The sequence below is a fragment of the Adiantum capillus-veneris genome, chromosome 12 (genome assembly GCF_014529385.1).
Source record: "Adiantum capillus-veneris isolate H3 chromosome 12, ASM1452938v2, whole genome shotgun sequence".
NCBI classification, from domain to species: Eukaryota; Viridiplantae; Streptophyta; class Polypodiopsida; order Polypodiales; family Pteridaceae; genus Adiantum; species Adiantum capillus-veneris.
The window spans coordinates 90,560,429-90,621,376 of record NC_140942.1 but is presented as its reverse complement, the minus strand read 5'-3'; the positions used below and the strand labels follow the sequence as shown (position 1 = coordinate 90,621,376).

The 60,948-nt window shown below is 39.8% G+C and overlaps 1 protein-coding gene across 1 annotated transcript; it reads right to left on the bottom strand.

Moving 5' to 3' along the window:
- Positions 1-19,302: 19,302 nt before the first annotated feature.
- Positions 19,303-20,856, bottom strand: LOC147446114 (uncharacterized). The gene has a single exon (XM_086525423.1). The coding sequence runs from the start codon at positions 20,368-20,370 to the stop codon at positions 19,567-19,569; it is 804 nt and encodes a 267-aa protein (XP_086381549.1). The 5' UTR covers positions 20,371-20,856; the 3' UTR covers positions 19,303-19,566.
- Positions 20,857-60,948: the final 40,092 nt, after the last annotated feature.

Here is a 60,948-nt window from a genome sequence, read left to right as displayed (position 1 = left end):
CTCATTAGGAATCTATTCTAATGTAATGCTCACTATGTTCACGCTATTTTCCACTACACACAAGTTACTAGGCCATTAAATGTTACATATAGTGCATCCTTGAATTCTAGATGTGTCACTTTGACCTGCTTCACAATAGCAAAGTGACCTTCACCAAGTTGGAGAGCTTGTAGGTGAAAATTTGAAATTTCACCAAGCAAGTGAAGGATGGGTGGGGTTAGCTTTCATCCATAGCACTTGCCTCTGTGATAGAGGGACATGTCAAAGATGTGATTGCTCTTGGAGTTTGGGCTAAAGATTCAACAAGTGCTTCATGAGAAACTGGACTTTCCTCTTTAGTCCTTGGATGTTTGGAGGAGTCTTCTTGTCTATTTTGCCATTAAGCTCTAAATGCAGTTGTGAAATTAGTTGCATTCGATCTAGAATCCGTAGTACAATCTTGATCTCAGGATGTTGGAGGCTCTCAAACATCCTGACAATCTCTCCTAAGAGTAGCTTGTGATTGCTATATGCATGACTCCATTTGTCAGCATGATTGGGTCAAATTGCATCAAAGAAAATGAAGCTTTGAGCTTGGTGAAATACTGTCTCACAAGCGACTGCAATGAAGTCCTTAAACTTTGATGCAAGAAAATTAAATGCTCATCATAGATGATCCTCTATAACATGATATAGATAGAGTACAAGAGCATCAAAAACGACTTTACGATAATCACACAACAACTTTATCTCTACCATGGCTGGAATTTTGAAAAGCACATTAGAGAAGTAAATCTAAATGTTAATGCATGAAAATGTCATAGACATAAATGACATCAAACATAAACATAAGAAGACCTAAATTGATATTAGTAATTAAAAATGAAATCTTAAAAGACATAACTCTCCCTACAATGCAATGCGAAGGTCTGCACAGTCAAGGACAAAGTGTATATTTAAACCACGATCTTCCCTACAGTGTGACACAATGGTTTGCACAATCAGAGATAAGACAAACATATACACTTATTTGGACTAGGAAGTAAAGAATGTGACCTTGTCCAAAACGATTTATTACAAACTTAATGAGAAATAGAAGATGTGTGCACAAATGGCACATAACTTATATTTCTCAACGATGTCGTAATGAATGGTTTTGGAAAAGATTAGTTACTTCATTGTATGCAAATAAGTGTGCCACTCTTTAAGCCCTCTTTGTGGTGTGACATGGTGGTATGTACGACCAAATATAGAGCGTATGTATTTAAGCCCTCCTTGTAGTGCAACACGATGGTTGGCACAACCAGAGACAAGACATTTTGTTATCTGAACACTATAATAAAGTCACTTGTTCAAAATGAATGACTACGAATTCAATGAGAAATAGAAAATGTGCACAATTGGCACATTTGTCATATTTGAATACACACAAACATGCTTAAAGGGCACAAATTTCTATGAAAGTATTTAAGATGTGTGTATGTAAATTTGGTAAATGTGATGATAGTGCAACACTTTTATTTCTCGTTGAATTTGTAATGATTTGTCGTATTGAACAAGTGACCAATTAATTCATTGCAAATAATTGTATCAATTTTTACGCCATCTCTATAGTGTGACACACTAGTCTACACAGCTAGAGATAGAGTGATTTTTGAACCCTAAACCCTCTTTACATTGTGACATGATGGTCTACAGAGCTAGAGATGTGGAATCTAACCCTCTTTGTACTCTCCTTGTAGTGTGACATGATGGTCTGCACAGTCAAGAAGAAAGTGGGTAGTTTTCTAACTCTCCTATAGTGTGACGTGAAGGTTCACACAAAGAGGAAAAGTTATGTACGCTAAACTATCTCTACAGTGTGGCACTTTGGTCTACATAGTAAAGGATAGGGTATTAACTTGCAGACTAACCCCAAAGTGTGAGACTATGCTCTACAACAATAGGGTCAACAAAAAATAAAAAGTTACTTATAAATAATAATAGTCAAAGTCAAATGATCACCTCAAGTAGCTCTCCAAGGACTCTCTAGGTGTTCTGACTAGTCAACAATAAAAGGAACGACAGTTCGAACGAGCTGTCAGCGTCGAGTTTTTTTCCTATATAAAAGACCAACTTGATCAAAATAAAATTTGATTGCAATATATATCTATCAAACTATATCTATGAATTTTATAATTATAAATAAATGCAACTTAGTTTAAGACTTGTATATATACATATATATATTAAGGAGGAAGTCAAGGTGACTAGACAAGCTCCATAGAAAAGTGGGTATTTGGCTGCTTTAGCTATATATTTTTTCCCATATGGTTGCACACAGATGACATACCTCCATACGTATAAGTGAATCCCCCAGGGTCCTGCCTGCATTACATGTCTTATTACAATTAACATTCTTGATCATGTCCTTGATAGAGTGTTGTATGACAATGTGGAAGCATAAAAAATTCCTCATGTGTGGAGTGAGGTCCATTGTATTTGCATGTGCCATTAGTGGATGGAGAAATAGTCGTTTATAATCTCGAATGAAATTCGTATGAGTGGTAGCAGCTACTGATGTTACATGCATTGCTTGACATCATGTAAACCTATTGATTTGGTCACTCAAGTTGCTTATGGAAAAATAGTAAAATGGGAATGCTTTGTTTGCAATTTATGAAAAGAGAGAGAAGGAAATAAAACCCAAAAACATGCCCTTGCTTGTAGCTTTTGTAGAATGGAAATGATGTTTCTTGCCTTGCTTTCATCCTTAATCTTGTCTTGAATTTTGAAGTTTGAGCATTGTTGTTTATGATTTCAAGATTCAAGAAATCAGTTTAGATGTGGTTTTGGAATTACCACCTTGCGTTCTTGACGTGCTTGGCTTTAATCACAAAGAGTCCTACCATATGGCTAGCGAATATTTTTGAGCAAGGAGAAAATCAAGCGAGCAATATGTGTGTGTGTGTGTGTGTGTGTGTGTGTGTGAGTGAGTGAGAGAGAGAGAGAGAGAGAGAGAGAGAGAGAGAGAGAGAGAGAGAGAGAGAGAGAGAGAGAGAGAGAGAGAGAGACCCGGGGCGGTCACTTTTTAGAATGTGTATGATATCATGTGAGTTAACCGGAGAGGATTATTAAAAGACCAAAATGTATAAAAATGTATACATACAGAGGGGGGTGGGGGTTTTTTAAATAGGCTCACAATGTAAGTATAGTATGTATATTGGGGTATTATTAATTACCTCTTGAACGCACGTGATATAGGGGTCCTTTGATAAGTGACTGCCCCGGAGAGAGACGGAGAGAGAGAGAGAGAGAGAGAGAGAGAGAGAGAGAGAGAGAGAGAGAGAGAGAGAGAGAGAGAGAGAGAGAGAGAGAGAGAGAGAGAGCGCATGTGTGCTCATGTTATATCCCAGAGCATGAGCATCAGTGTAAATAGTGACTTATCACTATATTCTATTCAAAAACCATTAGAGTTTAATGTGACATATCACCTAAAAATTTCATGCATTGGAGACTAAAAGAATTGGAATTTCAGGAAATTTTTGGGTGAACTTTTTGAATTTCAGGAATGCCTACATGCAACTGCTTGTGAGAAAAGCATGCCGTACCACATCAGCTTAAGTTATTAAAATTAGGTCTAATTTGTAGCTTTTGGTATGTCAATCGAATATATATCACTTAGTTACTTATTATTTGGTGTAAGTGCTCACAATGATGCTTGCAATGGTTTGTCTCTAGTGTTGGGATTAAAGCCCAAGTGGCCTCTTATACAGATATGGCCGGCCGCCTAACTCGCTTAATCACTAACTCTTTGTATATACTCACTCATACTTGTGTGAATAATAAGATTTGGGAGATAACCCTTCAACGAATTCTCTGAGTACTGTGTAAGCGCTATGTCTGTGTATCTGTGTGTGTGTGTGTGTGTGTGTGTGTGTGTGTGTGTGTGTGTGAGTCGCTCTAAGCTCCGCTCCGCGACTTCGATTGGTATCAGAGTAAGGTTCAATGCGTTTTTGCGTAATCGCGCACGCATATTTTTCAGGCAGATTCTGGATCCGGAGCTTGGAAATTCACACTCGGCGTTCCAGGAGTATTTCCACCAAGCGACCTAGGGTTTTACCCGCCTTTCGAAGTTGTTTATGCCCTCAGAATTTCGTTCTAAGCACTACATCAAAAGATAGGTTTCAGCCGCCGCAAAGAAATCCGTCTTGTGTAGATTGGCAAGCAGGAGGTGGTTGGCATCAATATCGGCATCGATATACATCACTCATTAGTCTTCAAAGAATCATCTATAGACCATGTACACATATATATCATCTATAGACCATGTACACATATATATCATCAGATATATATAATGCAGTCTGGATTGCTACTTCTTGTGCTTGCCAGGTTCCAAGGGAGGTGTGGCCATACGACGGCTTGACACCACTAGCATGTATTGCAGATTGATGTACTGTGATTGTGGGTCCGCTAGTTGTGAGTCACGCTAGCAGACAGACCGCCTTAGCGGTCATAGGACATTGATTGGTCTATTGTAGGATGTATGCTAGTTCTGGGCAGTTTGCTGAGCCCTCTGAGAGGGTCGTGTGTGAGGTTTTTTGAAGCCAAGCACTGGGGGCTGGGTTACCTAGTGTGAGGTGGATTAGGTTGCTGGAGTTCCCCTCTACACACATCCTCTTCAATGCCTTTTATCCCATAATATGTATGACTATGAGTAGACACTGGATTGCATCTTATGTGTCAGGTCGTTGAGGCATTGTTCAAGGTTCAATCTTGAGACAAATACAGGTTCTGTGATCGCCCAGACAGGAGACAATGTATGCTTACAGGATAGCATATTACACAGAATCTTAGATTTGTCACTGGTCAGCTGTTTATGGTTGTTTTTGAGCCATCTTTTGGTTTCCAGAGCTCACTTTACAGGGGAGACTCTGTAAAAAATTTTCAAAATACTGACAGTTCTTGAGGAGAGATGTTCAACTTGTTGTTTACACCTTGTTTACTATGTACAGAGGCCAGTTTATTGTGTACATAGGCCAGTTTACAGGGGAAACTTTGCCAAATTTTTCCCAGGAGTAAACAGTTTGGCAGACATGGCATCCTCTCAAAGTGAGACTCTTTACAACATAAAGAAGCTGGATGGCACAAACTTTCCATTCTAGAAGAAGCAGATTTGGCAAGTTTTGGTGTAGAAAAAACTAGTGAAGCCACTGAATCTCATAGGGGAGAGACCAGAAGGTATGGTTGAAGATGAGTGGGAAGAGCTTGATGAGTTAGCTTGTTTCACAATCATGTTGACACTGGTAAAAAATGTTTACTTCAACGTAGCAGAAGAGACTACAGCGTATGGCGTATGGCAAAATCTATGTGGTATGTACGAGAAACAAAGTGCCACTTCTCAGATTTACTGGCTCAAGAAATTGGTGGATTTGAAAATGAAGGAAGGGACAACCGTGTCAAATCATCTCAATGAATTTCACACAATTTTCAGCCAGTTAACAGCACAGGAGATAGTCTTTCCAGATTTCGTGAAGGCTATGTTTCTCTTAATCACTTTGCCAGACAGTTGGGATACTTTTCGCACAGCATTAAGTAATTCTATCGCACCAGGAGGTCTTACAAGTGCCAATGTAGAAGGCAGCTTGCTCACAGAGGAAGTGAACAGGAAGAACATTGACAAAGGTAAAGGCAATAGTGCTTTGGTCGTTTGAGGGAGACAACAGTCTAAAGAGAAGAAGGGTAAAATGGCACAAAAGCGAAGTAAGTCTCGCGACTCAAAGTCAAAGGATGACATAGAATGCTACCATTGTAGCAAGAAGGGTCACATGAAGAGAGACTTTACGAAGTGGAAACAAGAAAAAGGCAAAACAAAGAGTTCTGAGCAAGATGAAAAGAAGAGTTCAGTGAAGATTGAAGAGGTGAATGTCACATGATCAGGTTCAGACAGTGATTTTGGTATAGCAGCTGGTGACATCTTCCTCACAAGAAATTTTGATTCTGTTTTCTTGATTGCAGAGGGTGGACATGCTATGAGTGATAGGATTATCGACTCAGCGGCATCTTTACATGTTTCTCCGCACAAAGAGTGGTTTACATCATATGTGGCTACTAAAGATTATGTCAGACTTGGCAATGAGCAGGTTTGTGACATACTTGGAGTGGGAGATGTGCAGTTGAAGTTTTAGAATGGCTCTTCTTTATGGCTCAAGAATGTAAGACATGTTCCAGCAATCCGAAAGAGCTTGATCAGTACAGAGAAGTTGGATGATGCAGGTTATGTGACAATTTTTGGGAACAACGCTTGGAAGATCTCCAAAGGTTCGATGATCGTAGCACATGGCAGCAAGTAAAGAACTCTGTACACTTTACATGTTTCAGAGGTTAAAAACCATGTAATTAATGTGATTGAGCAGCGAAGTGTGTCATTGTGGCATCGTAGGCTGAGACATATGTCAAAAAGAGGAATGGAAATAATTTCTCATTATGGTTAGTTGCCTGGCTTTTCATTTCAAGATTTCGAGTTTTGTGAGCATTGTGTTTATGGTAAGAAAACACAGAAACCGCATAGATCAAAGGGAAATCGTAAGGATGAACGGTTAGCTCTTGTACACAGTGATTTATGCGGACCAATGCTTAGTTTGTCTCTAGAAGGAGCAACGTACTTTTGTACCTTTATAGATGACTATTCTTGCAGAGTATGGGTTTACTTCTTGAAGCACAAGGATGAGATGCTCGAGGTCTTTAAGACATTCTTGCAACTTGTGGAGAATCAGACTGGTCAGAAGTTGAGATGCTTAAGGACAGACAATGGTGGAGAGTACATTTCCAAGGCTTTCCAAGACTTTTGTGAAGCAAAAGGGATAAAGTGGGAACTTACTGCACCATACAATCCTTCACAAAATGGAGTTGCAGAATGTATGAATAGGACCATACAAGAGAAGGTCAGAAGCATGTTGTCAAATGCTGAGTTGCCTGATGGATTTTGGGCGGAAGCAGTGGCTTCTTTGCATGCCTCATTTGCTGCAACATACTCAGCTTCTGTAGTAGACTCCGTAATACAATCTTGTAATCGAGATTGCCATGATATGGCACCTCAAGCCAATGTAAAGACATAGCCTGATGTAGAGCTCCTCTTATCCAAGTCTCCTGCATAATCTGAGTCAGTGTATCCTCTGACACTCAGATCTTGACTACCATAGCACATGCACATACTCTTTGTATGTTTTAAGTATCTCATGATACCTTTCACTACCTCCCAATGTTTCTTGCCGAGATTTGACATATATCTACTAACCACTCCCACTGCAAATGCAATATCCGGACGTGTAGCAATCATTGCATACATCAAACTCCCACATGCAGAAGCATACGGCACCGTATCCATTTCAATCTTTTCCACCTAAGACTGTGGGCAATCTTGGTTGCTTAGTTTCACATATGATGGCAATGGTGTCATCAATGCCTTTCCCCTATCCATATGGAAACGTTGCAACACCTTGTCAATATACTCTTCCTGAGATAAGTAAAGCATCTTCTTTGACCTATCTCGCTGGATACGCATATCGAGTATATGACTTGCCTCACCCATGTCTTTCATGTCAAAAACCTTTGCCATTTTTGACTTAAGAGCTGAAATTTTTGCCATTTGTCTACGAGCAAGTAACATGTCATCCACATACAAGACGAGGATTATCAAGCTACCATCCTTAGCTTGTCGAGTATATAGGCAATGATCTGTCTCACTTCTCCTGTATCCTTGAGAAAGCATAAATTGGTGAAACTTCTTGTACCATTCTCTTGGTGTTGTTTCAAGCCATAGAGACTCTTTCTCAAACAACATACCAATTTCTCTTTGCCTTTTTCAACATACCCTTTTGGTTGCTGCATATAAACCTCCTCGTGCAAATCTTCATGAAGAAATGCCGTTTTCACATCCATCTGATGTAAATGCAGATCATGTTTGGCAACCAAAGCAAGTACACTTCTCAATGTTGTCATCTTGACAACTGGTGAAAAGACTTCATCAAAATCTATTCTGTGTTCTTGCTCAAAACGCTTAGCAACCAACCCTGCTTTGTATTTTGGCTGTCCATCATGAGGAGTAAGCTTATACGTGTAAATCCACTTACAAGGTAGAGCTTTCTTGCCCTCTGGCAATTGATCTAAATCCCACGTTTGATTCTTATGCAGAGCCGTCATCTCTGATTGCATGGCCAACTACCAATTTTTTTGAGTCAACCACTTGTAATGCCTCCTTCTAACAAGATGGTTCTCCGCAATCCGTGAGCATGACATAATTTAGAGGTGGCACATAACGATCATGTGGTTTGGAGACATGCTCAGAACATCTCACCACAACTGATTCTGCCTCTCTAGCCACTATAGGCTGTTCTTGAGCCTGACCATGCTGTCTTGATGTGCTAGCACTAGGTCCATCTTCCCTGAAGACAACTCTTCTGATGTCCTCTATCTTCTTTGGCTTACCATGAAACTTGGCTTCATTGAAATGTACATCATTGCTATGAATAACTGTTCTGGACTCAGGATCCCAAAGCCGGTAACCCATCTCGCCCGATTCTCCGTAGCCAAGAAATATACACTTCTTGCTCTTTGGTTCTAACTTATTCCTCAAATCCTTAGAAATATGGCTATAAGCTTCACAACCAAAGACTCTAAGATGCTTATACAAAGGTGCCTTGCCTGTCCATAGCATCTCGGCCACTTCACTCTTATCCAAAACCCTGCTAGGAGACTTGTTGATCAAATGGACTGATGTACTTGGTAGATTGGTAGCAGACTTGGGAATCAAAGTAGATATGCCAGAGTTATATTGTGACAGTCAAAGTGCTATACAATTGGCAAAGAATCCAGTGTTCCATTCGAAGACTAAGCATATTGATGTGAAATATCACTTCATTAGGGAAGTACTTGAAGACAAGCAGATACAACTGATGAATATCCACACCAAGGAAAATCCTGCCGATCTACTCACAAAGGGACTTCCAGGAGAGGTCTTTGTGCATTGTCGTGACTTATTGGGCATTGGATAGATGGCAGCCATGTAAATCTTTGTACATTTATGTTCATAGATTTATAGTTACTTAAGGTGCCACATTGGACTTAAGTGAGAGGTTGTTGGATTAAAGCCCAAGTGGCCTCTTATATTGATATGGCCAGCCACCCGCCTAACTCGCTTATCACTAACTCTTTGTATATACTCACTCATACTTGTGTGAATAATAAGATTTGGGAGATAACCCTTCAACGAATTCTCTGCGTACTGTGTAAGCTCTCTGTCTATGTATCTCTATGTGTGTGTGTGTGTGTGTGTGTGTGAGAGAGAGAGTCGATCTAAGCTTCGCTCCGCGACTTCATCTAGCCATCCATATTGGCATTGTGGGGTACAAACGAAGTTTTAGTAAGCAAGTACATTAGAATATCAACAAGACCTGTGTCATCATTCAAATGATGGCAATGAAAGGGTGGGTAGTGTCACATACATCTACTGGGAAGTATGATTTTGAGTTGGTGTACAACTCGTGGCAAGAAGCTACCTTTGCAAGAGAATTTTTTTGTTTGGAGCAACCTCCTCGGCTATAATATTGAGAAGATGGAGACGTTCCTTTCATTAACAACAAGAATGACACTTAGATGCCTTAAACTTTGTATCCCGTGGTGTTAGAAAAAAACTAGGGTCCACTGTATTTTAACCAGCTGAAATTGTAAGATCCTAGTTAGATTTTGAGCTTGCCTTAAAGAAAGTCGGGAAATTTACACAAATTTTAGTGTAATTACTAGCAAAAGCCTTAAATTTTTACCTAAAAATCGGGAGAATTTCAAGTTTGCCCATATTTTCATCGGTAAGCAAAAATGTACTTTTCTACTGCATCATGAACACTTTATAGCCTTGTGAGACCTTGATTTTGTTTGGTTCATCACCCATGTTTGTTGGTGAGGGTGTTCAACTTGCCTTGTATGAGTGCCCACATGTGACAAGGCAATTATTTGGTGCATAATGGAATTGTTTGTAGCCATCCGCACCGGTGGGGATGGCTATAGGCAGTAGATTTCTAATGAAAATCTTTGGTTTCTACAAGTAGGTTTCCCCACCTATGTGTGTTAGCGAGGGTGTTCAAGTTGCCTTATATATATGAGTGCCCACGTGTGAAGGGAATTATTTGGTGCATAATGAATTGCATGTAGCCATCCGCGCCGACGTGGATGGCTGCAGGTAGGTTTCCAATGGAAATCTTTTACCCGACACTCTTGCACACATTGGAAATATCAATTGCATGTAGCCATCCACGTCGGCATGGATGGCTACAGATAGCTTCGTATCACCCTCTCCAATTTCTTGCAGGATACCATCCTATAATGCAGTGATAAAAGTGGTGTCTAACAACTTCCAACAAGCACAACCGCTGTCCTCCATGGCAATTGCAGAGGTCCCCTACATTGTTAAGCTGCATGTAATGATTTCTACGTATTCTCTGTCGATTGAATCAGAGTCAAGGCCTAAGTATTTGCCAATTCCAAGAGACAAGAGAATGAGATCACTTGCAGACGGAGTAGGAGGAGGAGGGAATCCATAGCAGCGACAAAATTAGCAAAGCCAACCAGAGCTTCATCATCCCCACCACAATAAAGCTGACAAGAAGGAAGAAGGGTGGAGATGGTCTGCAAAAGCTGCGGCAGGCTGATATAGTGAATACTGCAGTACCTTTCAACCTGCAGGCATGTTGTCAGCAGGATGTCAGCTGGGAACATGCAACAACCATTGCTAATTTTTGCAGGTCATGTGCATGAGTAGGCATCCGGTAGGATGCGTTCATGCTGCCATCAAATGCAGGAATGACCGTGTCATGTGAATCTCTCTCTCTCTCTCTCTATCTATCTATCTATCATGTGGTAGACAGGTTATATCCCAGTTTTGTAAGGTCTCTGTCACCCTTGGAGAGGGGATTCCCATGTAAAGAAATACCTATCAAACCATATACAAAAAGTTACTATTTTTGGTAGTTTTTCCACCTCTGATAAGCTAATGATAAAAATATTGTTGTAAGATTTTCAAAAATGAAAATTTTACTTTTTTTTCATTTTTATCCAAAAATAGAAAGTTTTGAGGTGCTTACACCCACCTAGACGCGACCGTCTCGTCAAAATCTACCCCGTCCTAAATTTCCATAAAAATAGCTGCGTGCTCCAAAAACTGCTAAATATAGCAGGTGTGTGCATCCGACACCTTAATCTATAGTCCTCAAGCTCTTCTTTTAATAGAAAGTTTCAAAATTAAAATTTTGATAAGCCAAGCTCACTCTAGACAATTAATTTTTCATCCTAGTGTTGATAAATTAATTCCTAAGTCTAAGATATGCATATGTATGCATGTGCATGTATATGTATGTGCATGTATGCCCATAAATGACCCATATCCATTGACCCATCTCTTATAGAATAATTGACTATGAGCATGGGAGCACTACATGAGGTGTATCACCCAAAAGGGTAAAGAGGGACACCTCTAATAGCTAAGTAGGAGCTTGTGACACCTCTACTCTTTAGTTTAGCAAGAGGGGGCAAGCTAGAGAGGTATGGGGCTGAATTGGGAAACAAGGAACCTCCAAACCCTGTATAAAGGGCATTCACACTCAATTTTAGACACACACACTACCCCAAGATCTCTACAACGAAGTGCTGCTGCCAGAGCTAGTCCTTGGAGGAGCGTATCTATGCCACCTAGCACACACAAGGAGGCTTGATCAAAGGGTAATTAATTTCAAGTTATGATAATCCTATTGATCCATAGCCTCTTCTCTCTAGAGGTCTTATGTCGAGCCTATCCTACTACTACTCTATGCTAGCTGGTTACAATAATTTATATTCCATAGTGTCTCTCAATGTGTGTGTGAATGTCAATAGCCTCTCATCTATTGATCACACCTCCCTTGTTGGATTAAGGAGAATTATGAAACCTTAATCTCTCAAGGAGATTCAATTCTCTTGATTTATGCATAATAATGCATAGTAAAGTTAAATTGCTCTCTTGATTGATGCATAGAAATACATCTCGGTGATGAGCTGTTTCTTTTTCACTCATGCATATTAGTGCATAGTAATGAAGGAATTGTTCTTCTCTCCTTTATGCACTTAATTGAAGCATAATCAAGGTGAAATTAACCCCTTGGTTTGCATAGAATTTAGTGCATATCTTTGAAAAATTGATCTACTTTTGTACATTAATTTGATACATAATAAGGGCAAAATCAATCTCTTTTGCACTAAAATTGATGCAGGATTGTAATCTTCTTTGTACATTAAAGTGATGCATGATTAGGGTCTCCTATTGCACTAATCAAATTGCACATAATATATGCATAGTAAAATTGATTTTGATTCTCTTTTCGTCCTAGTCTATGCATGCTTATATTTTTTCTTTGTACATTAAATTGACATCCCTAATTGATACAAGAATATGACCTCATATTGCATATGGTAGATGCTTGTTATGATAACCTTATGATGAGTTTACAAGAGGATTATGCATGCTTTGGTTATGGTAATCCTATAAAGTATTTATAAGGAGATTATAGTCTTTTCTTTCACTTATAATTAAGTGTTTAGATTATGAAGAATTAACCTCTTCTTATGTATCATTAGATACATAAATAGGGAAAGAATTCTCCTTCTCTAATTCACTTAAGCCTAATTATCATGATGATTGGTCTTATCTAACCATAATCCTCTCTTGAAATACATAGTTATGTGAAGTTATTTTTCCTCTTTTCAATGAAAGCTTTATGCAAGTGTGTGTGTGGTAATCCATAACCCAAGTCAAGTCTCTACTTGAGTGAGGTTATGTCATGAATCACCATTTTAAGTTCTTGCACTTCCCTAGATGTAGAAGTTGTCTCAAAAATAGCTCATCGTTATGTGTAAGATTAGGTTTACTCCTTCTCATAATACTTGTGATTGTTACGCATTATTGGTGTGGAAAATGGTTCATCACACATATCCTTTTGTTCTTTGGATTTTTCTAACCCAAGTAGTGAGACATGGCCCCCAAGAGAACTCGCTTTGGTGGTGCTAATGACCACGAGGCGAATACTAGCAACTAGCTCCCAATGGTAACCCATGAGGGAGGAGGATCCGACCATCTCACGAAGTGAGGGAGCAAGGATTGATGAGGTAGGCTCAAAGTCATTTTGTTCATTTAATTAAGCATTGCATTACGTTAGCTAGTGAATGATTGAAGCTTTCCAAAATATGTGGGAAAAACCAATCGAAACTACGGCATGAGGATCTTAATTGTCTTGCTAAAATTGAACCTAAATAAAGTAGGAAAGTAATGTTTGACAGTTAATTGATTGATCTAGGAAAGATTGTTTGCCTAGCGAATATATTGCAAGATAACTTCATTCTATTCCAGTATTGAAGCTAGTGAAGAACCCCCTCTTGATCACTGGGAGATAGCTCGCGAGGTTATTGCAGGAGCTAGAGTATTTTGTTATGCAGAGCTGACCAATTAGGGGCTCAAATGTCCACGACTTGCAGGTTACATGGTGGATACATGATTTTACCCGGAGGGTTACTCAAGAATGGGTGGGTCATGGATTGGTTGTATGGGCGGCCAGTTGACAACGGATGGAGTGAACATCCGCTGGAGGAAGTTTCTACAACTCCAGAATATTGGAATAGTCAATCATTTATGTTGTCAAGTATTTTTACTAGGATAGGATTATCCTTGTGCCGATTTGATAATGGCTGAAGGGATATCTTAACGAACTTGTGATGGAAATCATAAAAAGGAACTTTGCGTATGAACAATCATGTTGTAGTAATTAGAAACAAGCAAAAAACAAAGTGTGAGTGTGGGGGTGGAAATTGGATACTGGCTCAGGTTGCCAGTCAAGGAAGGGTGGTCTCGATTAGTTGAGAAACTCTCTGTTGCTCATTGATAGAAGAAGTGAAACTAGAGACTCATTGTGCCAAGAGTCGAGAAGTCCCAATTGTACGTGCCTCTGAAAATTATGGGGAAAAAGGCATGTGGGGTTTCTCTCTTTTAGAAGGTGAGAATTAGGAACGTCAGAATATTGTGTTAGTTCATGCTTTCTATGGGAGACAGGGCTAGGACCCCTTTTCAATGGCTCAGACTCAAGTTACTTGGTGACTAGAGTCTATCCATTATAAACCTTGTCTATCTGACTATGCTTTTCTCAATTGATTAGGGCCTAAAGACCTGTCAGGTACCATCCTTTTGCCAAATGGATATGATGTGCACTTTTGTCGCATGTGTCAATGCAAGGGACTTGCCGATATACTGTGTGCGAGCCACAAATGGTTCCAAGCACACAACTAAACTAATCTAGCAAGTTCAAGAGAGCAAGGATGTGTCACTCACCACCCTACGCTCACTCACCACCCTACGCTCGCCTTCGTGGAGGATTCCTCGCCGCGAAGAAGGAGCCGCCACTATGCCATGCTCAACCGCTTTGCCGCCGCCGTGCCGTCGTTGCAATGCTCGATCGCTCTCTCTCTCTCTCTCTCATGCATACACACACAAGGAGATGAAGAAGAAGAAGATAGAGATGGAGCAAGGGCACTCTTCAATTGCACAAATGAGAGAATGAATGATTTTTAGGTTTAGGTGAATTTTATATAAGCTCGCCCCATTCACACTTGGGCGCCCATACTTAGCCAACTAACCCTTGGAAGTTCATGTTAGAGTGCACCTCTCATCGGAGATCACTCTACCCTTTTCCTATCTGTCGTAGGTGATAGGGTGTCCGTGAGCCGTGAGGGTTAACATGCCCCCCTTCCTAATGTAGATTCCATCCTCGGAAGCTATTGAGTTGAAGCTCGTTCATCGAGGTGGAAGAGCATTTGAGATGAATGTCCCTAGCTTTGTTCACACTGCAAAATAAACAACATTGGCATAGTAATTACATTCTCATATACAAATTAAAAGTATATGCAATTGTAGTTAGACAAATTGATTGGTAATAGAATTTTAAACCATTTGTCAGCAATAAACATTAAATTATAATATAATCAAATGCATAAAAAATTGTAAAGATAATAAACTAAACAAGTTCGGGGTCGCTAATTTTTACGACGATCGAAAGACACTAAAGATCGACTATTAATACCATGGGTAAGCTTCTCAATTTTCTCTGGTCAATTAAGTTGTTTAATCGCGAGAGCCAAGTATAGCTAATATTTTTCTTCCAGCTTAAGATTTTACATTGTGGCACTTTGATTTTTTTGTTTGTTCGTTTTTAATTTTGTAACTTTGGGAGGTCATGTAACACTGTTACCCTCCCCAAGCTCATCACACTAGTAAGCTCCTCTTATAATACTTAAGGTAAAGGTCAATAGGGACTAAGCCCACTAGAAAGCCTTAGTAGGCAGCATTGCACACAATGCTGCCTAAATTGGAATAAGAGCTAAGTAACCACAGATTATTGGGAAGGCATTCCCCATGGTATTAAGAGAAGATCTCTAACACCTAGCTTGGTCAAACTAGCTTAGTCAGACTGCTTGCTTTTTAAACCTAGACAAGTGATTATGGCAAAAAATTACATTGAATTTAATGTTTGGTACTAAGCAAATGTGCTGAATATTATGCTACCAATCACAATTAAAGTAGACAAATATAGATGCAAAAAAGATAAGGGACAATGCTAATGGATAAAAAAGACCTGTTTGTGTTGATGATCGCGCTTGGTTTGAAGAGTGAGCGAGTTAAAGATTCCATGAAGGTCCAAATCCTAACCACAGCAACACGTTCCTGTACACACGAAGAAACATAGAGAATACCTCTAGGAGGCACATCAGTGGGAAGAAAGAACTTTGCTAATCACTAAACTGTAAAACATAAACACTCCTATCGTACTAATCTTACGTACCCTCCATCACTCGAGTGATGAGGCTGGATCAAAGGTGTTTGATGGCATAGGTTTTTGTTTCAGTGTACCGGATGTGAATGTGTAGGTATGGTCAACGTTTTGAATTTTATTGTGCATACTCGTTTGCTAATTGCTCTTGCTCTTTACTATTTTTGTCTTGTTTTTGTGAGTATAAGGCTTTATATATACATTCCCTAAGATTGGTGATTGAGAGGTCGGGGAAAGAAGGGTAAGAGGGAAATAATTCAATAGGCTGATGTGAATAAAGACTTCCCCCCTTCCTTGGGTAGGTCATATTGTTTGAAATGTGCTCGTCACCCTTTGAAACCAATTGTTCCAGTTGGTAATAGGTGAGGATTTTTGCCAGTAGTTTTCTATTACCTTAGGTGCCTCATTGAGTTGCAAGGGTGGTAAGGTACTCTCCCAGGATTGAACTTGAAGTGGTTCATCAGGTGATTCTTGAACACTGGGAGGTGTGGATTCCTTTGTAGCTTTATGGAGGTTCACTATTGTAGTTGGAGGATGTGGAGAAGCTTTTACCTCCATGGATGCATTACATGAGGAGCTAGAAGCTTCGTGGGACTCCCTACTTCTTGAGCTAGGTGGAACAAATCATTTTTTCTTTGGTACCCAAACTAGCTCTAGAGCGGATGTATAGAATTATGTGATTTTTTTCTTTCCACGATCGTTGATTCATTTTGGAGCTACGAGATTGGGCTCACATGGGTCAAATGACAAGTAAGAACACAATCCACGTTGGAAAGTGAGAAATGGAAAAACCACCAGCACACTTGGTCAATGTCTCTCTATAGCCCAATGATTTGTCAGCACTCCTATCCCCTATTTAACACTCATCTCGATACACAATCTGCAACCTACTATTGTCCAAGCCCGTACCCAACCATCCCTAATACCCCAATCCAAGCATCAGATGTACAATCATGGTTTCAATCCTCAACCCTTCATATCAATTTTAAGCATATATAAATAAGCTCAACACTATCAGAGACTTTGAGATTAGGGGTATGCACCACACTCAAATACGGGACATCCTCTCACTTAACAAGAAGCATACATATGCCCGTCATAAAAGTAGACACACGAGTAAGAGAGGAGATTAACACTGAATATAATGGACAAATATGAAGGAAAATTTCTTGAGTGAAATGTGCACAATGATGTTGCTTCAAGCTCGGCCAACCTCCAAGTCCCTCCTGTAATCTGCGGTCCCGAATCACTCTTCCTGGGTCGCCTTCTCTGCAATGCTTTCTCACAGCAGTTCCTCCCTTGGGTGGCCTACCTCTTGTGGCGCCCTCTTTCATCACTTGTTCATGGCCCTTCAATTTCCCTATAGCTCGAATGGCAGCCTGCGGCCTTGTTCTCATGCACCTGAAGGCTACTGTAGATTCCACCTTGGCCTTGCTCTCAAACGCCTTGCATGCGACTCTCCAAGGCAAGTGCACCCTTTTTCCAGCGCTACCATTCTTGCAGCTTTTGAGTCTGCTTATCACCTTGTTAGCTCACCCCTCCACGACGCTCTCAAGAGCTCCTCCCCAAGCTTGCTCACGTCCTTGGTTTGATGGGATGTAGACCTTGCGGCCTCTGCACCCTCTACCTCCCTTCTACTTGCTCTCGGCACCACCAAGCAGCTGCATGGCCAACCAGGCCGCCAACCTCCTATAGACCTCTCCGCTCTTGGCCTCTGCAATGCTTTGCCGCCGTCTCTGGTCTGGCCTGTCCAAAAAATGGCGCCCCCATTCCTCCTTGCTCCCATGCAATCTGGTGCCACCTTCTTGGTGATCCCCAACTTGGAAACTACTTTCCATATCTTACTGGCCTTGTCATCCTGCCATGCAGCTCACCTAGTTTTCTTTTATTATAAAAAAACTCAACTTTAGCCTCCTTTCACACGTCCTTGCAACCTACAATCATCGAAGCCAAAAAAACTCCGCATTGGCACCCCGCAATTCCTTTCTCTAAAGGCCTTCGACTCCGAGGCTCCACACACTCGGAAGAGCACCACCATTTATGAGTGTCGACAACCTTGCATCGCAACTTCTTGACATAGCCTCCAATGAGAGATTTACTAGCCTTCCAAGCATCCAAATAGCTTCAAGCTCATTAGAATGGAGTAGCTCTCTGCATACACATCATAACTCCAACACCATTGGGCAATGATTGACTAATTGCTTCCATATGGTATACTCTTCCACCGAGAGCTTCAAATGCAAGTCGATAAAGCTTGAATGGTAGAGAGCATCAAGAGCTGGATCGGCTAACTATCACATTTGGCATACACTTCACAACAAGATCTTTTGTTCTCTGCATCAAGCACCCGCTCAAGCATTTCCCATCATGCTACTGACTTCCACATCGTTGCTACTGGCACTTCCATGTGTCGACAAGGACTGGGTGCACCATCATTGCCCAACGAGGGATCATTGCCCAACCCCTCGTTGAGCATGCATGCTCACCATAGCATTATTTTGGTAAAATAAGTATGTATAGAGAGAATGATATAAAATAGCTACATAGGTTGCATAAGAAAAATAATGATAATGGCTATATAAATAGGATAGGATAGAGAGAAAAGCGTCTTCTGCATCATTTGCCAGGATCAAACGGAAAGCTTACAGCTTCCCCAATCATAGTGTAGGCTCCACCTGGATAAAAAAAAAAATATTGGCCATGGCCATCCACCTGTAAAGCATGTATATCCAAGCTTTCCTTTGCACTTGTAGGCCAATAGACATGCCACCCTTCTAGCCCTCGATAGCATGGAGCTTTGTCACCCTGTATCCACAAGCCTTCGTGCCAACCATAAGAATACTTTCTCCCACTTGAAGCATTTGTACCATAAGCAGCTATCATGTCACATGCTATACAGAACCCTCCATGGTATAGTCCACGTAAAAAAAACCTTGTCCCTTTGACACAAAGAGACCTGTAAAGCAACCTCCAATAACACATGTATCCATAGCACCACATAAAGTAGCAAAACCTTGCGATTTGCCTTCACCTGTTGCATAGCCAAGCAAACCTGATCCCTTTGCAAACTTGTATCCCAACCCTCTAAACATGGCTCCAAAACCATCTTTTCAGACTTAAGAGCATGACTTGCTAGAGCTTCAACCTGTTCAAATACCTCATCACTTGCAAGGTTGGCGGCACCTTCCTCGCTGCATGGAGCCTCACTCCTATAGGCTGCACGTGTATCAATTTCCATAGAGTCATCTAACGGTGTTAACTCTCCACGGCTACACACAAACTTTGAAACTTCAAAGTACACCTCGACATGCCCATCAAGGCAAGGTTGCCCCACCCCCTGCATAGACAAATCAGCTTGACCTACCACAGTTTGTGTCCCTAGCTTTTGCAAGTCATCCTCAACAACCTGCTCTTCAATCAAACTGGATGCACAATCAAACCACATTTCTTCTAGCAAGCACTCACCACCACTAGACACAAGATAGGGCTGCTCGACTGGTAGATTCACACAAGGTGAAACACTATACTTCTCGTCGACCTTTAGCTAGCTGGCAGGCAACTCGCATACATCTTGCTCCACTTCATCTACGTGAAAAACATCATAACTTTCATACTTAGAAGAGATGGATTCTGTCTCCCACATGCTATCTGTATCCAAACTGCTGTTGGAGCTATGAGAGCTTTCAGACTCTTCTAAACTTGTTGATTCTTACACCACTGCTGTCATCCTCGTTGCTGGCTCTAGAACTGACACCTCTTCTTTAGGATCTTCTATCACCTCGTCTTCTTGAGGAAGCAAACTGGGTGGCACTCTGAATATGCCTTGCTGTATCTTTTGAGACCTGGTTGGCACTTCTTCTACCTCCGCTAGCCTGGCATCATCTTCACGCGCTTTAATCACATTCATATCAATAAAAAAAGGAGCTTTTACCTTTTGATGCTCATCAATCTGTTTGGGCCTAGGTACACTGGCTACCATGATTGTAGGCTGTAGCAATCCTGCCTCCATCTTCTTCTTCATCTTTCGACTCTTTGCTCTGGCAACTTGGACAGCTTCATCAAAGGTCTTTGGATCTTCATACTCCACTCTCTCACGAACATAAGGATGCAAGCATGATAGAAACTTTTCCATCTTAAAGTATCCCGCATTGGTTGCTTGGGTAGTAGCCACAAAATCCCCCCAATAAGCTTCAAATTTATCAACAAAAGCATCGAAATTTTCACTTACTTCCTGCTGCAAACCTTTGATCTTTGCATCTGCTTCCGAAGCTGACACCACCTTTTGACACCTTTGTAGAAAGTGCTCTTGAAATCCGATCCAGTTCTGCTTATGCACATCTTCTAAGCCATCGAACCAAACTTTTGCTTTACCTCGCAGCACCAAAGGTAAAGTCCGGAGCTTCGCTTCATCACCTGGCATCTGCAATACTGTCAGCATAAATAACTCAAAATCGGCAATCCAATCGTCGCCATCTTCATCTCCTTTGAACACTGGACCAAACTCCTGCTTCATCTTGATTCACGAACACTTTGTTAGGAAGCAATCAGTGGGTCCTTAGTGGGGGACACCACAAGATGGAAAAGGGGAAATGGGAAAACCACCAGCACACTCGGTCAATGCCTCTCTATAGCTTCTTCATCTTGATTCACGAACACTTTGTTAGGAAGCAATCAGTGGCTCCTTAGTGGGGGACACCACAAGATGGAAAAGGGGAAATGGGAAAACCACCAGCACACTCGGTCAATGCCTCTCTATAGCCCAGTGATCTGTCAGCACCCCTATCCCCTATTTAACACACATCTCGATTCACAATCTGCAACCTACTATTGTCCAAGCCCGTACCCAACCATCCCTAATACCCAATCCAAGCATCATATGAACAATCATGGTTTCAATCCTCAACCCTTCATAGCAACTTTAAGCATATATAAATAAGCTCAACACTATCAGAGACTTCGAGATTACGGGTATGCACCACACTCAAATACGGGACATCCTCTCACTTAACAAGAAACATACATATGCCCGCCATAAAAGTAGACACACCAGTAAGAGAGGAGATTAACACTGAATATAATGGACAAATATGAAGGAAAATTTCTTGAGCGAAATGTGCACAATGATGTTGCTTCAAGCTTGGCCAACCTCCAAGTCCCTCCTGTAATCTGCGGTCCCGAATCACTCTCCCTGGGTCGCCTTCTTGCATCACTTGTTCATGGCTCTTCAATTTCCCCTATAGCTCGAATGGCAGCCTGCGGCCTTGTTCTCATGCAGTTGAAGGCTACTGTAGATTCCGCCTTGGCCTTGCTCTCAAGCACCTTGCATGCGACTCTCCAAGGCAAGTGCACCCTTTTTCTAGCGCTACGATTCTTGCAGCTTTTGAGGCTGCTTACCACCTTGTTAGCTCATCCCTCCACGACGCTCTCAAGAGCTCCTCCCCAAGCTTGCTCACGCCATGGCGGTCCCGCCTTCATCTGCCTGTGCTCTCCTTTGGCCCTAAGCAACCAGCCCCTCCTCAGTCCCGCAAAGGCCGCCCCTCATGCAGCTGTGGCGTCGTCCTCCTCATCGGCCCTCTGGCGGCTCCCTTCTGCAATTTGAGGCTGCCACCCTCCAAGCCCTTGGTTTGATGGGCTGCAGGCCTTGCGGCCTCTGTACCCTCTACCTCCCTTCTACTTGCTCTCGGCATCACCAAGCAGTTGCATGGCCAACCAGGCCGCCAACCTCCTGTAGACCTCGTCGCTCCTGGCCTCTGCAGTGCTTTCCCGCCGTCTCTGGTCCCTGGCCTGCCCGAAAAATGGTGCGCCCATTCCTCCTTGCTCCCATGCAATCTGGTGCCACCTTCTTGGTGATCCCTCACTTGGCAACTACTTTTCATATCTTACTGGCCTCGTCATCCTGCCATGGAGCTCACCTAGTTTTTTATTATTATAAAAAAACTCAACTTTAGCCTCCTTTCACACGTCCTTGCAACCTACAATCATCGAAGCCAAAAAACTCCGCATTGGCACCCCGCAATTCCTTTCTCTAAAGGCCTTCGACTCCGAGGTTCCACACACTGGGAAGAGCACCACCGTTTATGATTGTCGACAACCTTGCATCGCAACTTCTTGACATGTCCTCCAATGAGAGATTTGCTAGCCTTCCAAGCATCCAAAGAGCTTCAAGCTCATTAGAATGGAGTAGCTCTCTGCATACACATCATAACTCCAACACCATTGGGCAATGATTGACTAATTGCTTCCATATGGCATACTCTTCCACCGAGAGCTTCAAGTGCAAGTTGATAAAGCTTGAATGGTAGAGAGCATCAAGAGCTGGATCGGCTAACTATCACATTTGGCATACACTTCACAACAAGATCTTTTGTTCTCTGCATCAAGCACCTGCTCAAGCATTTCCCCATCATGCTACTGAATTTCACACCGCTGTCTACTGGCACTTCCATGTGTCGACAGAAACTGGGTGCACCAATGTGTTGGCACCCAGATTTGATCATTTCCTTGATATTAGTTTTGGGCTTCCAATAGTCTTTTAGGAATCCACCGCCATGTTTCCTTACATTTTTTGGAGCGAGTGGGACATTTCTTACGGCTTCTATTTTTTAGCATCAACCATGGTTGCTAAAGAAGATCTAGGGACCCACTTGTATGTTTTCTTTGTTATATCAGGATGAGTCTTGACAGAAGCTATATGCATTGCTTCTAGCATATTTAAGGGTTCGAGCGGTGGCATTTCATCCCCCTCAGGTGTTACCCACGTCGTCCCCCTGTTTCTCCAAGCGTCTATGGTTGCCGCTAGGTGGACCCAATCCACATTGTCTGACTCAGTCATCCCAGGTAGTACATCCATATAAGGAGAATCTTCCCCAACATCAGTGTCCGCTTTACACCTGTAACAATACTGCAATGGGACCGAGTGAACTGTCGTGTCAGATCTATGATCAATTATAAACATGTTTCCTAGAGGATGTGCTCAACCAGTTACCAGATCCACTTGAATGATAGAATCTTGAAACTGCAAGTAGACATGGTTTTTAAACAAGTCATGCACCATTTTTGCTTCCCTCATGAAAGGACGTCCTAAGATTATCTCAGATGCCATAGTGTGCTTGGAGAAATCCATAACAATGAAGGTAACTCTTATTTTATGTCCAAAGACCTTGATCTTTAGATCTTCTAGCATCCCAATAGGTTTAACAATAGACCTGTTGGCCATCTTTACTACTATGGTTGTGGTCCCAAGGTGAGGTCTCCCCATAATTTCCCAGCAATTTTTAGTCACAATGCTAACCCCAACGCCGCCATCAAGGATTCCCTTCACAGTTAATCCCTTAGTAGTGATTGGTATGGTTGCATTGAATTCATCGCCCTCAAAGTATTATCCCAACTTGTTAACAGGTATTTCTACCACAAGGTTCTCATCTAGGTTGGGTTGTGGATCTAAGCGTTCCTCCTCTATTGGCATCTCCATAGATCCATCCATCTGTGAAAATTGTGGTAGCCCAAACTTTAGTTCTCCATTGAGGAAGGCTCGAAGAGCTGAGACTAGCTCAGGGTCTTTATATAATTTGGACATGATGGTGGTTCTAACTTCTGAAGACATGAAATCCATCAATTTGGCAATGTTTAACGGCACCTTTTGGGCTTCAGTCCCTTGATGTGGGGAAGATGGGATCTCCATTTCTTTGATAGGATCAGGTAGTCCCTCTGTAAACATTCTTTCCATCAAGAAGTGAGTATGCCCACTTTTTATGACTTTAAGTCACTTTCTTCTTGGATGACACTAGGTATGGCCAAGGGTCTATGGACTTGGTGAGGTTGTTGTTGCATAGGGAACATGGTGTCTGTAATCTGGATTTGCCTAGGTGATGGTTCTAGATCCCTTTGGGCATCTTCTACCAAAATCCTTAATTGCTTGACTCGCTTGAACTCCTTGTAGGGCTTGGATAAGTTCCTATCTTCTTCTTGGATCCTGGCCATTGTGGCTCATGAAGATCTTCCCTATTGGTTTCTATCTTAGTGGTCGTTTGGTCTCCATGGTTTCATCTGAATTAGAATCCTCTTCAGCATCGACGTTCATATATACGGGGTCCTCACCAGTCCCTATGTTGGTCTTTGAACTGGGGTCTGACTTCGTTGCTTTTTGCGATCTCTTCCTTTATGTTTTCTAATTTTTCTGAGATTGGGCAATTGATGCTGTGTCTCTTTCCTCAAGAATATAATTTTGTTTTTGGAGCATCGATCATGTGAGTATGTTTACTGGTACCACATGTGTACTTTGTGATGGCTCCTCGATAACCTCAATCAAGTTTAATGGAGTGATCTTTGGTGCATTTGGATTATTTGGACATTGGGCAATCAAATGATCTATGCCACATTGATTACACATGAGTATCAGCATTGTAGATGTGCTCGCTTGATTGGTTTTCATTAGTGTGGCATTCTTTTGTAGCCTATTAGGACACTTGGCCACACGATGTGGACCTCCATACTCATAGCATTGAAGAGGTGGTCTCTTAGCAGTGTAATTGATATTTTGGTCTCTTGCAGCAAGAGCAGCTACTTGATAGACATGTTTGACTTGTCCCCAATAGTCCTCCATGTAGTATTGTGGACTTTCTTCAAGCGCATCCATCCCATAGGCAATATTAGGGTCTATATTTTCCCCATAGCCTTCCAAACAAGAAATAGATGAATCACAACCCACTTGATTCATAGAAGTGATTCTTGGATGTGGTGGTTGCGGTCCTAGCACTGGAGGTGGTAAGGGTGTTGTTTGAACAACATTCTAGGCCCTAGGGACCATGTCTTGTGACATTTGTTCAACGGGTCGGGCCGGCATCAATGCGGGCACTCGAGGTGTGTATGTCCATGATAAACTTGGTCTATTGGCCATCCCGCTCTTAAATACTATGAAATCCTTAGCTTGATGACCATACCTCCCACAGGCATTGCAGTTCCCATTGAATTTTACTTTAAAAGTAGGGTATTCATTGGTACTATGCGGTCCATAGCATACTGAGCACCACTGTTGCTCCCTTCTTGGATATATATGATTGTTTTTTGGAGCACGATTGCCTCTAAGACTTTCTTGAATGGCCTTGGTGAGATCTGCTAAAGTCATCTCAAATATCTTTGGCTCCTTAGCTTTAGGGTCATTGGTTGATGCCTCGATGCTTGCGAGCTAATAGATTTAGGCTCAACAGACACTCTTTCTCCTTAAATCATTAAATTATCCTCCAATTGGATCGCATTGGTGGTGACTGTTTCCCAAGTGGTGATACCTCTAATGACTAGGCCATTGTAGATATCCTCATGCTGTAATCCCCTAATGAATCTATCAAGCAATTGATTATTATTGAAGTGGTCATTTGGATTACAACGAGAATTCAAATGCTTGAAGCGACTAATAAAGTCTCTCACCGACTCTCCTTCCTCTCATTGGGTTTTCTGGGGTTCTATACCAATCCCCTGCCTTCCCACTTAAGGTTAGGCTTAAAGCATTACTCTTATGTGCAGGTCATTGTGTTCTCCTAGAGAATCGCATATTTGTTTAAACATTTCGATATGCTTTCACATCCCCGTCTCCACTAAATTTTTGTGTGAGCTTGGCTATTTGTTCTGCCTTACTTTTAGGTTCTCTATCAGGCATGTTACGCATATTCTCAGCAATAGATTGACCGATAGCTTGAGCAAATGTTGCCAAGTCACCTAAGTGAGCAGGAACCGTGGGTGGAGGTGCTCCAGAGACTACATGTGGAGTAGTTTTTGGCATTGGACTTGGCACATAGGAAGACCTTGGGTTCCACGTTTGGTACGGTGTTGTGCCATGTGGCGGTCCAAAGTTCATATGTGTGGCCCTAGGCATAACAGACATCGTATGTGACATGCTAATTCTAGCCGATATGGTCCCATGGAAATAAGATCTTGGGTGTTGTGGTTGTGGAGCATAGGTTGTTGAAACAATGGGACGGGTAGGGACTACACGAGTACGATGACCTATAGGTGTATATGATAGGTGCACACTTGTAGGTACTGTTGCAGGCATTGAACTACCATGTAGCAGTGCTTTACTAACAAATGAGGTCCATGGCGTGTTTCTTGGCATGCCCATCATTGAAGTAGACATGGCAGCCATGGCGTCATCAAGGGAAAGATGAGCTAGACTTTGAAAAGTAAAGCTATCATTGGTGGGCTCAGATTGCACTGAGACCCCTGGCGAAACAACATATGGGGGATCCATTGGACTTACCGAGGGAGTCTCCATTTGCGATAAGGTTGGTTGTTTAGCCTTCCCTGTATCCAAGAATCTCATGAGACCCGTTGAATGCATGTGGATCCCCTTGTTCTGTCTCTCTAGCTCAATGACTCTATGGATGACCTCACAAATCTTTGTTGTTGATCCTCCACACTAGTAGCACCCGTTGTGGATTGTAGGACATCTAACCAACCCACATGATAGGTGTGACCTGTATATAGGTCGGTTAGAGTTTCCGTTTGTAGTTCGTACTCCCAGTTCTCATTTAAGATCACTCCATCTACGCTTAAGGTGCTAGGGGTGTCCTTTGAACTAGATGCAATGTGGCTCTCTATGGGTTGACCCTTAGTGGTCGCTAATTCAGGAGCACTTGATTGCTCTCCTAGCAATGATATTGACATAGGAGCTTTTTCTTTTAACTCTCTTTGTTGCTCCGCCTTGCGTAAACTCTCAATTTCCTTTTCCCTAGCCGCGATGATATATCCCTCAACCTCTTGCACTTCGGCAAGGCTTCTACCATCAGGTAATATAACCTCGGAGGAAAATAACTCTGAAGAGTCAGGGGGTGCAGTCAATGGAGTATTCACGTGCATACTCTCTAAGAGCATAAGGTCTACGTTGGTCATGAATGAAAAATTTACTTCCCCATCCCCCTCATTTACATTGTTAGCTCCATGTTCGGAGTGAGTGGCTCTACTAAAGGTTTCCTTCAAGTGGCTAAGCACGTTCGGCCCGGACCGTGGACCCATGGCATGCATGTCTTGGCTTGAGCTATCGGAATTAGGCATTGGAAAACCCTCCATGACGTTGTAGTTAGAGGAAGAGTCACTAGCCACTATGTTTGGGTCTTGGTTTGTACTACCTTGGGTCCCCGTCGAGGGCCCGGAACCTAAGGTAGGTGGATATTGAGAACTCGCGTAAGTCAAAATGCTCTCCAGTTGCTCGGTCTCTAGCACACGACCAAAGAGCAGATGCATGTGCCTTTGGCACCCTACAAGTGTCGGTAAATAACCTCGAAGGTTAACTGCTTACTTTTTTAGGCGTCCGTTTTCACTCTTTTTTAAATGTTTTTTATTGATAGTTTTTGGATTAGAGTTTGTGATAGCTCAAAACGAGCATAATGCTTAGGGGGTTGTGGTGTGCTTTATAGCACAACGTTCAGTTACCTGAAGCTCCGTTGGTCCTCAAAAAGGTCAATTTTTACTTACACGTGAGGCTAAAATACATAATTTTAAAGGGGGACTGAGGCTCGAGCCTCAGCGTGGGCTTGGGCTTGGGTCTTGGTGATATTCCCGATCCCAGTCCTACCTTTAGAATTTTAATTTTTTAAATTTTTTTTTGGGATACGGTCGTCGCGGCCGCGATGTGCGCGCGAGCACACACACACCTACCTACCTACTTACAACTAATACAGCTACTGTTACACACTAACACACTACTACAACAACTCATTAGCTAACAGAACTACTTACTGTACTTTACACATAACTAACATTATGGATCTACTACCTTAATCCTAACACCTTATCACAGAGAAAACACCTTATGAACAGAAAAAACACAGTACCTTTCAATACCTTATTAACGAAACAATACACAACAGTAAAACAAACTCCTTCTCAACACACACGCCTTCCTTCTCTACCTTTACTACATTTCAAAATGCACCACAAAGTAGCATAGAGTGCTACTCAAGCTTAATGCAAGGCATTCCCCGGCAACGACGCCAAAAAAATGTGCGCTTCTGTCGCACGTGTCAATGCAAGGGACATGCCGATACATAGTGTGCGAGCCACAAATGGCTCCAAGCACACAACTAGACTAATCTAGTAAGCTCAAGAGAGCAAGGGTGTGTCACTCACCGCTCTACGCTCGCCTTCGTGGAGGATTCCTCGTCGCGAAGAAGAAGGAGCCGCCACTGCGCCGCGCTCAACTGCTTCGCTGCTGCCGTGCCGTCGTCGCAATGCTTGATCGCACTCTCTCTCTCTCTCTATCTCTCTCTCTCACACACACACACACACACACACACACAAGGAGATGAAGAAGAAGATGGAGATGGAGCAAGAGCACTCTTCAATTGCACAAATGAGAGAATGAATGATTTTTAGGTTTAGGTGACTTTTATGAGCTCGTCCCATTCACACTTGTGCTCCCATACTTAGCCAACTAACCCTTGAATGTTCCTGTTAGAGTGCACCTCTCATCGTCGATCACTCTACCCTTTTTCTATTAGACTGACAAGCCCGGTTCCTGACTCTACTAAATAAATAATACGGCGTCTATCGTAGATGATAGGGTGTCCGTGAGCCGTGAGGGTTAACATATGGTAATGGGGTGGGGACCTCACAAGTTTCCTCATGAGCCAATAGAGCATGGTCGGCTCATGTTAAATATCGGCTTGCCAATCATCGACAACTACATGCATTCAATGATTCTAGTACAAATTCATTTTGGGGGCGAGCGAGGGTCCACACAATGGGAATCGGGATTTATAGCATCATTGATGGCATATTCATTGTAGCCTTGTTTTCCCCCACAATTTCTGTGTCCTCTTAGCTCTATACAATTTGTTGGGTCCACTCTATTTCCTTACAACACATGATTTTCTTGCACCTAATCTTGATTTTGGGGACCCGTCGTCCAGCTCATTTAAAGCATTGGCTCAAACACTGGCGCAAAGGTAGTGACACATGGAAAACGACCAAGAAGGTGGACAAGGCCCATGAGTGTAGAGGGCTTCTAGTTTCCTTTGGAAACTTGAGAGAGAGAGAGAGAGAGAGAGAGAGAGAGAGAGAGAGAGGCTCTTATTGTCGGTGAGTGTCTCCCCGAGTAAAGACCATGGTTTCTCTCAAGTTGCAGAAGTGCTTGGTAGCCAACATTCTCAAATACGTGAAACATAAGTTTAGCTCAATGCCAATGAAGTCAACAAGATTTACATGGACAATTGATCACTTTCAGTACGACAGAACATCACCAAGCTTGTCAGAGATGGTTTTGTAATATGGCAGCTAACCAATATTCACTCTAGGCCAAGGATAAAGTGTGCTCCCATTCAAGGCCTTGTGGCTTATATTGATGCATGTTATACATTGACTTCTTTAGTGTCCATGCGTCAAAGTCTATAAAATCACGCTAGAAGACATTTTTAGATCAATTTGAAGCTAAAAAATCCCAAAGAAAGGCTATTTGGTACAAGAAGGGTGCACAAAGGGCAAAGCTATTGGTGCATGGACTTAGTGCTGAAGGTGCTCTAGTTATAGCTGTGTTTGGCAAGACCATAAAGATATCCAAGAACTACGAGATATTTTTTAGGAAGAGAATTTTGTAGGGCTTCTACATTCATACTCTCATGTTTCTGTTGTCAATGCAAATGGAAATTGAATCTTTCAGTACATGAGAGCATGAGAGAGAGAGAGAGAGAGAGAGAGAGAGAGAGAGAGAGAGAGAGAGAGAGAGAGAGAGAGAGAGAGAGAGAGAGAGAGAGAGAGAGAGAGAGAGAGAGAGGATAGCTTTTTCCAGCGGTGGAAGGGAGCCTACACCGCTTTAATCTGGCAATGACTTGATGTTGCTCTTGTATCAACCCTTCATTAGTCTTTAAAATTTTCATCTAGTGTTAAGGTCTAGCTTTAGAGTAGCTTCAATTTGGGGGGGAAAAAATCCTTCGTTTAATTGAAGCATCCCCTCTTGATCATGAGGGTATGCTATTAGTAGACTGCCATAAGAGCATGGTCACATGATGCATAGTTCTCAGTTACTTTTCAAATAAATATGCACCAAATATGATTATGGGATTTGTAGTTGTTAGCATAGTAGAACTATGTTAGGGGCTTCAACAACTTACCAAAATCAACATACTTGCACTAGTAACCCCTTCCTAACTTCAATAAGGATGGATCCAAACAACTTTAAACATATATGGACCAATCAAAGATGAGAAGGTAGCAGAACTAGATGGTATAACCTATATTATGCACACAAATGGCCTCCATGTGGCAGCTAATGTACAAAAATGTGATGCTAGTTAGAGCACTTAACCACAACATCAAGCACTGCTACCCATTGTCACCTTAGTTATCATTTATAAATAGCTAAGTCTCACTTTATGACCATCACCTAAACAAACACCAACATAAATGGCTACCATTAACATAAAGTAAAATGAGGGTTGTGTGCACAAGTTTTGTAGGGGTGATGTGGAAGGATGCTCCTTTATGATGCATCATGATGTGCCATCTATGGACTTTGGAAGTGCCCCTTGAGAGTCCCTTCTTTACAAAAGTTTCACTTTTAGTGCTAGCAAGCTCGCTTCCTTAGCTTCGTTGTAACATATGCTAGTACCTCCCATCCCTTTCCAACTTTTTGAAGACAATAGCTTTCCATGGATAAGTATGTCTCTATCTTTGGTCCTTTTCCTAGCCATAAGGCCATGCTGATGCTGAAATGTAGAATGTTTGAGATTAAGGTTATTCTTTGAAAGAGAGTTTTGAGCCTATTGGAGACCATGTATCTTTGCATCCATTAACACTAGGTTGGTAACCTAACAGGACATAAAAGTGTCCTTTCAGGGTTTTGAAAAAAACCTCCAAAACCATAGTAGATCCACTCATTTTGTAAAATCCTTTCATGAGGTTATAGTTCAAGGCCTACTAAACATGGAAAAATTAAGAAACTTGTAAAATTTCTCATCTTTTGGTCACACCAAGCCTCCAAAGTTGATGGACCAGTGAATTTTCAACAAAACAATCATTTCTTACGTTTTGTTGCATAAAAATAAGATTAGGGATTTTTGTAGGACTTGAGATAAATTCCCTAGTTAACTTCAATGGGTTGGTGATCAGAACATATGATTACTTCTCACTCACTATTTTTTGTTTTGCCAAAATAAATAGGTACAAAAAAGTTGAATTTTTACCATAATGCAAACCTATCATCAAAGTTTCTATAGCCACGCTCAATACAAATAATATATGCATGTTTTCTTAGTTCCCTATTGTCCTTTATGTTCATAAGGAGCCATGGAGCATGTCAAAAGAATAATACATCTCTTACCAAGGGGAATCTTGGGGACAAAGATGAAGTGTTAAATACAGCAAACATGAAAAAACTGGGTTGAACATTATGAGTTGTATAATCCCATGGAAACTATTCAATATCTAGCCAAATTTGATCCTTATGACTAGATATGGTTACTACCTACAAAATGCATGTAGTTGTCACAAGAAACTAACAATATTGAAAAAGCTATACTTGATATACTAGAATGTTTCGTTTTCTTCCATTATTGAAACAATCAACCATCGTTGTGTACAATGCAAAATATGGTATTAGGTGCCCCAAAACTCAAGGAATGTTAGCTTTATGTTACAATATGCGACATAGAAAATCAAAAATGAATTTGGATATCATGAAATCCACCAAAAAAATCATAGAAGAGCTAAAATTGGCTAAAAAACAGGATTTGACAATTTTTGTAATTTGGTCATAACTTAGAACTTTATTATTTATTTCTCCCTAGAAGCATCAGGACATGTTGAGGACTACTAAAGATAGTTCTCTAGCATTATAGACCTCACAAACATGAATTCTAGAGTGGGATAGTTGCAAAAAGTTAAAAAAAGCCAAAAATAGGACCCGTTTTTTCACACAGTTTAGGTTGTGAAATGTTGTGCAAGGACAATGTTAAAGATGGAATTGATATTCCAAAAAAATGTCGAGTTTTTTTCAGCTCATGAGACAACTTTCTAGATAGATAGCACCTCAAAATCCATTTTGAAACTCTTGACATAATTCAAGGAAAATGGTCACTCCACAGGACATAAAAGTGTCCCAGGACATAAAAGTGTACCATTACCAACCTAGTTTTAACATATTGGGAGCATAACTGAAGTTTGGAGGTCATAAACATAGATGATGGAGAAGATGCATATATGAAGTTGAAGGCCATAAAAATGCACTTTTGAATATGCTTTCTTGCTTGATCATGAGCTGCATCAATTTTACAATGAAAGGTGCTTTGCTAGATGTCGCTCGATTTTGTATTAGCTTGAAAACACTTGCTCAGAGTTTCCTCTCACGAACTTGCTTTTGTGTCTTGAACTTTGAAACTTAAAGCTTGCTAGTTTTGAATCAAATCATGGCGGTCCCTTGTGCTCCCTCTACTTGAGATGAGCCTTGAATTTGCTTTGTATGCCCAATTGAAGCAAAAGAAATTGCTTGAATCTAACTTGTAGCCATGGAGTTCCAAACTGGAGCTCTTGTGACAATCTATTTGTCAACTTAAGGCAATTTAAATTTTCTTTACTTTTTTCGAGACTTAAATGAGCTTTAAATGTTTGTAAGCCCTTAGTCTATGTCATATGGCTCGATGTCAGAATGCTTTGAAACCATTGATCAGCTAAATGAAGAGCATGCCAATGTAGAAGCTCTAGGGTGTGTATGTGTGGTGAGTGTAGAGTGATAGATTGTGTGTGGATGGAGTACTCACTACTTATGAGTGAGACCACTTATTCTTTTATGTAGAAAGAATACGGCCAACGGTCAATGACGTCAGTGGGCGGTTGAACACCAATTGTCCCGCCTCAAGGCAAGGCACATGCCACCTTTACCTCAACATACTTCTACTTAAGGAAAATGTGTCGATAAGTGGATCCTACAAGCTAAAGTACTATTATGTACAAGAAATAGTTGAGAGACTCTCTTAGCCTATGCCCATATCAGCTCTAGTGATACGTGAGCGTGTGAATCCATGCTAGATCCTGCATGCAAATCTTGCAGACATCTCTGTGTGTCTATTCTTATTCTCCCTTGCACTCAACATGCACAATGCTTGTAGATATCGTTTTGTGTCTTCTCTTATGCTCCCTCACTTTTATACTAGTTGAAGGTGTGGGTGTGTGTGTGTGGTGTGTGTAGAGTGGTAAACTGTGTGTGGATGGAGGGAGTACTCACAACTTATGAGTGAGACCCCTTATTATTTTATGTAGAAATGATAAGGTTAGTGGTCAAAGAAGTCAATGGATGGCTGACAGAGATTGGACGTCCGGCCTCCAGGCAAGGCACATGCCACCTTTACCCCAACACTTAATATGAAAACCAATGAGTCTACTCACATTCAAAATAGTCATATGCCATAAGAAAGACCACTATGAAACATACATAAAATGTATCACCTTTAACACTAGTTCGCACCAAAATAGGACATGTGTCCTTTTTTCAAGGTTTTGAATAAAATGTCATGTCTATCTAGAAAAGAATCTTAGAAATTTCTTTTGAGGGCCTTATATACAATAATCATATAGTTTTAAATAATTGTGTCCTTCTACTTTTGAGCTTATCATGATAGATAATGGGCCAACAAAAATTGTTTGTGCAAAACTGCATACAATGAATATAAAGAATAGGTACAACAAGCTTATCTAAAAAAAGTTGTAAGTAACTTATCGATAGAAACCCCACATGTTTTCTATTTTTTAGTCAATAAAAAATTATTTTGATGTTGTATAAAATTATATTAAGTTATGTACATCCAATACACAAGTTTCATGCATGGGATTATATACAAATTTAAAAAGTTTATTTGTATAATTAAAAGAGTCTTCATGTTATATAAATGTATGTGCTAATCAAGGAATACATTACCCAAAACATGTAGTGATTTATGTAGGCTATAAATAGGATATATTGTAGCTATTGATTGAGGATCCCTGAAGCGATGGAATGAAGCCTGAGTGTGAGCAGTCGGGCCATACACCGAGCGACATTTTTTGAGCGAACCAAAATCCGAGCGAATATTTATATGGCATGGGTCTAGTTGTTGAGCCCTCTTCTCCATGAGAGAGAGAGAGAGAGAGAGAGAGAGAGAGAGAGAGAGAGTTCACAGTACTCTTGAATGAAAAGAGCAATTTGTCTTATGTCTATGTCACACTAGGGAAGGGAAGCAAAGGCCATGCGGAGGTAGTAGCCAATCATTTGCAGATGAAAAGGAAAAATTTAGCTCCATCCCTTGTCAAAGGGACGGCCTTGCACCCTTGGCCAAGTTTTCAAAGTAGTGGCCAAAAACACAAAGTACACGTGGGAGTTCATTTTAGAGGCGTTGAACCTTTGGAGATAGCATCTAAACCGGAGGTTTAACCACTTGGGCTACTCCCTTGAGAAAAATGTGCAGCTTTTGTTTTCAAATCCAATGTGACAATAGAGTTAATAACCATTTTCAAAAGGAGGGTGCGACAGGTGCCCTTGTGTGACAAGGGACTTGGAAGCCATTCCATAATACGAAAGTAAGTGGACCTTAAAAAAAAAAAATCTTTGATGTGTATAAAAATTGAAAAGAAATAAGTGAGATTTTCTCTTAGTGTTAGAAAAAAACCAGGGTCCAATGTATTTTAACCGTTGAAATTACAAAATCTCGGCTATATTTTGAGCTTGCCTTTAAAAAAGTCACAGTTTCAAACGGCTTTAAGAGAGAAAAAGCAAAAAAATTACACAAGCTTTAGTGTCATTACTGGCAAAAGATTCAATTTTTCACCTAAGAATCGAGAGCAATCCAAGTTTGCCCTTATTTTCACCGGTTAGAGAAAATGTATTTTTCTAGCCCTACTCTCTCTCTCTCTCTCTCTCTCTCTCATAAACTTCCTCAAAGGGTGTGCCGGACGTGCAACCCTTTCAGGGAGAATTTTTTTGAAGCACATTGAAGAGCTTTAAAAAAAAGGTGTATTCACTTTTGCATTTAGTACAAATAGAGAGAGATAGTTACCGTACCTCAAGCACTTTCTTTTTGACAAGTAAATTTCCCAGTCCCTACCCGCCACTTGTGTGTATCAATCCGACCTACGACCCCACCTACATGGGCAACGTTTTTCGTCTTTCCATTTTCTCCCCATTGTACATGGCTCGACATCACCCCAAGATTCATTAACTTCACCATTCACTTTTTATCAAACAAAACGGAATACCCGCCTATTCGGTCTCCACTCATTAGCTAGAGTCTCCTCAGATTCCACCGAAGATGGAGTTGGAGATTTAAGCCTTCTAAATAATATGCACTTTGTTTCATCAGATGATGATGATCAAGCATATCACCAATCGCGGATCCACAAAGCATTTCTCCCTGAGACAGTCCACCACAATTAGATGCTTGTCGGCTCCACAAACCCGTGCATATTAAAAAAAGCATGGCTTGTTTGACCTCCCCTACACGCGCCACATCTCAACACCTGCCTTCCTTGCATTGCGCAATAATTGGCAGCTTGTGGCCTTCCATTTAAGTTAAACAAAACTTCCCTTTTAAAATAAAGGAGCACCTCTTCATATTAGCCATAAAAAAACATGGGTATTCTGCTATTCACTTTGTGTTCACTTAGCACTACAAGAACACATTTTATTTTTTATTTTAAAGCCTTACTAAAGGACTATAACAAATGAGTCCTTTAAGAAGACTTTTTCTTTTTTTAAATTGTGTTTTTGTAGTGAACACAAAGTGAGAGGGGGGGGGGGGGGTTTGCAAAGCTAGCGATGATGGTGGACGTATTCGATTTGTCGATAACTTATCCAATTTATTTATATACTAGAAGATTTTGTTTATGTTGCGGTCTCTTACGTGCTCGTGTACAACTCGGTGTATGTATTGGGGACTCTTGCTTGTTTGTCGGCTACTCGATGGATTTGGTCTTGTTGTCGTTGGTTTGGTCCCAAGTTTTGGACACTATGGCGGATGTGGCATGGCTATTAGTAGTAGTGGCATCCTAAGCCTGGCCTCTCGGTGATGGGGATTGCGAGCCCCGCCATGTCGGCATTATGTGGTGTCGGTCTGCTCTTGTTTTGTCGAGGATGGACTCCCCACTTCAATCGGGTTTGTTGTTGATGGCGGTTCACGAACTTGATGTATGATTTTGGTAATTTTTGTGCTTGATGTATGGCTACCTGCTATGGTATCCTAGCTCGGCTTGTGAGCAAGGTAAGTCTTGTATTTTTTTTGGTTATTTTTAATACAATACTACTCACATTTGTGAGTTTTGCCAAAAAAATATCTCTCTCTTTTTGTAATCCTTTAGGGAGTTTTTTTCTATTAAAAAACCCTCTTTTAGGGGTTTGAGGTAGCATCTCTTATTGAGCATCAAACATTGATTGGACAAGAAGGCCTCCAATTAATGATAAAGTGTCTCTCATTAACTCGCTCGATTTTATCATCGCTCGAAAAAGTTCGCTCGGAGTTTGGGATTCCTCATCTCAGTGCACTGTAGGGCCCTGTGGAAGTACTTAATCAAGCTTTGACCAAGGCTAGAAAGGTGGGGTAGATAGCCTAGACATGCCTTTATAAAAATACTTTTGCTTATTTTCTTGGAGAATATATGCACATTTTACTAGATCTAGTTGGAGTTACTCTCCCTCCAAAAGCACCTTTTCAATTTTCAAATATTAAAAGTTTCCCTCTCTTGTCCCCTCTTCGTCTTCTCTCTCTTCTTGTTTCTCCCCTCCAAAAGTTTCTCAAACTCTCTTTCTCTCCCCTCAGCTGCTGCTAAAAAGTGCAGATCTGCAATTTTTATCCCCACTCTCTCTCTAAAATGCCCTGACATCTCTCTCTCTCTCTCTCTCTCCTCCTCTTCTCATGCTAGGGCATCTTTTTGTAAAGTAGCCTACCACACATCGTTCAACCTCTGTAACATTAAACCCCTTCTAGATTTGGAACCTCTTCCTCCATAGTTACAACATCTTCTTCTAAACCTGTAACCTCTTCCTCCATAGCTACAACATCTCCTTGTAAACCTGCAACCTCTTTCTCCATAGCTACACCATCTCCTTCTAAATCTGCAACCTCTTTCTCCATAGCTCCAACATTTCCTTCCAGATATGCAACCTCTTTCTCCATAGCTTCAACATCTTCTCTTCTAGATCTGCAACTTCTTTCTCCATAGCCCCAACATCTCATTCTAGATCTGCAACTTCTATCTCCATAGCTCCAACTTCTAGGTTCACAATCCACTTTCACTCTCTTCCCAAGCTTGCATCTCTCTTTCGAGTTCCATAACCTCTTTCTTGACATGCAACATCAACTTTCCTACTCTAGCTCCCTATCTCTTTTCAAAATCCTTTTCACATTTGCTACAACATCTCCTTCTTTACTGTGTGTGTGTGAACTATGCACTATGCAAGTAATTTCTAGCAAGAGTGTACTTGCTCATAGCTACTCGGCAAAGGATAACAATGCAGTAAAGATCTACTATACATGGTACCAATTGAGCAGAATGCAAGGGGTGTATGTAAAGCTTATGAAGGGCACAAGTTTTCAATGTTGGCAAAAGATCCTAAGGTATGTGTCAGTTCCTACAAAGCAAGTGTGGTTAGTGTATTTTTTTCATGAATGACTTATTGTAGCTCTTTTTTCTTTGAAATTAGAAGGATTCTTTATTTAATCATCTCTTGTTTTAGCAGATTCTCCTATATTCAACAACATTGAAAACTGGTACTAATGCCTCCAAAAGATTTATTTGAAAGCTGCTAGTCAATGGATGGAAAACTTGACTCCAATGCATTTCAACAATGTAGGCCACAATATAGGTTGGTCTAAATTCCATAATGTTCAAATGCTTGCTCTTGGTAGATGTAAAGTTTTGAATGTTTATATTGCAATTGAATTCAGCTATGGATTTAAGAAGCTCACATTGTATTTAGCTTCTGATATTGTAGATCTATGTGTTCATGTTTTATCTGCAGAAGGTGTATCACAAAAGTTAATAACATGGAATTTCATGCCTGCAATATTTGAATAGTCAAGCCCTAGGGAGATATAATCAGTCAGTTTGTGGCTCAATTGCAGACCAAGAACCAACCAAGCCAACATGGACATTCAAGTGTGGAACCAAATCTCAACAACCAAGAATCGGTTGAAAGTGTCTACTAAACTTACAGCTTCAAAGAAGGTGCTGCAAATGGAAGGCAAGGTGAAGGGGCCAAAAGGCGAAGCAATAGAGTGGTAGTGAGAGAGAGAGAGAGCCTAGCTTTGTTCTCATGTACGTAACACTTAAGTACAAAAATCATATGCTAAGCAAGTGGACTCATATAATTGATTAATACAATACAACCTTTACCATCTTATTGTGTCATCTCTTTACTTGCAATGAACTTTGTCATTGTTTTGAAGTTACTCTATGTTGTCATTCAGGTTAATTGTGTGCACTTGTCTTGAAATACTATTGTTTCCCTCATTTTTCAGGCCCCACAAAAATTTGTGTCGAGAACCAAGTTAGCCAAGAATGTTTGTAGTTGACATGTTCTTGTACATAATTGGTTATCAATAGTGGTTGGTGAAAGGATGGTCACAAGGAACCATAAAACAAAGGAAAGCTCATTATTCATATTTTTAAATAAAGGACATCTAAATCTGAAATGTGAACATGAAACATATAGTTTCTAATAGTACAATTAGCCTTTATAGAAATAAGGAAGAGAATGGGATATAGGAGGGCCTCTTATTTGGAAGTTTAAGTAAGTACTTAAAACTTAATGAATCTTTGACCAAATGCTAGAATGGTGGGGTAAGTGGTGGACTTTAGGACATATGCACAAAAGTTCCTTGGATCAAGTTAGTGGCTTAGACTACTCAGGTCATGGTAGATTTTGATAATCTGACCATAACTTCCATATACAATATGAAATATTCATGGGAGTATAGCTTTAATACGTTAAAAACATGATAAGACTTTTATTTAATTTCAAAGGACCGAAAAAAAGGATTAAAACTAAAAGTTGTACAATAAGTTGCAATTTATTACTGAGCCTAAATGAGTATTGAATTCCATCAATCTTTATTGAGATATCGTAGAAGCTTCACAACTAAACAACATACCTAAAATGGAATTTTCAAAAAAGTTTGAGCCAACTTAAGAAATATCTAACCTACACTAATGATAGTGAAAACTCTTGCAATTTAACAAATTATTTTGTTAAAGATGGACATGGAAATGGTTAAGTATGGAGCTTGATTTACCCTTGTAATTCTTATTTCAAAAAAACACATCTTCAAGAGCCCGTAATGAGCAGAATCCATTGTACATGAGAAAAATTACTTGTCCAAAAACTAAAATCACTCATCAAAAAACCAAAAATCAATCCCCGATTTGCTCGATATCGGGATTCGCCAAATTATTCTCTTTTGCCGGAATGTATTGGCCGGATTCTGGTAAAAAAAATGAAGTTTTCTATGCAAGGCCATGTTCTGGGGGTAAATTATGGCCAAATCAAGCATCTTTTGCACCAAAGAACGACGTCGGGGGGTGTTTCAAGACCCGAGGGGTCTGTACTAAGCTTTGTGTGCCATGGCACGTAAAATCCCTATTTGACGACCAAATCAAGCATCTTTTGCACCAAAGAACTGCATCAAAGGGTGTTTTGAGACCGTCCATCAAAGTATGGGTTTTTTTTTGCACCATGATCAAGTTACATGCCTCATTTATGGAGCAAAAAATTGGAGTTTCTCATGCGAGGCCATGTTTCGAGGGCAGATTATGGCCAAATCAGGCATCTTTTGCACCAAAAAACCGCGTCGGGGGGTGTTTCGAGACCCAAGGGGTCTATACCAAGCTCTGTGCACCACAACGCACAAAATCCCTATTTGACCTGTAGTTTATGGCCAAATCAAGCATATCTTGCACCAAAGAACCGCACGGGGGTGTATGTCAAACAAGCCTTTTTCACGCTGTGGCACACGGAGCTTGGTGCGGACCCCTTCGGTCCCGAAACAACCCCTGGCGTGGTTCTTTGGTGCAAAAGATGCTTGATTTGGCCATAAATTGCAGGTCAAACATGGATTTTGCCTGCCGTGGTGCATGGAGCTGGATACAGACCCCTCGGGTCATGAAACACCCCCCAGCACGGTTTTTTGGTGCAAAAGATGCCTGATTTGGTCATAATCTGGCCCCGAAACATGGCCTCGCATGGAAAACTCCAATTTTTTGCTCGAAAAATGAGGCATGTAACTTAATCATGGTGCAAAAAATAACCCATACTTTGATGGACCCAACAAATCCGAAACACAACAAATTCTTTTGCATTGACCCCATTTTCTCATATAAGTAGACTTCTTACAAAGAGGACACGCAAGACCAGACCCTTAGTGACCATGCCAAAGAATTCTTAAAAGAGGAAGAAGAATACAACTTAAACCATAGAGGAATGGACAATCCTACATAGTGAAGAAAAATGTACAAGAACTATGTCCTTGCATGGAAACAACAATCACCTCCTCCCCCACCACCAATGAATAAGAAGAATAGGAAATGGAGAGCCATCATAGTCGCTTTGCACGATATACAAAAATATAAAAAGAGCATGAATCCCATAATTTCCAAAGCTCCATACTAAAGGCTGAAGCGTGAAATAATTAATAATTTTGCTTATACTACCAAAGTCCAATAGTCTTTGAAAATATCATTGAAAAAAAGAAATTGATGCCCTTTATCACCATTGCATGCAAATGGAGTATATGCAAGTCTAGAACCTCCTCTATCACCTCATATCCATCTAGTTCTTAATTTATGTTGTCCGTCAGATTAGAGTCATGTAGGAGCACAAGCTTCATTGAGGCCTCTTCATGCTCACTTATATCTTTAACCTCCCTATCTCTCCTCGTGCTTGTTCCTTTGTTCTTATCCCTCTCCGTTTCCTTAAGCACTAGCAAAGCTAGGCCCATGTTCCAATTAAGAAATTGGATACTTATACACCCCATGCCTAAGTCAATGAGGCCATTGTGATCATCTACCTTGTAATCCCTCTTAGCAAGCCCTTTGAGAAATTTTAATAGGCAATATAAAAAATTCTTGAGAGATTTCTACACATGCTTTAGACAATCAATCAACAATCATATGGTGTAAGTCCTTTAAAACGAATTCATATTCACATATGTGTGCCTCCAGGTAGTACTACTTAGAATTCACTTAACTACTAAAAATTGAGTTTTAAATTATTTTTTTGTGTGGAGAAGATAAATAGAGAACTAAACATGCACTTGTACAATAATACAACTCTTGGATTCCATTTTCTAAGACTAATTACTTTTAATGTTGAAATGCTTAGAACTCAAAAAATTCATGAAATACCAAGATAATCACACCTATAAAATTGAATGAAAGATTAAAAGAACTTAAATTAAACTTTACAATCAATAGTTATGCAGAGAATTGGGATGTAAAACAAAATTTTCATTAAGATAAGGCCCTGTGTTTGAGCTTGTACAATGATACATCACGGGAATGAGATGTCCCTACAAGTAAAACCCTTCTCTTTTCTAGACCTTACAATTTTGCTATCCACACAAAAAGAATACTATTCATGGATTGAGGTACTTGCAAAGATTGCTAATGTGCCAATCATTATTGACACAGCTATTGTGAACAATATTAGTGTGGGGGAATATTTGAATGTACACGATCTCTTGAAAAACAATATTGGAGTCGAGAACCTCCCATACTCCCATTGTTTGCTTCCATCTTTTGTATGGAAATTTCATTGACAAGCATTGCTTTGCAATATGGTATTTGCATACCAATTTTCACCAGTAATACAATATTTTATGTGGCATAAGAGTGACCATAGAGGAATATCTCTTGTGAGGGAAGCTCTCAAGATAAACACTCTGCATATAAAACTTTGCCAAGGTCCACATAAATAGCTTCAAAGCCACCTGTAAAAGATTCCATTGACTCCCACCCTGCAAAGTTATATGGAAAAATATATGAAAGGAAAAAAAAATTGAATGTTGTTTGATGTTGTAACGGTTATGATTTGTTTGCCGATTAGCGATTAGCTTTTGATGACTTACATCATTTGAGTGTAGCTTGTGTTAGATACTAGTTATCTATTGTTTTCCAAGATATTGACACCCTCTTGTAGCCTCTATGCACTAGTCGAGTTAGCTTCGTCCCATGGATTGACAGTTATGTTCCTGGTTCTCGCTATGTCTGCAATAAGATATGAGTGAGGTTAGAAACCCATCCCACATTCCTCAACCCGTGGAATTCTCTGAAAGAATTATGAATGTGTCAATGTGAAGGTAGGTCTAAAAGAAATGAAACATCATTGATCATAGCAAGTTTTTTGAAAGGGCCGTAAAAACGAGGAGCAAGTTTAACAAAAACATTAGTATCAATACTTTAGATCCAATGTTTTTCAATCCAAAGCATAACATAATCACCGTCTTTGAATTGGTGTGCCTTGCGGTGCTTGTTAGCATGCTTAGTGTAAAGTTCTTGTGAGTGTTTAATGGGTGGCAGAATGTACACTTTCATAAATATCATGAAAATTAGCAGTAAAATCATCAGTGGCAGGCACAATATTGGAAAGACATGAAGCAGGAAGAGGTAGAGAATGACCATACACAATTTTAAATGGAGATTTACCTGTGGTAGTGTGAGTGGTGTTGTTATATGCAAACTATAGAATATGCAAGTAATCATCCCATTTCTTGGGCTGAGAAGAAACATAAGTTTTTAACAAGTCAATGATGGTACGATTAGTGACTTTGGTTTGACCATTAGACTCAGGATGGAATGCGGAAGTAAAATCAAGTGTTGTTTCAAGATTTTCAAAAACAAAAGTCCAAAAAGCACTACAAAATTTGGAATCTCGATCAGATATTATAACTTTAAGCAAACCATGATGTGGAAAGACAACTTTAAGAAATAGAAGTGCAGCTTGATGTGTTGTGGCGGCGTTTACTTATATCCTCCGAAAACATTTTACTTGATAAGTAAGTAACTAGATAGTTACTCCACTTAGGAACAAGTGAAATTTGAAATAATGTCACATGAGGTATGGGTGCTTGTTTCTAGCATTGAAGACAGTTTTTCACAAATGAGTGAGCACTTCTCATGGTTGGCCAAAATACTCCAAGTCTCAAGATCCGTTGCATAGTCTTGTCTCCCATAAGTGAAGTCCTCCTATGTGGTAATGTGTGCTTGACTTAGGTATTGGGTTTTCTCCTCAAGCTTAATACACAAAAGAAATATTCCATCTCAATTTCTTTTGTATAGCCTTCCAACTAGTAATTGATACATAGCCGATTTCCCAATTAATCCTAGTGTAATAGGAAGTGGTATTTGAGAATCCACTTGAGCTATGTTCATCAATGAAACCATATCTTCTGACCAACGGGGTATCATTTCTATGGAGAACATATATGCATCTGGTAGATCATCATCTACCCCTTTTGGTGGTTCTCCTGAAATAATCCTTGATAAATGATCTACTCTTTGGTGTGTGGTGCCCTTTTTTACAACTACAATGAAATCAAATTCTAAAAAAATGATGAGCCATCTCACTATTCCATCTCACTATTCTTCCTGTGTTGCATGGCTTGTTAACCAAGTATAATAAAACTTGGTGGTCTACAAAGAACACAAATTTGTTGGCTAATAGGTAATGTCTATACTTCTTTATGGCATAGATAATCCCGAATCCTTCTCTTTTGGTGGTTGTATAGTTTTTCTCTGCCACATTCAACTGTCTACTAGCATAAGAAATCAGAAAATCGATTTTTTTGTCTCTTGGTTGAGCTAATATACATCCAATGGAAAAATTGGAAGCATCAACATGTATATGGAATATCTTATTCCAATCTGGTGCTTTCAATATTGGGGCTGAAGTGAGAGCTTGTTTAAGCCCATGAAGGATTCTTCACACTCATCAGTCCATACAAAGAGTGTCATCAGGCCATACATGGGTTTTACGATTATAGCATATATGTAAATGAATTGTCTGTAATATCCACAATGTCCTATCAAAGCATGAACCCCTTTGACTGTTGTAGGTCTAGGCAATTCAATAATAATAACATGAATTTTATCCATATCGGTCGCTATGCCGTTTTTAGACACTATATGTCCAATAATTTTTCCTTGTCTGCCCATAAATGTGCACTTTTTAGGATTTAAGCAAACCCTATAAAGTCTACATTTTTTGAATACCTTTTTGAGATGTTCAAAATGGTCAGCTCGGATTGATGAATGTACATATAAATCATCCATATATACTTCCAAGAAATTTTGAAGATATTCTTTGAAAGCATGGCTCATATATCTTTGGAAGGTGGCAGGAGCATTAGTTAGCCCAAAAGGCATAACCCTATAGGCAAAAATACCCCGTTTAGTTGCAAAGACAGTTTTATGCTGATCTTTGGAATCAACTAAAAGTTGATTGTACCCTGAAAAGTCGTCTAAGAAGATGTAAGATTCTTTTCATGCAACTCGTTCTAAAACATGCTCGATGATTGGAAGAGGGTAGTTATCTCTAATGCTGGCTGCATTCACTTTTTTGAGATTGACACACACTCTTAATTTTCCATTTTTCTTGGGTACCGTCACAATTGAGACACCCACTCTGTGTGTTCAATTTTATAAATGAATTCATCTTCCTTGAGATTTTCTATCTCTTCTTTGATCTTTCTATCAAATGTTTCATTATAAGTATATGGGCATTGTCTACTTGGCTTCACATCATCTCTCATAGGTATGGTATGTTGAGAGATTTTTGGATCAACATCCTTGAGATCTTTATAAGACCAAGCAAAGATATCTTGGTATTCTTTCAGTAAGCTTAGCAAAAGCTCTTCTTCTTCTTAAGTCAAGTCATTCGCAATGTAGGCAGGTCTAGGCTCTTCTCCTGGTTTGGCTAGATCTATCTTCTTTGCATTTTCAGGTCCTTCATAGGACTCACCCTATTTTCTTAGTTCCCTTACAGGTTGTTCGACTATGTTATTTTGATCTTGGAGAGTATTTTCTTATAATGGGATGGAACACTGATTATATATTTACTCTCTTCCTTGGTTGTTTCCATTTCACTGGTATACATATCCTTTAGAGCTTTCTTTAACTCTTGATATTTCTTCTTTCGTTCAACTCATGTCATGGATGAATCATCATCCTATTTTTAGGTTGAGCTTCCTTTCTCATTCTTCTTAATGTTTTTGACGTCCCATGTTTGTTTTCTGAAGGATATCTACCCGTGATTTTATCCTTGACACAATCATGTGCATCTATCTGCATTAGAAATTGTGTTCTGCTAGAAACTGATGGCATAGGTTTAGATTTAAAGTTTCTTGTGTCTCTTTTTCTTCTATATCATTTTTGTCTCCTTGTTTTTTGGTTTGGAAAATCAAAAAACTTTTCCTCTCCTTCTTTTAGGAGTAGTTGGGCTCTCATATGTTCTTTTTCTGACCCAGAATCATTAGATGCAGCTGAATGTTCTTCAAACTCGTTAGTAGCATCATAATAGAGGTTTGAAAAGACTTGTTGAGCTTTTAGTAAGTCCTTGGGTTCCTAAACTTCATCTTCAATGTGAAGGGTTGAGATCATTTGTATGGGAATTATGCCATAACCATATTCATTGCAAAATTGAGTAGGCATAGACGTATTCACACACACATCCATTGTTGCCAAAACTTAAGTCCACTCAAATGGATCAAATAAAAGCTCCGGAAAGGGTTTAGGTATATATGCTTCATCTGTGCAATCCCTTTCTAAGATACATTCTTCTCGTTTTAAATTCCCATTTTCTGAGGCTCCACACATCCAAATAGGTGTGTCTTTGTTTAACCAAGATGGAAGCTTTGATTCAGTTGAAGAGACTGAGTGAAATTCTTGTATGGGTGTTTTCATGACATCTCTATAGATGTGATCTTTTAAATTAACCCTTGTGATTGATCCCACTTGCTTCAAGTACAGGTAATTGTTTCCCCAATCTTGAATGAGTTGTACTTGCCTCATGAATGGTCTTCCCAAGATGATTTCATAGTTAAGTTTTTTCCCAAATTCCATTATCACAAAAGTATATTGATAATAAATTCCACATGAACTAGATATCACTTTCAAGCAGTCCCAAGGGTTTTTCTTTGTGTCCATCAGCTAATTGTAATTTCATCGAGTGTGTCTAATGGCCGATTTTTCCCATGATTTACATACTGCTTTTGTGGCTATGGGTATGCCAGCCCCACTGTCTAGTATTTCCATGGTCTCTACATCATTATATCTCACCGGAAGTGTTGCATTTCCTTCTTCCCCTTTGTAGTATTCTCCGACTTTGTTCATAGGGATGGATCTAATCTCCTTGTTATCCCATTCGTGTTTCAACTTACCCAAATTTTTTGCAATTAGCCCTGTTATTCCCACCTTCTCTAGAGTTTTTTGTAAATCATTCTAGAAATTTAGTCTGATTTTTAACTTTTCTCCCAAGGTAAGAGTGCATTGAATAGGTGTAGACTGATTTAGTCTGATTTTTAACTTTTCTCCCAAGGTAAGAGTGCATTGAATGGATGTTGTCTACCTCTAGGGTCTGTTCTGCTCTTTTTACCTAAGTGGTTTTACACACTATGGACATGTCTTTGTTGTCTCCTAAGTAAGAGGGTAGTGTTTTTAGAGTCATTGGTTTAAACATTTCTGATGCTTCAGAGCCGCAATCCCCATACAAGGATTGTATATCATTGTCCATATTAGGAGGTAGATTGTCTAATCAAACTTCCTCTATAGGAGCTGACTTCAAAGTTATGCTCCCATCATTAATCTCTCTCACTTTTTCCCATAAATGTCCTGGCCAGTCTTCCTCCACTAACAAAATTCGATCTAAAGCATCTTCACTATCAGGCACTATGAGTTCTAGCTCTTTAGCTCCAAGGTGGGGTTCTACCATCGCTTTGGATTTATCTTTACTGGTTTCTACCACAAGCTCCTCAGGTTTTGCTATACTCTCAAGCTTGGGTTTTTGTTTTTCCCTCATCTCCTGAGTAATTCTTACCAAATTTTGATAAGATTCAAGCTTAGCTGCTTCCATATCTGGAGAAGGATAGTTTCTCCATTTGTTTTCACATGTTTTGGCTTGCTTTAAGTCCCACTTGGAAAGCTTCCAAGGCTGCATTGATTGGCTCAAAAATCTTGTCTACCAAAATTGATCCTCCAGATTTTATTGTGGTTTCCTTGATTTCATTACCCGTTTCTTATGCTTTTTCCTATAGTTTCTCGGGGTTTTCCTCAATTTCGTCCTTTTGTTTCTGTTTCCTCATCTCATACCTTTGACTTCTTCTTTTCTTGGTCTTTTGAGAGAAATTTTTAGTATTCTCCGATTTATCAGAGGAGTTATGTTTCTTTTTCTTAGATTGGGCTCTAGTGATCACCTTGATTGGAACAATAGGTTCACTTTTTGGAGCTACTAGGTATCACTTGGACTATATTCACTGTTGTTTTTCCTTTGTTTAACAGGTTTTCCGAACAGTCTTCAGGGAAGTGTCCATCTTTTTTGCAGCATTGTGTACAAAAAGCTTCAACGGGCTTAATATTCTTGTCAGGTTTTGGGCATTCATTTTTTCAATGATCATCTGCACCACAATTATGGCAGTTTCCAATCCTTGGCTTAATCATGGGTCTCACCATTGAAGGTCTAACACCTTGATCATCTACATAGTACATCGGTGTAAGCTCTGGTGTAGCATAAGTCACAAGTCCTTCCATTGAAGGTGGATGTGAATTATACCACTCTCTTTCTACCATTACTATAGATGGAGGCTCAACATAAGGTGTAACAGGCACTAGTGCTTGTTCATCTAATGACTCCTTTAGAATGCATGTACTTTACAGGCACTACATTATGTCTAGGACATGGAGGTTGTTGACCCCACATTGGTTGTGGTCTTTCCATACCCATCGGTGGTCTTTGTGCTGGGGCTATATTAGGCTGATATCTGTACATGGTTGTCCTTGTGGTCTCATAGGCACATATTGATAGGCACATATTGAACATTTCCATTGTACTTTGGTCGGTAATAGCACTCATTGGTCTCATGGTTGGTCCACTTACCCTTGATAGCACACCATTGTTGCAACCTAATTGGTTATCCCTGTTGAGGTATCCCTTGGCCTGGTCCTCTCATAGGTGCTTTTTGCATATTAATCATCATTTTGTTCATTCTCATTTTGAGTATCCTTAGGAATATCTTTTTCATTGAAAATATCACAATTGTCTCCCAAGTCAATAGCATCTGTTACACACTCTTCTAGGGTCATATGCTTCTTGCTATACAGTATAGCATGAAGTTATTTCTTTAGCAATCCCTCTAGAAATAATGACACTAGTCTTTCCTCTGGTGGCATTTCTAATTTTGGGCATCTTGCAATGTATTGCTTCATTCTAGTTCTACAATCCCCAACAAACTCACCTTGTTTCTATTTGAAGCTATAGATTTGAGCTACCGTATTATGTTTGATCCCAGTTTTGGAACATGTAGCTACAAATCCCTGAGCTAATGTATTTAAATCCATGATTGACCTTGGTGGAATGTTTTGGAACCATGTCAATGCTTTTCCTTCCAATGTCATTCCAAATCCCTCAAATTGAGTATGGAAATCAAATATGAGTTCTTGCTTGAAGCTTGCTAAGTGGTCACAGGGATCCTTAGATCCACTGTATTTTTTGACCCATTTTTGAAAATCAGCTGGTCTGACACGTCTATTTGGCTCAAATCCAGTTCTCTTAGCAGTTGGTCCTGTCTCAAGTCCTTCAAGCCAGTCTATTGGAAATAGTGACTCATGTAGCCCTGGACTCGCTTTAATGTCACTCGATTTTCTTCGTGATGAGGTAGGTTCAGGTTTTTTAACATTGCTTCCAAAAGATCTCTCGCAGACTTCCTCTCTTGGAATATGATCAGGTCCTTGGCCCAATATCCAATCTCTTATGGAGTACCCTTGGTATTTGGTAAGTTCTACCTCCTCAGGACTCGTCATAACAAAGTTATTGTTATAGCAAACCCTAAATAGATAAGTTGGTAGATTTGCTGAACCCTTTTCTTTGATTTTGAAGATATAGATGATCTTCATGGGTGTTAACTGCTCGGATTTAGCATGAGAGGTCCATAAAAGATCCTTGACATTCATATCCTCCCAGCAATAGAATCCAATCCTAGGATTATCAATGCTAAGCTGTTTCAAAGGTTTTAGATCAACTTGATCGTATCCCTTGAATTCTAAAGTTGGTGAATCTTCTTTGGCTACCATAACCGGAATTATGGTATTCACCTCCAACCCCCATTTGTCTATTACATTTGGTTTTTAAACTTTTTAATCCTGAGTCCCTTTTTTATCCATATATATTTTTCCTTGTTTGTTTGCCCTGATTTCCTCTTCAAACTCTATGTCATGGTCATCAATGCGAATGGCATACTCTTCATTAGGATCCAGTTAAACCTGAGCTTCATAAACATTAGTCTTATAAAAGGTGAGTATGTGCTTATATTGCACTATCGTTCCGGTTCCGGAATGAGTCAAATAGGAAGACATTTCAGATGTTGAGTCTGGATAAGTGTCCGAGACTTCTTCAAGGATAGTGCCCAAGTGATCACCTTGATTCACACTCTCTTTGGTGGATATCCTACTAGCAGTCTCTCCAAATATTCCTTAATTTGCTATTATAAGACCATATCTAAGGTTCATATGTTATCCATTTCTTTCACTTGACTTGAATCCAATTCCTGTCAAGCTCTTAATTCCTTGCCTGCAACCTGGTTCTTATGTCAATTTTAACCAAGTTAGCAATTTTTTTCACAAAGACTATACAATTTTTGCTAACTATTGTGATTGGTCTATGTATATCACTTCAATTTGAGGTAAGCGAGTCAGCAAGTGAGACTTTCAGATTCTACTCTTGCAAAGAGCTAAAGGACTAATCTGCAACCTAAAGATTGAGCTAACATATACTGATTTGGATTCGATGGAATCCAAACTTGACCAGTGGCCTTGTATTATATTGTTCTAACACTGTACAAGCTCAAAAGTCCAAAATCTTGTCTCTGGGGTTCAGAAGTAAATAATATGATTATTTACTTTTCTAAAATTTTCGTGCTTTTTAGGTTTGTTTTGCAATATAAACACCTTGTTATAGTCTTTGGACAAGTTTCGCTGGTTTGAACAAGATTTATCCAAGTTATGAACTGTTTAGTGTCCGCATACTCAATTTTCAAGAATCTGTTTTAAGTCTCACTTTTGTGATCCAAATTTCACCAAATTTGATATGTGGAGTCTACTTGATATGCTTAACCTTGTGGTATACTCAATTGTGCAAAAATGTTCAATTCTGGAGCAGATGTAAATAATCACGATTATTTACTTATGGCATTTTTTTGTAACTTTTTGCCAAAATGTTGATACAAACTGGTTACGCAACTCAACTTAAGGTCCCTAGCCAAGTTTCACCAAGTTTGGATAAATTCTGTTCAATTTGTCAACAGTTTTGTGTCTGAAGACTGACTTTTCAAATCTGGCCACAAATTTCACTTTAATGATCCAAATCTTACCAAATTTGGTATGAGTGCTCAATATAACATGATAAAACTTGTGGTATGCTTGGTTGATAAAAAAAAGTTGAAAAATAGGACAAAAGTAAATAATTGTGATTATTTACTTCTGGCAAATTTTTATATCTTTTTGGTCATCTGAGCATATACACATTCAATCTAAGCCTCTAAGTCAAGTTTCACTAAATTTGAGCAAGATTACCAAGGCAAATTCAATTTCTCGACAATTAGTACAGATTTCAATTTTTATCAAGGTTTTGGTCTGTTTTGTGATCCAAATTCTATGAGCCTTTACAAAAGGTTTTTGTAATCATGCATAGAGTCTATAGTATCAACCTTGGTTAATATTGAGCTGAAAGTAAATAATCATGAATATTTATTTTTGGCATAAATTGAACACTTTTTGCAATTTTTCCAATGGACAGTCTTTTTATGACATGTTTTAAGCCTGTGAGTCAAGTCAAAACTTAATTTGGTCTAAATACTCAAGAAAATATAAATAATCTGAGTTTTTGCAAACTCTTGAAAATTTACCTCAAATTCATCCTTAAGCTTACCCACTGGTTCATACAACTTTTATAGCATAATCCCCAGCAAGATTCACTGGTTGACAGTCTTTTGGTGCTGGTTCAAATTGTAGACATGAAATTCTACAACTTCACATAAATAACTCATAATTGATTATTTTGGAGTGATCAATGTTCTGAGATCCACCTCGGATTCTACTTACCCTACTCCTAGGTTCTACTGCAATTGGGTTGTGGAAAGTGTCCACAAACACTTGTTTTCTTCTTTTTTATGGTTTTCTGAGCCAAGACTTGTCTTGTCCATCAATCATTCTCAAAATCCTAATCTAATTCTACAATCCTACAATCCTATAAGGTACTTAGCAAGTACAATCTACTTCCAAGCTACCTCTACAGAGTAAAAGACGACACTCTTAAGCTATGCAGTTTTAAAGAGAAAGTTTTAACTCTAGGTGATCCTAGAGAAATTTTTAACTCTAGGTGATCCTAGAGGAAGTTAAAGGACAACTACACTAGACGCTTGTGTTTTCCCTAGTTTAGGTCTATTCATCCCTAGCAGCGGTGCCAAATGTGGGATAGGTTTCTAACCTCACTCATATCTTATTGCAGACATAGCGAGAACCACAAACATAATTGTCAATCCATGGGACAAAATTTGACTCGACTAGTGCATAGAGGCTACAACAGGGTGTCAAGCTCTTAGAAAACAATAGACAGCTGGCATCTAACACAAGCTACATTCAAATGACCTAAGTCATCAAAAGCTAATTGCTAATCGGTAAACAAATCATAACCGTTATAACATCAAATAACATCCGAATGTTACGAAACTTCTAGGACATGTATATAAGACCTAAGCACACATGCTTATGGTCTCAAATTTCACTTTCAATGAGTTTCAAAAAACGCGATTATTAACAGCAGTGAGTTTTTGACCTAGTCGTTTCTAACGCTAAATGCATCTAAATGCTTAGCAATGATACCCCAATATTCTACCTATGATTACTTTGTGATTTTCTAGCCTTGTAATTGGATGCATTATCTATGACAATTGTAGTCACATTCTTTGGCCCACCTGTCTTTACTATGCTGCACTCGTATATCCTTGCTAGATAATCACTAGTTTTCTCTTTTAAAGAGGTGTCAATGGCTTCTACAAACGTGGACCCTCTAGGGTTGATAAGCATCACATTGATGAGATGCTTCTTCTGAAAGTTGTTTCATCCATCTTCAAACCATAGTCATCCTTGACTATGAGGTAGAGAAGATAATGTCTTAGTCATTAGTCTAAATTTATTATTGGGTAGATGATCCCTTTTTACCCTATGACATCATTCAAGAATGAATGACTAGTCCATTTGATGCTTGGGAGGCTTAGCTACCGCAAGCATGTTTGCTCTTTAGACCATATTATACTCCCAAAGTAGAGTGACAAATTCTATGTGGTGTTTTGGAGATGTCGTTATCACGAACATGATTCTAAGCATGCATACTACTTAAATTTGTGCACAATAAAAAGAGAACTAGTCTTATAAGACAAAAACATTGTTCATTTAAAAAAATATATATATTTGCTTACGTTAGTGTAGCATATACAAGGTTCATAGTATCCTTAAGTTGTGTTCCTTGCATCCGCTTCAAAAGGATAATTTTTGACCTTAATAAGATACCATCAAATAATCTTACCATGTTGTAGTACCTTGTTTTCATGTTGAAGGATGGATTCAGGCTGAAGCACCTCTTCTTGATCTTTGATCTCGAGCGGGTCCTCAATTACCTGTTCTCTTGTGGCTCTCCTTTGTAAGGCTTAACTAAGCTCGCATGAGAAGCATTGTGTATGAGACAATGATTGGGCAACTTTAGTTGAAAGGCCATCTCGTTGATTGGTTTTAAGATTTGAAAAGGATCATAATATCTTTTTTCTAGCTTAGGATAATACTTTTGGTGGCCTATAGGATTTTTGCCCGTAGTTTGCCTCAATCGAGCCTTGGGAAACTTGAGTAGGACCCAAACATTTTACTTGAAAGTTAAGGCCCTTCTGTGCTTGTTAGCAGCAGCAGCACCATTTTGCCTTTGTTGTGAGATGGATATAGCCTCCTTAATCTTTTGCAAAGATTCTTGTAGGTCTCGGCTATACTCATCAGCAGTGAAGATCTTCCCATGTACCTTAAGTAGTGAGGCGGTCCGGGGCGGGAAACAAGAGAGACGAACTCTAAACACCCCTCAAGGCTCCCGTGCTGCTCAATTGGGGGTGGGGCTACCACAAACAAACAAAACAACAACAAACCCACAACCAACAACAAGTGAAGAGGCACCACCTAGTTATAGAGCGAACTAGGATGCAAAAGACGAGAATCCTTGAGCAACACAAGAGAGAAGGAAGGGTACACTACCACTAATATCAATGCTACAAATACACACACCAAACATAGAGAGATAAAGAGAGAGAGAGAGAGAGAGAGAGAGAGAGAGAGTGAGTGAGTTTTGTGCAAGAATTTAGCTTCAATTTTAATGATTGAGGCGGGTGTATAAACAACTTGGAGGAGAGTCAAGAGACACAATTAAGTTTGATGATGTTGTGATCTACACATTATCTTAGGGTTATGAGAACCCATTCACCATACAACCCTCTTATAATGTTTTCCCAAGCAACAAAAACAAACACAAAAGCTCTTGAGTCACATACAAGAAAATACTACAACAAATCTCAAAATGAAAATATGTCATCTTAAACCAAATGAGACAAGGTTTCCAAGGGTGAATTGGAGAGACTCAAGAGAGTTTTGAACCGTGGTTGCACCCAACTTATTGATTCAATTGATGTGCAAGAGTAGGTACAATTTGATTGGAAGTTATGAATCACTCACTCCCTTACAATGCTACAAGTAGCTCAAAGAAGCTTTCTTATACACCACAAGTAACGGTGTATAGAGAGCTCACTCTCTCTCCCTACAACTAAGATGGAGAATGGTACTCTCAAAGTAGTGAGAAATAGTGTAGAGATCATGCTTTTATAAAGGGAAAAGGGTTCTATTTAAAGGTGAGGAGAGCCCTTATTAGGATTGTCTCGTGATCAATATTTACATAGAAAACCAAGTTTATGATATTTTTTATATATTCTTATGAGAGTGGGGCTCTTTGATCTCTTGAGCCACATGGATGTGGGCTCAAGAGGAGAGAATTATTGAGGTGAAATAGAGAAGATTCTAGAGAGGTGAGTGATTTTTGTGTGAAGTTGCCTACTCTAAGGTAGAGCAGAGTGGGTGCAATTTACAAGAAAGGGTTAGCAATTAATATCGATAATCACTAAAAAAAAGTTAGTAATATAATTACTATGGGTGGAATCACTTGAAGGGCTGAGTAAAGAGGGGTGAATTGAGATGGATGAACCGTTGAAATATCTTGGACTCACCCGTGTATAGATTGTCAAAAGTGATTGTCTCGGTCTTCTTCATATTCTTTTCTTCACGCCACCGCCATAGTTGAACACCTCCAAGAATATGAGATGTTTTTTTAATAGAAACCCCCAATTTTAAAGAGTTCTAAGCATGGTTAGGTTGTTGAATTTTTATGCACTTTTGAAAAGATGAAATAAAATTATGATATGGGAGTAATAGAGAGGGATATGGAACATAATGTATGTAGGTAGAGCTTCAAGAAAGAGATATGGGTGTGAGAGGAGAGGGTAATGGTGAGAGAAACCATGGAAGGTGCAGGCTTGAGTGAGGGATTGAGAGGAAGGTATGTGTGTGTGTGTGTGTGTGTGTGTGTGTGTGTGTGTGTGATGTGTGTGTGTAGAAGTGTGAAAATAAGTGAAAGAAGACTAGGGGTGACTTTGGGCAGACTGGGGTCCACCATAAGATTCATATTTCACCGATGGTAGCTCCAAAAATTATGAAAAATAATTTGCACAATGCATCCAAGAGTGATCCCCTCCATGAGTCATATCATGATAAAAACCATCCAAGTTATCTTTACACATGCATGGAGGAGGATCATTGGTTAATAAGTAAATATATACATGGTGGGACTAGTGTATGGACTATTCATGGATTTAGCTCAATGAGCACATGATGTTAGAATAATGAGTACATAATAAACAATATGAAAGAATTATGAATATGGAAAAAGTTATTGGAATCATATGATATGGTCCCTATTTTGTATTATTTTGGGTGAAAAAGAAAAAAGTATGCAAGTAAATGAAATTATATAATAAAAGTGACTAAGGGAGTAGAAGCCAGTTTTTTTGTTCACAAGGATGAGGATAAAAATTTGGGGGTGATTTATATAAAAGAAAAAAATATTTTTGAGATTATATGATGTACATATTGGTAATAAAAATATACTTATGGTGCAAGAGGATGAAGGAAGGCATACATAGGTATACTAAAAAACACACCTAGGTATAAATATTTATAAAAATATCAAAAATTGATTTAAAAATCTCTATATTTAGGTCCTATATACAATGAAATATTTACACACAAATGGACCATAATATATTTTCATTTTTTATTTTTATTTTTTTATTTTGGCTCAACTAGCCCAATGACTAGCTAGCTGGGGTTTTTTTAAGGAGATATTGAAGAAAATCCCTAACTCACATATGCCTATGTACAATGAAAGGGTGAGGATAACCATAGTGTTTGGATTTTGATAGGGTGAGGTAGCTCACTATGAAAATTATGGAGAGCAAAAAAACGGCTATCAGTAGCCCTCCTCGAGGATGATAGTATATTCATGTACCATCATAAAGCATCTTTTCCAAAGAGAGTGCTTCCAAGTCCTTGACAAGATTTTCATTGTTTGGCTCCTTGGAATTTTGCTTTGAGTTACGCTCATGCTTCATGCAAAAAAACTTACATGAGATAGTTGCCTTTTGACAAATCTTTGGTAGATCCTTTGGTAGAAGGCGACTCAAATAAGGCTTTAGCCGATACCCATTTACCTTCTTGGAGTGCTCTTTACCATTCAGGTCCATGAGCTGGTAGTAACTTGAATCGAAAATCTTCTTGACTACGTATGGTCCCTGCCATCTAGTTTCAAACTTGGCATCAAAATGATTGTCAAGTCGATTTTCATACCTTAGCACAAGCTCTCCTTCCTTGATGCCTTTGTCCTTGAGTTTCTTGTTAAACTTATCCTTTGCTCGTGTAGATTTTATCTTGTAGCACTCGTAAGTTTCTTCTCTTTTCCACTCAAGCTCAGCTAAGATAAGAAGTCAATCCATCCACGCTTCTTGATTATCTTGTGTTGCTTTGCCATGAAGTTGCATATTTGGAATGTTGAGCTCAATTGGCTATAAAGCCTCTTGACCATAGACCAAGTGAAATGGTGTGAACTGTAACATTTGATGGCCTAATAACTTGTGTGTAGCGGAAATTAGCATGAACATAGTGGGCATTTCATTAGAATAGATTCCTAATGAGAATTACAAGAGTGCTTGGGTGGAGAGAGCAACAAAAATCATAACACCTAGTTAGATAGCATCAACAATACTTTCAAAAGAGAGAGAAATTAAGCAATTGACAACAATTGAGGACCGGATTTGCATGGAGCCGGTCCCCCCTCCAAAAGGCTTTGTATTATGGTTTCTCCCATTAAGAGAGACATTGTACAATACAATTCTTTGTGTTCCTTCAAGACTAGCTAGTGCAATGAAGATGAAAGCTTCATGCACTAAGCAAAACACTTAGCAAACACAACATCAATTATCCCCGTTCTCAGACCCAAGACCTCACACACCTTCGAAGATGGTGAGAGCTAGCAGGGTATGAGAGTAGATTGAAAGGAAAAAGGAGTATCTTACGAGAAAGATGTACATCTCCTCACATAATCACTCATATTATCATAGCTTAGCTTAGTAATTAGCTTGGTAGAGGAGATGAGCATGAATTGAATCTTGGCTCTTAGTTGGATTTGCATCCACATGCCAAGAGTGTGTTGATGTAGGCTTCTATCTCACAAGCTTGGAGTAGGTGATGAGCTCTCCACTAAAGCTTGGGAAGAGATAGTCTTCTCTTTCTTCACACATGAGATTGTGTGAGTGTGTGTGTGATAATGCCTTGCAAAAATAAGCCCCCTCTCTCTCTTGGGCGAGGCCTCTTGCTATTTACTCTTGCAGGCTCCCCATTGGACCTCCCCAAGTCAAGCCAATGGCTATTAAGCAGCATAAGTGATAGCCTTCTGACATGTGTCCCCCTTTCCCCTTTTGTGAGAGCTTAATCAATTAAACTTAATTGATTTGAATGAATTAAATCCCCATTGGACCTTTCCCCATTCTGTCCAATAGGAATTAAGTAGCCCATTGGGCTGCTCAATTCCTATTGGACCCCTTCACGGGCTGTCCAATAATCATCCAGGAGACTTAATTTTCATTGGTTCTTTTTATTAATTGTTTTTAAATTAATTAAAATAGATTTACTCTAGCCTAATTCTCATTGGTCCACCTCTAAGGCCATCCAATAGGAATTGGGTACACCTTGTGGGCATCTAGGGAGCTGACATGTGTCCCTCATTCCCTTTGTGTAAAGGGAACTTGTGTGTGTGTGTGTGGCTTTCTCTCTCATCCCCTAGAGGAAAGGCTCACGCCCTCCCATGTAGGGATATGCAAAGACTTTTTTTTACACACACAAAGCATCCAATTCCCCTAGGGTTGACCTTTGGACATAACCTTTGAATTTTGGAACCTTAGCATTTTGGAAGTCTTAATGGGCTGAACCTTAGGGTCTTTTTAGCCCATTGTTGCACATGGCTCTTTTGCAGATGGCCCCCCTTTTGGATCCCTATTTTCCCTCCTTTCGATCCCTACTGTGGCCGGTCTGCTAGCTTAACCAATATTCTAGCTTTTTCTCCCCTGGCACTTCCCCACATTAAATGATCAGTTTAATATGAGAAAATCATTTAGGAGAATTAGATATTGATTATTATGACATGAACTCTGTGGCTTCCTTATATGTGGTTCGATATGCCCACAAGGCACCATCCAAGAAGTCATTCCACAACTTTGTCTTGTTTTTCACCATCTTTCTAATGATGCCTGCAATGACTCCATTAGCCTTCTCAACCAAACGATTTGACTGTGGGTAGTACAGTGTGCTATGCCGATATAGAATGTGAATCTCTTCACAAACTTCCGTGAGTAAACCCTTCCTAAACCCTGGACCATTATCAAAAACAATCTCCAAGGGTGTGCCAAATCTACAATGAATATTAGTGTAGACAATTTATCCATTTATCCTTGCCACACTTTGAGCCTCTACCCACCTAGTCATGTAATCTACAGCCACTAGAATGTAGAGTTTACCTTTTTTTGTTCTAGGCAATGGACCCATAGCATCAATGCCTCAATTTTCAAAGGATCTATTTGCAATCACAATTTTCCTTGGACCATGTTTCAATCTTCTATTTCCATTTACATAATAGTTATGACAGCTTTTACACCAATATTGAACATCCACATGCAGGCTTGGCCAAACATACCCTGCAAGCAAAATATTCTTCACAGTTAACTCTTGGGCAAAATGACCACCACATACCTCTTCATGCAAAACTTTTAGAATAACTGAAATTTCCTCGATAGTTGGTACTCTTTCTACACACTTGATCCTTCCCTCTTTGATAGAGGGAGCCTTCTAGGAAGAGATAGACACTTTCCTTCTTCATGAGTCTCCTCTTCTGAGCTTTTGTGAAATCTTGTGAAAACTCACTCTCCAAAATATAGCCAATAATAGGAGACAAGGACTCCAATCTCTGGTATCTTGATTGCTTGGTAGTTGTTGCCACCATGATAACGTGTACTTCTTTCTCAATACATGTGGCTGCTTGTTCTACAAGTAAATTGGCATCTTCATTCTGTTTCCTAGAAATATGATATAGATGTACTTCTTAAAATTGATTAAACAACCTATGAATGGCATTTTTCCTTAAGCTTTCATTCTTGCATGCCCAAATGCCTAAAATCTGCTTCACAATGAGAAGTGCATCCCCCTTTACCATGAGATGTTGTATATCTTGGCCAATGCACATCTTTAAACCATGAAGTAGTGTGTTGTATTCTGCTTCATTATTGTTAGTTGAACCTGGTAGATTGAACTTCTCTTTCATGACCACCTCTCCACTTGGGTTGAGCAAGTTGCAACACTAGCCCTCCCCCTACTTTTCCTGTGGCTCGTCAAAAAGCTCCATCAAGGTAAAAGCATTAGGAATACTTCAATGGTAGGGTCTTTACTTGAGGTACCTTAATCTTCTTCTCATGTATCCTATAAGCGAGAATCCCTGCCAATTGTGTACGCACACTATCTTCTACCTTGAAAAGGTATTGGAATTCTTGCAATTCCATAATCCACTTTGAGATACTAGTACTAAGATTCATTTGAGATAACACCCAAGGGAACAAATTTTCTGCAATGAGAATTACAAAAGGTTTTCGTAGCAAGTAGGATCTAAACTTTCTCACCGCAAACATGAGAGCAAGCATCATGAGTTTTTCTTTTGTGTAGCCTCTCTTCAAAGCATTCATGACCCTAATAGCAAAGTAGATGGGTCGCATCTTGGTACTGTGGGGATCTTGTTGTAACAGAACTGCACCAACTGTTTCTTTCCCAACACTAGAGCTAACAAATAATGTGTACTCTCAACAAGGAGGCATGAGTGTTGGTAGCTCTGACCAATTGAATTTAATGTTACAAAAGTACTCCTCAAGCTCATCTGGTACTGTGGGGATCTTGTTGTAACAAAACTGCACCAATTGTTTCCTTCCCAACAGTAGAGCTAACAAAGAATGTGTACTCCCAACAAGGAGGCATGAGTGTTGGTAGCTCTAAAAAAATGACTTTAGTGTTACAAAAGTACTCGTCAAGCTCATCAGACCATGCAAATTCTACTTATTGTGTCAACTTTTGCAAAGGGTTAAGTAATGCCGAGGCTAAATGGATGAAGTGGGACATATACTTCACCTTTTGAATAAATGAGATGACCTCTTTGAGATTCTTGGGTGATGGTAACTCAAAAAGAGTCTTTGCCTTTGAAGGATCCACCTCGATACCTTTGCAAGAAACTTTGTGACCAAGCAAGATCACTTCATCGTCACCTATGTGGCACTTATCGGGTTGATTTGACCTCCCATGTCATAGAGTTTCTTCAATCCTTCTTCTACCCTCTATAGATGCAATGATTTTGAGCTATAAATGCAAAAATAATCAATGAACACCCTAATTGACTTTCAAAGAATGCTTGAAACACCATGTTCATGAAGCGTTGAAAAGTTGCAGGAGCATTTGTTAGGCCAAAAGGCATGACTCTAAAAGCATAACAACCCCAAGGAGTGATGAAGGTTGTTTTCAATTGCTCCTCCAATGCAATCCCTATTTGAAAGCAACCTGAGTATCCATCGCACATAGTGTGCTTCTTCTGACTAGCTACCTCATTTAGTATCTCATCCAGAAATGGGAGGGGAAAGTGATCTCTTTTTGTTGCCTCATTTAGTGGATGGTAATCCACACACACCTCTACTTGCCATTCTTCTTGGGAGTGACCACAATGGGAGAGACCCACTCTGAATTCTCCACTGGATAAATGAAATGTGTTGCTAGAAGCTTCCTTACCTCCTTGAGTAGAGCCTGCTCCTTGATGACTCCTAGTCTTCGTAGCTTTTGAGCCTTAGGTGTGTCCTCTGGCTTTAACTCGATCTTGTGTTGAACATCATATACTCCACACACATCTGTGTAGTCTTTAGCAAAAATCCTAGGAAGCTTTATTCGTACAATTTTGAACTGCTCTGTTTTGTCCTTTGTGAGTGTTGTAGACAACATACCTTCTAACATTCCTTCATCTTGCACATCTTGGTTCTCTTGAGGACCTACCTCTTCCAAGCCTTGACAAGAGGTATCTTGGCTGCTTGGATTCAACCTTACCCCCCAGGACTTCGATGGAACACTCCTCTTCAATAATGATGCCGCTACTTTCTTCTTCTGAACTGCTATC

Bases quoted from the DNA above. Each gene is read 5' to 3' on its own strand.
- LOC147446114 (XM_086525423.1), bottom strand. From the start codon at position 20,370: ATGAAGCAGGAGTTTGGTCCAGTGTTCAAAGGAGATGAAGATGGCGAC.